General features: G+C 48.2%; 1 protein-coding gene across 3 annotated transcripts; it reads left to right on the forward strand.

Moving 5' to 3' along the window:
• Window positions 1–16,760: 16,760 nt before the first annotated feature.
• KDM4A (lysine demethylase 4A) lies at window positions 16,761–59,231 on the forward strand. Of its 3 annotated transcripts, none has more exons than XM_024744738.1 (22): window positions 16,761–16,858; window positions 19,547–19,723; window positions 20,348–20,523; window positions 23,631–23,745; window positions 25,466–25,659; window positions 27,730–27,779; window positions 28,500–28,603; window positions 29,009–29,146; window positions 29,859–30,109; window positions 31,181–31,380; window positions 32,570–32,946; window positions 41,590–41,710; window positions 45,019–45,200; window positions 46,744–46,948; window positions 47,420–47,496; window positions 48,184–48,239; window positions 49,893–50,001; window positions 50,342–50,527; window positions 53,448–53,618; window positions 57,039–57,158; window positions 57,656–57,748; window positions 57,883–58,684. In XM_024744738.1, the coding sequence occupies exons 2-22, from the start codon at window positions 19,586–19,588 to the stop codon at window positions 58,021–58,023; spliced, it is 3,204 nt and encodes a 1,067-aa protein (XP_024600506.1). In that variant the 5' UTR covers window positions 16,761–16,858; window positions 19,547–19,585; the 3' UTR covers window positions 58,024–58,684. The 3 variants fall into 3 exon arrangements, with proteins under 3 accessions (XP_024600506.1, XP_024600505.1, XP_024600507.1); XM_024744737.1 differs by lacking the exon at window positions 16,761–16,858 and adding an exon at window positions 17,073–17,152; XM_024744739.1 differs by lacking the exon at window positions 16,761–16,858 and having other exon boundaries at window positions 57,883–59,231.
• The last annotated feature ends 2,136 nt before the right edge of the window (window positions 59,232–61,367 follow it).

Raw genomic sequence — 61,367 nt, forward strand, 5'->3', positions numbered from 1 at the left:
ACACCCCCTGCCTCTCCTCACCCCCACCATGTTCTGGGTCGCCACATGGTGGGTACCAGGACTCCCCAGACCACACACATCCCCTTCCGTCACCTCCTCCCTCTCTTCCTCCCCTGCCATAAGGAGAAGGATGGCACTGTGGCAGTGGAGGCCGAGAAGGTATGGAAATGGGTTAATGAGGACTCTGGTAATTCTTGCAAGGTGGGTACTGGACACAGTGTGGCCGTCTGGCCCCTGGACACACAGCAACATCTGCAGTGGTCTCTCCACTGGTGATCAGATAAGTCCTACCAGGTTGTCAAACCATATGGAACTTCTGGGGACAGAAGACAAGCAAAACCCAGAACAAGTGAGGAAGAAAAATACATGTAGTCAGCAGTGACCAGACTATAGAGAGTGCCACGATGAGCCCAACACACAGGTGCTGTGGGTGCTCTGAGGCAGCACCTCACCCTGCGGCAGGATCAGGGAAGGCTTCCTGGAGGAGGTGACGTAAGCTGGCTTCTGAGTGTTTCATAGGGTGAGTAGGGGCTACTTTCAAAAGATGGGAACAGCATTTCCAATGGAGAGAGCAACTTGTACAAGGGCTTGGAAGCATGAAACAGACCAACAAATACGAGAAACTACAAGGAACGCACATGATCCGGGTAGGGAGACATAAGGCCAGAGGTAGGCTGGAGGCAGCTGACGGGTTTGAGGTGATTGAGAACGGGATGCAGGTGTCCCTGCTGGGTGACATGCCACTGTACTGTGCTCTGCCGCCTCCTTCGAGGCCCTCACTGCACTCTAGTGTTGCCAGCTGTCTCCCTGGGGGCCCTGAGTGACCAAGGCCTGGGATCGAGGCTCTTCTTGGCTTCCCTAGCTCCTAGCTCACTGCCGGGTATATGTCTATTTGTTGAGAAAAACAACACCATCATTGCATTACTTGATGATATTAAATTTGAATAAATATTTCTTCGTGAAAAATTGAGCCATTAAACATTTGCAAGTGAGGGTAGCTATCAGATTATCACTTGAGCGACAGCATACAAACTGCACCAGGCAGGCAGACCACAGGGCAGGTAAGCGCCGGTGCTGGGACCCACACGCACCTGGTTATGTCTGCTCCAGAGTCCCTGCCCTTTCTGCCAGCTGGTGTCTGCCCCCCTCCCCTAGGCTGTCACCACCCCCCTCCTCCCAACCCACTCCTCCAAGGCTCCCCATCCACCAGTCCCCAATCAGGCATCCCTTCCTCCCTCACCCCCACATCCAACTAATAGCCAAACCCTGCCCATTTGGCCTCTTCTGCACCTGTTCCGTCCTCTGCATTCCCAGGACCACCCTCTCCTGCAGCCATGCCTGCTCCCTGGTCTGCCTGCCCCCAGGCCTTGCTCCAGCCAGCCCATCCTCAGCACTGCAACCAGAGTGATTCTGTTGGCAGATGTGACCATGGCACTGTCCTGAGGAGACCCTGCCAGGGCCTCAGAATCAGCCCAGACTCCACAGGTTTCCGAGGCTGCAGGACCCAGCCTCTGCAGCCTTACCATTCCTCCTCACCCTTGGCCCCCGCCTTTCCAGTCATGACCCCTTCTACTCTTTTTTTTTTTTTTTTTTTTTTTTTTTTTTTTTCTTTTTTCTTTTTTTTTTTTTTTTTATTAAGGGATCGCTACAATCATTTTTTTTTTTTTTTAAACATCTTTATTGGGGTATAATTGCTTTACAATGGTGTGTTAGTTTCTGCTTTATAACAAAGTGAATCAGCTATACATATACATATGTTCCCATATGTCTTCCCTCTTGCGTCTCCCTCCCTCCCACTCTCCCCCCGGTCTACTCTTGATGCTGGCCTCAGCACTCTCTCAGCTCCAGAGCTTCACATGAGCTATTCTGGAGCATCTCCCCCTCCACACCTCTCTAGCTGGCTAACCTGGTCCTTAGTGGTTCTTTGAGGAGCCACATCCTAAATGAGGGTAGGTGACCCTGCTGTGCCAGATATTTGAAATACATATTTTTCATGGAATCATCAAAACAATGTGTGGGGTGGGTCCTATTATGCCTGTTTTGTAGATGAGAGAAATCAGGTCTCATCCACTCATTCAACAAATACTTGAGCCTTTGGGAAGGGTGAGTCACTTCAGTGCAAAGACTCCTGCCCTTGTAATGTTTATACTCTAGCCGGAGGAAATGTGATGCACACAAAAAATAATAAATGCATATATAGTTTGTTAGAAAGTGATGTGTCACGAGGTGGGGGGGGAACTAGAACAGGCACATGGGGAAGGTTTTGTTACTAATCAGGGTGGCCAGAGGAAGCATCATTGAAAAGATGGAATTTGAGGAAAGAATTGAAGCTGGTGAGGGATTTTACCTAAACATCTTCGAGATGAGCATCCAGGCTGAAGGAGCACCTGGGGCGGAGGCCCTGGGTGGGAACGTGCCTGATGGGTTGAGGCGGGTGTGCCCATGACACTGTGAGCAGGACGTGAGAGAGCAGCGGGAGATGAGGTCGGAGAGGAAATGGGACAGCTTGTAGGCCAATGGGAGGACTTTGGCGGAAATCCAGGCATGGTGAGCAGTGGCCAGCAGATACTGGTTCTGTCTTAGAGGCAGAACTAAGAGGATTTGCTTCTGGACTGGATGAGAGAAAGGAGTCAAGGTTGACCCCACAGTTTCAGCCTGAGCAACTGGAAGGATGAAGTTGTCATTTACCAAGATGCGGAAGCTGTGCGTGAGGGCTGAGTAACTTACTCCAGGCTCCCAACTGGAATTGGTGGATCTGCCTGACTCCAGGGCTCTTTCCCCACTGCTACTTGCCCATAGCTAGAGACAGAGTCAGATGCACAGAGAAAAAAAATATTTGGAAGGAAATACACCAAGAGTTGTGAGGTCGGGCGATATATTTTCTTCATAATTTTCCAAATAATCTGTAAAGAATTAATATTACTCTAATTTTTAGTAGAACAAAGTTTTAAAATGGTACCACCAATAATTCATTTTTGAAAACAACAAAAATCTTCCACATAGAAGTATAAAACATTAAAGTCCCCATCCTCTCCCTGCCCCCCAACTCCCTGGAGGGAGTCCCAATTTAGTCTGTATTCTTCTGTGTGTTTTCTATGAATATGCAAACGTGTATATAAACTATTTTTTATACAACTATAGTCGTATTGTTCATATCTTTCTGCAAATTGCCCTTTTCATTTAAGTATATTGGGGACTTAAACATGTTCGTTTTTTTAACATTTTTTAAACTGCTACATACTCTTCTGTTATAGATGTGCCATAATTTTTTAAATGGTTATCGATATCGTTTTTTATTAAAGAAAAAGTGGATGCACACATCTTCTTTAATAAAAATAATTCAAACAGTCTTAAAGGATACAAAAGTTATGCTTTCAAAAAAATAAAAACGTTATGCTTTCCTCCCTCTTCCCTCAACTCCAGTTTCATTTCCTGGAGTTCTTTTTTTTTCTTTCTTTTTTTTTTTTAATATTTATTTATTTGGCTGCACCGGGTCTTAGTTGCAGCATGTGGGATCTTTAGTTGCAGCATGTGGGATCTTTAGCATGCGGGATCTAGTTCCCTGACCAGGGATTGAACCCTGGCTGCCTGCAGTGGGAACGTGAAGTCTTAACGGCTGGACCACCAGGGAAGTCCCTCCTGGAGCTTCTGATTTTAGTTTTTCGGGTGTAAGCAGTACATCTTCAAACTGTTGAAGAGTTGCACCTTCAACTAAAGTTGCACCTTTAGTAGATATACCTGGTGAGTCCTCACAGTAAAACCTGTGGAATTTGGTCAATTTATGTGAACTCCCACCTGTTGCTCCTGATTTTCTTACATATATTATTACTTTTAATTCTTTGGGAACTCCCTCATTACTTTAAACAATATATTTAAACATTTATTTCCTGATTTATCACCCTAAGCAGCATCCTACTGATTACCCTCTATGAGGAACGAGAACGTTAGCTCACTTTCCTTGATTCTCTCTCGTCCAAGTACCATTTTTTATTTCACATTGTCAAGGCTTACAATATTTTCTGATCTGTTAGTATAATTAAGTCTTTCATCCTAACATCGAGAACCTATAAATAGGTTCAATTTCAAATAAATCTTTCTCTGCTTTTTTCTTTATTTCCTTCCCTCCTGGAGGACACTCAACTGCCACAGTTTCTTACACAGCGTGTTGAGCCTTTTTCTTTACTTTGGTGGAGTACCTCTCATAAAAGTTTTTCTCATAGGATTATAAACTTTCTGATTTTTGTATTCCTCACAATATCTTTGTCTTACATTCACTCTCAGTTTTAACTTTGTCTAGCAAGGGCTTCTTTATTAAAAAAAAAAAATTGTCCCCAGAAACTTTTAAAGATACTGTTTCTAGTTCTGTATGAAACAGTTGTTGAAGGAGGAGGGTTATATGACACTGTTGATGTTTTGCTAATGGGTTTCTTTATCAAGTTACCCTGATGTTTGCCTGGTCTCCCACTTCGATTTTTTATTTGTAAATTCTGAACTTAAACCCAGTCCAGGCTTCTCTTGGGAAGAATGACCCCTGACTCAAGGATCTTGGGCTGTGGTTTTCTCAGCCCTGATTTCTCCATCAATCTGAGTTCATCTGCTTACTATCTTTGGAATTTTTATGTTTGAAAATACTTTTGTGTATGGTTAATGTGAGTATCTAAACTGGTTTTTCCCCCCAATAATTATTTGTTTAGATCACCTTTCTCCCTGTACTGATTTGTAATGCCTCCTTTTTAATCACATATGAAGTTATTATAAGTACAGAATCTACTTCTGGGCCTCAAGTCTGTTTCATTCATCTGTCTGTCTAGTCAAAGCCAGAACTACTCATTTAACTTTTGTGGCTTTGTTTTCCTACCGGATACAGCTAGTCCCCCATCATTATATTTTTCTGTTAAAACTAATTAGTGCTAGTCCCCTGTTTTTCTTCCACTAGATATTATTTTTTGAAAATTCCATCCTCGATTTTGGTTGCAGATAAAATTGACAGCGATGTATCTGAAGAATATATGTTAACGTAAAAGAAAGAAAAGCTAGTTGGAGTCTAAATGAAGCCGAAAGTTTGGGATCAGAAGTAGACTTGCTCATCCAGCCCTGCTGAGAGGGAGGACATGCTGTCTGACGTGTGCAGCCATCCCAGCTTCTAGAATGAGGGCTATAACGCATACAATGCAGCCTCTTAGCATCCCCAGGGGCCACAGCCTGGCACTTCAGACCGTGATGCTTTCCTTCAACAGTTGGCTCATCTCTCCTTGAATCCTGTTCTCGAGGTTTATCTAAATACCGTGGTTTCTTTTTCTTTCTTTTATAAATTTATTAATTTTATTTATTTTTATTTTTGGCTGCGTTGAGTCTTCGTTGTTGCGCGTGGGCTTTTCTCTGGTTGTGGCGAGCGGGGACTTCTCATTGCGGTGGCTTCTCTCGTTGCGGAGCATGGGCTCTAGGCGTGGGCTTCAGTAGTTGTGGCATGCAGGCTCAGTAGTTGTGGCTTGCAGGCTCTACAGCGCAGGCTCAGTAGTTGTGGTGCACGGGCTTAGTTGCTCCGTGGCATATGGGATCTTCCCGGACCAGGGCTCGAACCCATGTCCCCTGCATTGGCAGGCAGATTCTTAATTGCTGGGCCACCTGGGAAGCCCCTAAATACCGTGGTTTCTTAAGCACACCATGCTAAACCTTTGTAACAATCAAGGGGTTAAATCCAAAGCTTTCAAATCAATAAGAACAAAAGTAAACACCCTAATAGGAAAACGGGCATGGACACAAATAGGCAATTTACAAAAGAAGATACACAAATTCCAGTAAAACTGGGGAAGATACTCAGTCTCTCTATTAATCAAAGTGCAAATTGAAAGAACACTGAGGTACTATTGTGCGACTATCAATTTGGCAAAAGTTATGTGTTAATATGATGTGGGGATCTGAGCACTCGTATATTGCTAGTGGGGATATAATCTGGTTCTACCCTTTGGGGGGAATACTCGGAATATCTATCAAAAGCCTTAAAATATACTTTACCTGTGACCCAGTGATACACATTTAAGAATGTATATAAAGGAAACGACCGTGCAAATATTTTAAAAATCTCTGGGCAAAGATTCATGGCAGCATTGTTTATAATACTGAAAAGTTAGAAACAACCCCAAATATACACACACACATAAATAAAGTCTACAGCCTTGCTCAAGTGAATATGGAGACCATCAGTATCTGCATCACCTGGGAGCATTTTAGAAACTGAATCTCAGGCCCCACCCCAGACCTATTGAATCAGGATTTGTATTTTGACAGTTCCTTAAGGCCTTTGTAAATGAGAGAAGCACTGGCAAGGATATACACTAAAATGTTAGCAGTGAGTTTTCCAGGTGATGATGCTCTCTGTTTGGGTTTTTTGTTTGTTTGTTTGCAGCAATCCTCCACCCGCACCCCAACACACACGCCTTTCTGGACCTCAGCTGTAAAAAGGGAATCTCCATACTACTTTTCTCCATGCTAACAGTTGGGGCCGAGAAGGTCATAGACAGAAAAAAGTTCTGAAAACTCCAGGACAAATGGGGGTCCTCCACCCACAGGTAGGACAGATTACTGCCCTCTCCCTTGGTGGTCCTCCAATACATTCTCCAAACAGCAAATCTTCCAAAGTGAAAATCTGATCCTGTCAACCCTCCTTAGAACCATTTTATTCTCATCTAAATGTAATCCAATTTCTTATAAGGCTACAAGGTCCTGCTGGATCTGGCATCCTGTCACTCCAGAGCAATAAGGTCCAACCACGTGGTAGTGTAGTTCCCTCAGGTTCCCAGTTCTCTCTCTCTCCCATCTTTTCTTTTCACACATCGTGCCCTCCCTTTGCCTGGAAACTTCTCACCCCACCACCTCGCTGACTGCCCTCTAGCCCCAGGCCTCCTGAGGCCCAGGATGTCACCTCTTCCAGGAAGCCTTCCCAGGCTGCCCAGGAATGGTTAGGGGCCCCAGTAGAAGAGGTGCCTGGTCTGTTGCTCCGCAATTGGGTTGTCAGATTCGTGAAGGTTGAGGCCACATTCCCACGGCCTCTGGTCTCTGCACTGAGGCGGGACATTTTGAGGCCGGGATTCAGTGACTTCCCTAAGGTGTCCACCAGCTCTGTCATTCTGCCCTGGCTCAGGTGGTTTTGACCTGTAGCAGGGCTGCTGACTGGGACTGGATATTGTTGGGGGGTGCAGCCAGCTCCTTGGCAGGATAATGAGGAAAAGAGTTGTATCTCTCTAAGGCAGAGGACGCCCCAGGAGCGTGCCCCTCATAAACATGGGTGAGGCCCTCCAGCTCGCCCCAGGGCCTGCCCCTTGATGCTCCCTGTTTTAAACGCATTTTCTAGTTTCTCTCCCTCTGACGTGTACTTTTTTCATAAAGATGTGTCCGTGGTAAACAAACACACCAGGCTGTGGTCGCACATGCATGGATGCCCTTCCTAGCACACCTCACCCAGGACAAGTCCTTGAGGAATCCTCTTTTGGCCCCTACCTCCCCCACCCTCGGCCAGACAGCCTCACATCCAGCTGTGTTGTTGGTCCAGTAACCATAGCACTGTGCTGAAATTATTACTCTTTCTTCTTCAGCTGTTCACATACTAAGATAGGAAAAAAAATACCGAAGATATTATGTAGGCTGTGGTGCAGAAATGAAATGCAAATTGACATTATAATTATTGTTTGATTCATCTGTCTCCTCCACTGGCAAGGACCCTGTCTCACTTGCCTCCCAGCCCAAAGTAGGGACTCAATGAAGGTTTGCTAAAAGGATAAAACGGGAGGTGTTTGACCTGGCCCTGAGGCAGGAAGTAAATCTGTTGGGTGGGATTATGGCTGGGCTGCCAGAATACTCATCCTTAGAATCTCTACTCCCAGCTCCTCCGAGGCCCTTCCTTTCAGTCTTACCCTGAGTACACACCCTGAGTCAGCTCCTAGAGGGTCTTCCCACACCCCCAACCTCCTTAACTAGGAAGGGGTCTGCATCCATTGAAGCAAACTCCACTCTCTCCCTAATGAACTGCTTTTCTCCCCATGCCCCACACTAACGGTAAGAATGGCTCATATGGAGATTTCCCAAGGAATAATATATTTTTTTGAACTTTATTTTATTTATTTTTTACACAGCAGGCTTTTATTAGTTATCTATTTTATACATATTTGTGTATATATGTCAATCCCAATCTCCCAATTCATCACACCACCACCACTCCCCTTGGCGTCCATATGTTTGTTCTCTACATCTGTGTGTCTATTTCTGCCCTGCATACTGGTTCATCTGTACCATTTTTCTAGGTTCCACATATATGTGTTAATATACAATATTTGTTTTTCTCTTTCTGACTTACTTCACTCTGTATGACAGACTCTAGCTCCATCCACATCTCCACAGATGACCCAATTTTGTTCCTTTTTATCACTGACTAATATTCCATTGTATATATGTACCACATCTTCTTTATCCATTCGTCTGTCAATGGGCATTTAGGTTGCTTCCATGTCCTGGCTATTGTAAATAGTGCTGCAGTGAACACTGGGGTGCATGTGTCTTTTTGAATTATGGTTTTCTCTGGGTATATGCCCAGTAGTGGGATTGCTGGATCATATGGTAATTCTATTTTTAGTTTTTTAAGGAACCTCCATACTGTTCTCCATAGTGGCTGCGTCAATTTACATTCCCACCAACAGTGCAGGAGGGTTCCCTTTTCTCCACACCCTCTCCAGCATTTGTTGTTTGTGGATTTTTTGATGATGCCCGTTCTGACTGGTGTGAGGTGATACCTCAGTATAGTTTTGATTTGCATTTCTCTAATAATTAGTGATGTTGAGCAGCTTTTCATGTGCTTCTTGGCCATCTGTATGTCTTCTTTGAAGAAATGTCTATTTAGGTCTTCTGCCCATTTTTTGCTTGGGTTGTTTGTTTTTTTAATATTGAGCTGCATGAGCTGTTTATATATTTTGGAGATTAATCCTTTGTCTGTTGATTCATTTGCAAATATTTTCTACCATTCTGAGGGTTGTCTTTTCATCTAGTTTGTAGTTTCCTTTGCTTTGCAAAAACTTAAGTTTCATTAGGTCCCATTTGTTCTTTTTTGTTTTTGTCTCCATTACTCTAGGAGGTGGATCAAAATAAATCTTGCTGTGATTTATGTCAAAGAGTAGGAACAATATTTTTTAAAGAAAGAAATAAATGAGGATCAACCAGGACCTGGACCGGACTTTGACCTGTGAGGAGGTTTTGGCCCCAGAAGTAGGCTCCTCAATCTCTCCCCCAAAGACCTTGCGTCCCAGGCCTCTTTCCAGGGATGGTCCTTTCCAGCCTCTTCTCTGGCACATTTTCAGGGCAGTCTCTGCAGTTACTCCAGTCTGAGCTCCTACATGGTCCTAAAGATTTAAATCCAACAAACACATGGTATACACCTATGATGTGCTATAATAATACCTGCTAACATCACTAACCACTTAAATGTGCCAAGCACTTTACCTGCATTGTTGAAATTTATTTCTCCCAACGGCCCTGTATAGTAGCTCGTATCAGTATCTCCTTTTGCAGCTGAAGACTAAGATTCAGAGAGGTCAAGCAACTCACCCTAAGTCACACAGCTACAAGGGAAGCAGAATCTAGGTTTGAACCTGGATCTGTGTGACTCCAGAGCCTGAATGCTTAACTATTATACAAAGTGGAATCCGTGTGGCTTCATTTATCTGTTCTTTCCATAAATAATATTCCAGGAATATTCAGTGAGTACTTCCTATGAACCAGGCATTGTACAAAGTGGTGAGATTTGATGGTGGAAAAACAAAGTCCTTTTCCTTAGCGGCTTGGTCTGGTGGGAAACAGATATCAGTCACAAAAATCTTATACACACACACACATAATTACAGACTCTTCTAGATGCTCTCCAGGAAAAGTACCTAAAGCAAGGAGAACAGCATAGAGCTGGAGTGGGAGTCAGAGAGGCTTCTGCGAGGAAGTGGTCTTTAGTAAAGGCCCTGAGGCAGAGGGGGGCACAGCTCTTTTAAGGAGGGTTTTAGAAAAACAGAACAAAGGCCAGCGAGGCTGGAGCCCAGAGAGCAAGGGGCAGTGGGGCAGGATGGGGTGGAGAGTGGGCAGGGGCCAAATCACTCAGATCTGGTAGGTCAGGGCAAGGGGCTTGGAGTTCATGGTGAAGGCACAGACATCTTTTCAACGGTTCTCAGTAGAGCACTGAATTCAGATTTGCTCTTTAGAAAGATCACCCTCGCTGCTCTTTGGAGAACAGGTTGGAAGGGGAAGTGGTTGCAGGGGTCCGGAAGAAAGGTGATGTGGCTTGAAGTGGGATGGTAGTGCCAGGGGTGGTAAGAAGAGTAGGTTCAGGATAGAGTTTTGAAAGTAAGGTCAATAGGACTGGATGTGGGCTGCAAGAGAGAAGAATCAACACAGACTCTGGACACCTGGATGAAGACTGGTGCCTTTACTGAAATGGGGAACACCAAGGGAGGAGTGGGTTTAGAGGAGAACCAAGAGTTTGATTTTGCTGAGTTTGAGGTGCCTGTAACTTAGAGGGATAGAATTGTCCTCATCTTTGTATCCCCAGAGTCGGCACAAAATAAGCGCCCAGAGGTGCTTATTTAAAAAGTCTTTAAAAAAAAAAAGAATGCACAATGGGTAGAATTTGAGTCAAGTCTTGAAAAATGGTTTGGCTTTGAAATGAAGATATTTTGATGGCTGTTTGTTTCAAAACGAAACAAAACAAAACAAAAACCAAATAGAAAGTTGGTGAAAGCAAAGGAGAAGGGAGTGATTGTGATGTAGAAGTGGCCCGCGGGGCGCCTCTTGCTACAGCTCTCCAAGGCTTTTGTGCCTCTGCCTGGAACACTAAGCCATCCTCTGCATGGCCAGAGAATAAATCAGAGCCAGAAAGGAAAATTGTGTTTTTGTTAAATGTAGAAATCCAGAGTGTATTTGTGGGTACGTGTGTGTCTGCCTTGGAGCATTTTTATATTTGTATTTTTATATTTCATAGGCTAGAAGGCCCTGGTCTTTCCAACTGACTTTGTCTGCAAGGCTGAATTGAGGCTGGATTCTCTTCCTGTGTACGGGGACTGACCTGGCTGCAGAAGCTCCCCCGCACCCACACCCCAGTGATCCAGGTTGAGCAGGTCAGGCTGTGTCAATCTGTTTCCAGTGCTTACGGATCATGGCTTCTTTCCTGGGCAACTAGTATCAGATCCTTTGTGCAGAGCCTCCCAAAGCTCTGGAGAAAAATGTTTACATTCAGCAGCTAGTGTCCAGAGACAAGGGTTGGAATGTGACCGACCCAGAGGTGAACACCAAAGGCATCATTAACATACAAACATAGCCCTTCCTGTTCGTTTACTCATTCAGTTCATCATTCATTCATTTATTCGACAAATATTCTCAGGCTCAGTGTTTGTTTCAGGTTTCTTAACCTCCCTGCCTCCCAGTTTCCTCAGCTATAAGGTGCTGAGGATCTTGGTGAACAAAGCACAGATCCCTGCCCCCATGGAGGCAGATATTCTAATGGGGAGAATTAAATCATAGAAAAATAAATAGAGCAAATAAATGAAGCATGCAGTGGTGGTCCCGGAAAGCTTCACTGAGGAGGTGACATATCAGCGAGGCCCTGAAGCCGGTGAGGGAACAAGCCATTCAGACTTAGGGGAGCAGGAAACTGGAGCAGAGAGCTGGGGGCGGAGTTATACAGGGATGGGGGTGGGGGAAGAAGGTAGGCCATTATGAGGACTTGGCTTCTCTCCAGAATGAGATTCGAAGTCATTTGGTGGTTTTAAGAGGAGGAGTAACATGATCTGGTATCTAGTGTTAAAGGATCACTGTGCCTGCTGAGCGTTGAGCAGACTGCAGGGGGCCCAGCAGAAGCAGGAGTTATCCTGGTCAGGCTGTAGCTGATGGTGGCTTGGATCAGGTGGTGACAACGGAGGCGGAGGGAAGTGCTGGGTTCTGGATAAATTTTGGAGGCAGGACAGAACTATATGTTAATGTCAGTGCACCAAAAGCACGATTCATAAAAGAAAAAAATTGATAAATTAGACTTCATCAAAAAGAAAAACTCTTGTGCTTCCAAAGACACTATTAGAATGAAAAGACAAGCCACAGAATGAAAGGAAACTCTTACAAAGCCTATATCTGATAAAGGACTTGTATCTAGAATATATAAAGAATTCTTACAACTCAATATTAAGACAAACAACCCAATTAAAATATGGACAAAGTATTTGAATAGACATTTCACCAAAGAAGATATGTGAGTGGCTAATAAGCATATAAAAAGACACTCAACATTGTTTGTCATCAGGGAAATGCAAATTAAAATCCCAATGAGATACCACTTCACACCCACTAGAATGGCTATAATCAGAAAGACAGTAACAAATGTTGGCAAGGATGTGGAGAAAGGGATGATGGGAATGTGAAATGGTATGGCCACGTTGGAAAACAGTGTGGCAGTTTCTTAAAAAGATAACCAGGAATTTACCGTAAGACATAGAAATTCCACTCCTAATTGTCTATCCGATAGAAAGGAAAAGATACATTCACATGAAAGCTCACACATAAATGTTGACAGAATCCCTATTCATAGTTGCCAAAAGGTGGGAAACAACCCAAATGTCAATCAGTACTACAAAAGGATACTATGCAGTATTAAAAAGGAATGAAATACTGATACATGCTATAGCATGGATGAATCTCAAAAACATTATGCTAAGTGAAAAAAGCCAGACACAAAAGACCATCTACTGTATGGTTCTATTTATATGAAATGTCTGGAAAAGGCCGATCTATATGGACACGAAGTAGATGAATAGTTGCCTGGGGCTGGGAAGGGGGATAGAGAGTGACTGTAACTGGACACGAGGGACCTTATTGAGGTGACAGGTTTCACTGAGGTGACGGAAATGTTCTAAAACTGGATTGGTTGATGGCTGCATGACTTGGTAAATTTATTAAAAATCCTTAAATTATACCCTTGAAGTAGACAGATTTTATGTTATATAAATTATACCCCTATAAAAAGTTTTTATAAAAAGAAAAATATTAATGACAATGTAAACAATTTTTGTGTATATAAAGCATTTGGCATAATGTTTGGAACATAGTAGGTGCTCAATAAACGTAGTTAACTTTTTAAGCAAATGTTATTGCCGCTATTATTACCGATGTAATGATTACTATGTGCTAGGCACTGTGCTGGGTGCCAGACGAAGTGAAGCTCCAGGAAAGAACCCTTGAGCTAGAAGCGTGCCATGAACTTTACGCCACAATGACAGTTTAATGTCCAAATCCTACCACCGTTGCTAGCAAGTCACTTTAAAAGTTGTTCTCCCCTCTTTTTTTCCTTTGTAGCCAGCACAACTTTTGTGATTTTATTTATTTGTGTGAACACTTATTTCATGTCTGTCTCCATCATTAGATTGTAAACACCATGAAAGCAGGGATACTTCTGTTCCACTCATTACTGGTAGGTGGACAGATTCTGGGAGACTTTTTGCTGGGTCTGATAGGAGTAACAGGTACTGCTGATACTGTCCCTTTCCTCCATATCCCCATGAATGTGGGCAGGATGTCTGGAGCTTCAGCACTCACCTTATGATCATGAGGTGCACGCATGAGGGTGAAAGCCAGGTTGTGAATGAAGTATGTTGGAGAAAGATGGAAAGAGCCTGTATCTTTGGTGACTTTGTGGAGCACTGAGCCAATGCCAATAAATGCCCCCTTCTGACTTATTACATTTGAGAAAAATAACTTTGTATTTGTTTAAGCCACTGTTGCTAGGGTTTTCTATATCTGGCAATGCAACACATTCCTAAATGATACCACCAATAAGACCGAAGTGATCCTCTTGAGAGATTTTTGTCTCATGGAGGAAGATTGGCATGTAAACAAATCCAGGCATTTGTAAAGCACTTGTTTTGTGGAACTTTGTATGGGTGAAGTGATGGACCGTATCAAGGAATCCCTAGTTGCATACTGGTTTCTGGCTTGCTTTTTTTTTTTTTTTTCTGGTTTAGGTGATCCAGTGGATGGCTGCCCCACCGAGATAGGAGACCTAGGAGGTGGAGCTCATTTGTGGAGTGAATAGATTAGTTATTTATTAGGCATGTGGGTTTTAGGTACCTGTAGGACACCCAGGCGGTGGGGGTGGTGGTGTCCAGAGATAGGACGATGTATGGATCTGAACTCAGGGGAGAAGACTTTACTGGATCATCAGTGTGCACATATGAGTGAAGCCTGAGAGTGAAAGTGTACTGAGCTCTGGTTTCAGGCTTTATGCTAAGTGCTTTGTATCTTTACACCATCATCATAATCTACCTTCACAGCTAACATTTACTGAGCACTTACTACCTGCCAATTTGACTTCTAAGTGCTCTGTCTGCATTGTCTCATTCAGTTTTCACAACCAAGAAAGGGAAGTGCTATTCCAATTTTAGCTATAACTGAGGATTAGAGAAGTTAAGTAACTTGCCCTAGGTCATACTGCTAGAGTTGTGAAACCAGAAACACCTAAACACTAGAAACCAGGACAGAGAGCCGTGAAGGCATCAATATTTTTGTCTTCTTTTAAAAAATAATTTGCTTTTTAAAATTAATTTTGTAATTTAATTTTAAAAATTAAGGTATTGTATTCACGGAATGCTATGCACAACTTGTAAGTGTACAGCTCAAAGCAATATGAACACACCAGTGTAATAACCACCATCCAGATCAAGAAACAGAACATTATAACACCCCAGACACGTTCCTTATATTACCCCCTATCATTCCCTATTCCCACCCGAAGGTAAACCCAACTCGGACTTCTTTCACCATAGATTAGTTTTGCTTCAAATGTGAACACTTAAGGGGTGGGAAAGGAAAGATGAGCTTAAAAGGGTGACGAAGATAAACTGGTCAGAAATGTGGGAGGATGTCAAGAGAACTGGATCTAGGTTCCACCTAGATGCTAGTGATACAAAGTAAGAGCTATCACTAGAAGCTAGTGATACAAAGTAAGAGCCATCCTGGAAAATCCTTTTTGGCAGCAGTGGGAAATGTAACAAGATTAAATTCCTGGAGTAGTTGGTAGTGACAGCAGTGCTAGCCACTGTATCCATGCCCGGGACAGTCAGTGAGGCAAGCTACAGCACCTCATGTTTGCGGGCAGCATTGAGGAGAGCGGTGGGTGATTTGGGTGATTTTCCTTGTTATGTATACTCCAGGTTGGATTCTTCAGCCATTCTCTTAGCAATTTTCTGAGCTAAGCAATATAATCTGTTATCTACTTTATTACCTTACTAGGTCAAGAGAGAAAACCTTTATAATTGTTGTGAAAGACTATTGGTTGCCTACCCAACAGTCATTCTCTTGTCTGTTTTGAAACAGAACCATGCTTTCTTTGGGGGGTTGGGGGGGGCAGCATGTGCCCAGCCCCTAGTTATAAATCATAGTTGTTTTATGTCCATTCCATTCTATGTAATACCATCCTTTTTACCAACATATATTAACTCTCATCTTTACAACAATCCTGCAAGGCAGGTATTATCTTTTCCGTTTGACTCGTGGGAAAACCCAAACTTAGAGGAGCGACTGGTTTTGAACAAGATCTGACTCCACAGCTCCTTTTTTTTTAAAAAAAAATTTATGTGTTTGTTTATTTATTTGGCTGCGGCGGGTCTTAGTTGCGGCACGTGGGATCTCTAGTTGCGGCATGAGAACTCTGAGGCACGTGGGATCTACTTCCCTGACCAGGGATGGAACCGGGGCCCCCTGCACTGGGAACGCAGACTCTTAGCCACTGAACCACCAGGGAAGTCCCTCCACAGCACTACTCATCTGGGAGTAACTTTGTACATCTCTCATGACTCAGGTTGAGGGTATTCTACTCTTCTCTTTGACCTATCAGAGTGTCCTGTCTGCTTCCTTCCCCATCACCCTTGACAATCTGGGTGCTCCTTAGGGCGACTCACTACCTCTCAGGAACAGTTCCTAATGACTTCCAGGAACCCCCTCACCCGCCAGAAGTGTGTTTAATGACTTCCAGGATCTTCTCCCCCCCACCTCAAGAGCTGCTCCTAATGACCCCCAAATCCTTACTCACGGAGGAACTGCTTTTTAATGACCCTAAGGACATCCCCGCTCAGGACTTATCCTAATGACCCACAGAGCTCCTTTCCCCTTAGGAACTGCTCCTTTCAAGAAATGTCCCGGTTTGCCGGCAAGTGAGGGGGTTCCCAAGACACGGGACTTTTTTCGTTTTAAAAACCGAGACAGTACTGGGCAATCTGGGACAGGTAGGTCACCTTATCAGGAACTCCTTGACCTCGGAAGCCACCCCTAAGGGTCCCCAGCGCACTTTTACCTTAGGTAAGGGTTCTACTCACCCCGCAGAAGACTGTCCCCACCCTTTCGTTAGAAACATCCTACAACAACCCCATCAGTGCCTTTACCCTGGCCAACTAGCCCATTTCTAGGCACTCAACTCTTTTAATCCAGATTAGCTACGGGCGGCCAGAAGCCCGCCTGCGATTGGCCAGTTCTGCGATTCAGCAGAGATGCTCAGTGGCCGCGGTCGCGAGTGGTACAGCGTTTCCTCCCGGCAACAGCCCTAGCCGGCGCTCATAGGCTGAGCCGATTGATGTGCCAGTACTTTGGGGCGGCTGCAGAGCGCGTTCATTGGCTGTTTGAAGGCTTCTGGCAGCCCCTGGATTGGTTGACTCTGTGGAGCGCTGTGCGACTGCGCAGAGGCCTACTTTAGAGGAGGCGGAGCTTCGTCCTTCGCCGGCTGGGAAAGCAGTGGGATCGGCTAGTGGCGACAGCAGAAGTCGGGCCTTCGCCCTGCCGGGGCAGTGGGCTTTAAGTAAGAGCCAGAGGGTTTTTGAATCCTTTAGGTTTGTTGCTTCTGTAGCCGTGACCGTGAGCTCTGGTGGGGGAGGGGCGGAGGGCGGTCTTCAACGGTCAGTGATAGGCATGGTTCTCGGTCAATGGGAGCAGGCGCTTCTGAAATGGGTCCTGAGATTGGCCCTTTCCAATCTCTTGTAGCCAATGGACGTCGGGAAGGGTGGGCGGGTCTACTGGGCCTTATTTTCTTCTTCCTGCGGCCCGGACTCACTCGCCTAGGCGGCGGGGCCGGGAGGGGCCGGACGTCTACGCGGTGAGCTTCGGGGACCTTGGGAGCGGGGGGCTACCTTGGGAGCGATACCCGCGGGAGCATCTGCGAGGGGAGGGGGCGGGAGTTTGAGGTGGTTGTTAGCAACAGCTCCCTTTATTGAGTTGATAAGTACCCGGCCTAGTGCTTAGCGTTTCGCTTGCATCATCTGAGTTAATCACAGCAACCCTGCAGGGCAAGGAGGTTGGGATCCCCATTTTACAGGAGGAGAAACTGAGACTCGGGCAGCTTGCACAGCCAAGGTCACACAGCTAATAAATGGCAGAGACTGGATCTGTATTCAGAGTTGTTTTAACTCCGGGGCAGCGCTCTCTTAAACCAGTAGGCTTTGTTGCTGGGTTGGGGGAGGAAGGTGTCAGGGAATGGGAACTTTCCCCAGGAAATAGATTGAGGGAAGGGAATCCTAGGGTAGAAGAAAAGGAATGAGCAATTGAGGTAAGAGCAAAGAAATCGGTTACTCAACAGTTACTGAGTGCCTACTCTGTGCCGTGCATTGTTCTAGGTCTAGGCTTACAAAGACGAATAAGGCCAGAGGCAGACGAAGCCCCATTAGGGGTTTGGGAGGCCCTACGATGGGCCCTAACACTGTGTTCACATGATTATGTGTCTTTATAAAATTTGCAAGAGTAAGATATTTTGTATTCTTTTTTTAAGGAGAGGGTCTTCAAGATTGCATAAAACTTTAGGTTCCTCTACACTTGGATCTGCCCTTGTAAAGGGCTTAGACTAAGTGGAGATTATGCTGTAGGCAGCACATAGTAATGGCAGGAGCACTAGGAGAACATTACAGGACTGCGGGTAAATTTCCTGGTATGTAAAACAGGGCTTATAGTATATCTGCCATGCAAAGTTTGACGAGGTGCAGGAAAGCACCAGGCCAGGAACGCACTTTATTTTTGGTGAAATGGAGCCCGGAGAGATGCAGGTAGTGGAACTTGTCTTCTCTCCTACCTGAGACAGTTCTACTCCATGCTGTCTTCCCAACCTTTTACTAGATTGTTGGTATGTTGGACACAGTTTCCTCCCTTCTGATCGCTCCAGCTCTCAAGGGGACTCTTGGAGCTGAACTGCCATGGCTTTGGGACCCAGATTTGGGGGAATTGAGTAAAGAAAAGGACATACGGGTTTTGCTTCTAAACTGGCTTCTTTTAGCTGGTGTGCTTGGTTCTTATTCAGTCAAAATAGTCTATTGTGTTACCAGGCAATGGGGATGCACCCACTTAACTGAAGGCCTCATCTAAAAACAAAGTAGTATTTATTTCACCTCCAGTCAGTTATGAAGTTTGCCCTTTATTGCCACTTTATTGCCTGTTTAAATTTTATCCTTTGAGTTCTGGGTGCAGTGCAATTGAACTAGTCTCTAGCTTGACTTCGTATAGCAGTGCCGAAACTGCATTTTGGTTTAGATATGAGAATAATTTCACTTTAGGGTTTTAAAAATCATAGCTCAGGCTACTAATATCAGGGTACTCTTTAACCCTTAAACTTTGTAATCTGGTAGCCAACTAACTTTTCTTAGGAATCTAGAATCCTGTTTTAAACCTTTGCCCTAGAAGGGAGCCCGTAGTTTGATTTTTATTTAAAAAAAATCTGGTTGTAGTATATTGAATTTAATACTTAGAAACAGTTAGCAAGGTGTGAATAAGGGAGCAGCTGAAAAGAGAAGGGGAAGATATGGGCGGGGCAGCTGCTTTGTTTAGATGGGACCAACAACCAAATAATTAGTTTCCCTTTTTTAGCTGAAACAATGTCTCCACGTAAGTCAGGTTTAAATACAGGCAATTTTATACATTAGAATCCTTTAGACAGAACCTTTTCTGTCCCAGTGTGTCTTACTCATTTAAATGACCTGCCTAGAGGCAGATTCCAGGTGTGAGGTCTTACAGCTGCTTCAGAATTTCTTTCAGCACTGACATTGCCAGCGTTCAATCTTAATTACATTTTATATAATTTTTTTTTTTTTTTTTTTTTTTTTTGTACCACCAGGGAAGCCCCATTTTATATAATTTTTTTTTAACATTTTAAAAAATATTTATTTTTGGTTGCGTTGGGTCTTTGTTGCTGCGCATGGGCTTTCTCTAGTGGCCGTGATCGGGGGCTACTCTTCATTGCAGTGTGCAGGCTTGTCATTGCAGTGGCTTCTTTTGTTGCGGAGCATGGGCTCTAGGTGCGTGGGCTTCCGTAGCTGTGGCTTGCGGACTCTGGAGCGCAGGCTCAGTAGTTGTGGCGCACAGGCTTAGTTGCTCTGCGGCATGTGGGATCTTCCCAGACCAGGGCTCAAACCCGTGTCCCGTGCATCGGCAGGCGGATTCTTAACCACTGCGCCTCCAGGGAAGCCCACATTTTATATAATTTTATGTTCTTAATGTATTTCTTCAGATTTCTGCCTGACCAAAGTGACCTCAAAAAGGAGGGAAAATGGCTTCTGAATCTGAAACCTTGAATCCCAGTGCTCGGATAATGACCTTTTACCCGACTATGGAGGAGTTCCGGAACTTCAGTCGTTATATTGCCTACATTGAATCCCAAGGAGCTCATCGGGCTGGGCTGGCTAAGGTGGGGGACGGGGCCTTTGGGACTCAGGGTGGCAGTAAGATTTTTCCTAAATGAAGGCTGGAAGAACCGAGTTTTACTGAAAGGCAGGCTTGGTGGTAGTTGAATATTTGCTGTCTTATTTACAAGTTAATTCCTTTCGTTAACATCTGAAGCATCTCTTTTTAGGTTGGAGAAGAGCTGCTTAGAATGTTTAAAAGGGAGGAAGAGAGCAGTGTCCCAGGGCCAGCTGCTGTGGTGCTTCCATCTCTTGGTGGAGAGGGGTGTTTTCATCAATCCAACTTCTCTCATTCTCGGTTTCGGTCTCATCCAGCACTCTGATAGTAATTTGGCTTCCCATGTGAACTTTCTGTTAGATTGAGAGAGAATCAACTCTTCAACCTCTTGTCTTGGTGCCCAGATAAGATTCTGAGGCTGAGAATTCCGTACCTTAGATCACTGCAACTAGGCAGCTAGTTGGTAGCAGAACTGGATCAGGGCTAGCATGACGGTGTGACTTGCCGTGTTTGGGTGAGCATGGTTAAATCCATGTGACTTTAGTAGAATCGGCTGTTGGCCTGCACACTTCTTGGACTCTGACCAGCTTGTCAGGTTTCTGATCTCTTTTGTTTCTTGTGTTCCCTACAGGTTGTTCCTCCAAAGGAGTGGAAGCCACGAGCGTCCTATGATGATATTGATGACCTGGTCATTCCTGCCCCCATCCAGCAGCTAGTGACTGGGCAGTCTGGCCTCTTTACTCAGTACAACATACAGAAGAAAGCCATGACTGTTCGAGAGTTCCGCAAGATTGCCAATAGCGATAAGTGAGTGAAAACACATTCCTTCCCACCTGTCCTAGCATCTGGGACCTAATATCTCACGTGCAAAGCAGTCTCTAGGACTGCTGCCATCCCACTGAAGAATAGTTTCCTCACCTCTAGTATCTGTCTCTCTGTCCGCTCTTTACATGGAAGCGTTCCTCATCTCGGTACACAGTCACAGTCTAAACTTGTACATATTTTTACATAAAGTAATCCCATTGTTTTTCCTTCAAAAGTAGGATCAGTTTCTGACTCTAATAATTTGCAAGGTTGCAAAGGGGAAACTTGGAGTTGGTTCAAGAGGAGCGTTGGCCGGATGTATTGATACTACCCACTTATCAAAAAGTGGCCTTCGTAGTTTAAGTTAATCTCTTCCGTCTGGGTCCTCCTGTCTTTAATCATGGCAAACTCCTCACTACCCCTACAGATGCTATCTCATTTCCTTTGTGACATTAACCAAATGTGAGTGAACTACCAGGCTGGTTGCTGTTTTCTGTCACTCCATCATCATCTGTACATTCTTGTCTCTGTTGGAAACATCTTTGTTTAGGCCTGCTGTCTTCAGTTGTTTTTCTCTGCTGTTTTTAATATTTTGCTCTCATTACCTCAGATTTACAGAGAATAACTTGTGTGTTCCCCTCGTTGGGCTCTGACTAGTCCTTAATCCTCTTGCTTGGATCTTCTCCCTTCCCTTGTTACTTCTTCATTTTGTGGCTCCACAAGGGATTCCTCCCTCCCCCTTGCCTCTTCTCCTGAGCCTTTTTGGTCCACACATATCTTGGTTTCAGCCAGACTTTTTTTTTTTTTTTTTTTTTTTTTTTTTTGGTTTACAATCACAATGTCCTCTGTTTCACAGAATAGGAAACTAATGCAAAAGTTAAAAAAAAAATTAATTTCTAATTATACTTATTATCTAACTACATCTAGTTTTAAAACCCTACAAAAGAATATATACATATATTTACTATGTAAAGCACAAAAGTAGACCTTTCAGAGATTCATTATTTAACGTATAAATCACTTTTAAAGATTCCACAAAAATTTTTTCCTTATTTTTTTTTTTTTTTTTTTTTTTTTGCGGTATGCGGACCTCTCACTGTTGCGGCCTGTCCCGTTGCAGAGCACAGCCTCCGGACGCGCAGGCCCAGCGGCCATGGCTCACGGGCCCAGCCGCTCCGCAGCATGTGGGATCTTCCCGGACCGGGGCACGAACGCGTGTCCCCTGCATCAGCAGGCGGACCCTCAACCACTGCACCACCAGGGAAGCCCCCAGCCAGACGTTTTTGCGACTCTGCCGTGGAGGCTCGCAGTAGAGCCTCAGCTTGCCAGGCTTCACACTTGGAGTGCTTTATCATCTCACATCAGGTCGCGCTCTTTCTCTGTCTGTGCTCTGCCTTCTTTTCCTTTGACATAGCAAAGTTCGAAGTGTGGGCTTCCAATTTTATTGGCAGCCTAACTCTTAAAGCATCTCTGTTGCTGGCCAACCTGCTGTCTAATGAGAGAATCTGTGTAAAAGCCTGTTGAAGAAGTGTGCCATGCTCCGCAGATGAGAGGCTGTGCTGTCTTCATGTCTGCTTCCTAGCTCTGCGCCGTGCCAAGCACACTTGCTTTGTTTCACGTCGGGTTGGCCTCACTCAGGCCCCTGTGCTGTTCTTCCTGTCTCATCAACATATGGTAGCCCTTACCTTCTTTCAGGACACCTCTTTTTAAATCAGCCAGTCCTGTGTCTTTTCCCTTCATCCGAAATACAATCAATTCTTACCTTTGATTTCTGTCTGTGTGGTCAGCCAGCTTTAAGAAAACCCAGTGGGTAGAAACCTAAACTTTTAAATCAGATCAGTTGGAAGTAGCGTTATTTGTATTTAAAGGGTTTAGAACTTGAGAGTTCTAAACTTCATGATTCATTAGTTTAACATCAAAATGTAAGGCAGTATTTAAAGTAAGATTTTTTTTACCCCACTCATCTCATTATCTCCACACAGTTTCATTTTGGTCTTCCACTCCTTATCATGTTTTTTGGCCATTTGAGTTATACTGTGCATTTTCAAATACCTATTAGGTTTACACGTTACTCTTTTTAAATTGTGTAGTAATTTTTAAGTGGTTTGAATTTTTAAAAGATTGTTTTGGGAGTAAGTTTTCAGTATGTGATTATTGAGCTAAAGAGTACAGATATTGGGCTTCCCTGGTGGCGCAGTGGTTGAGAGTCCGCCTGCCGATGCAGGGGACACGGGTTCGTGCCCTGGTCTGGGAAGATCCCACATGCTGCGGAGCGGCTGGGCCCGTGAGCCATGGCTGCTGAGCCTGCGCGTCTGGAGCCTGTGTTCCACAACGGGAGAGGCCACAACAGTGAGAGGCCTGCATGTCGCAAAAAAAAAAAAAAAAAAAAAGAGTACAGTTATTTTTAATGGTATTATGTGGGGAGATATATATATAGATAGATAGATAGATAGTGGTGTGTGTGTATTTGAGTGTGTGAGCATATGTATACACATGTATTTTGCTAAATGAAACATTTGATGTGCAGAAACCTATTTTTATGTTTTTAGGACTATTTTCTATTTTTATTAAAATATTTGGTTTTCAGGTGTGATTATTTGTTGAATGTTAGCCACACTGCATAGGATGCTGGGAATGTAGCAGTGACAACTGAAGTTAGCCCTCTTGGAGACGCTTCCTTAGAGTGGAGGGAAGTAAATTCTGTTCCAGGGCCTCAGCTCTCCATGTGCTGGGTTTTGGTTGTCTGTGGATACATAGGGATTTGCAGTCTTGGTTCTCACAGGTTTGGAAGCCTATTTTCTCCCTGTGTGGCCAGGCCACTCCTGACGAGTGCAGTGTGTAGTTATAGTATAGTCTCTTGAAAGAGTGGAGGATATCATTCTTGAGGAAGATGGGCTTACATCTTTGTGTATGATACCTTTTTTGGGCCCAGAATGTTGAGGGAGTTACTGGGTACTGTATTGGAACCTTGAAGGCCAAGGTTATGTCTTGTTCATTTGAAATGTCTTGCTATCCCTGGAACAAGGATTGTGTCTCATGCCGTTCATAATGCCTCATGTATTTAGTCCCTTATAAGTGGCTAACACTTTTTTTTTTTTAACTTTTTAAAGGTACTGTACCCCACGCTATAGTGAATTTGAAGAGCTTGAACGGAAATACTGGAAAAATCTCACATTCAATCCCCCAATCTATGGTGCAGATGTGAATGGCACTCTCTATGAAAAGGTGAGACTTCCTGGGATCTCTATGCAGCATTTTGTAATTTAATACCATTTTCATCTGCCCAGCATGTAGTGGGCACCAAAAAGCTGTTTTGCTGAACGGGTGTCTGGACAAAGGAATGGCCCACCACCAGGTGATGGGCTGTGCTCACTTAATTGTGGGTAGTTTTGCATGTGACTGAATTTTATTTCTCCCACTCTACATGTGAATTGGATGATATGGTGTTTTTAGCAAGGGCTGTTAGAAGAGTCTGTGGGTGGTAGCTCTGATGAGTTCTAGAAAGGGTGGGATCACAGTAAATGAAATGTTGGGGGAAGGCAATGTAGTTTCTGAAGAAAAAAGATCACTGACCAATATAATGGAAGGGGTATATATTTAAGAAGAGGAACATATTTAGATTTTCGGAATCCTCAAACAAGATTCTGTAGCAAAAGCTGTTTTAACAAATTGCATTGGTTTAGGATTTAGTGCTTTTTGGCATAAAGAACAGCCTTAGATATGGTACAAGGAAGAAATATTTGGGACTGTTTTTTGGATGATTAAAAAATCTGTAGGGTGTTTTAGGGATTATCACTCCGATTAATTTATTGTTTTTGTAAATTATTTGAAGGAAGATGTTTAAAAAGTGGATTCCAATTTTGTTGATGACAGCTTTTTTGGGTGGTGGGACGTGAAGCTTGTAGGCATAAATCCAGGACGTACTTATAGGAAGTGGGGTCCCTGATGACCTTTACAACTCAGGATAACATTGTAGCCTTTTTTTTTTTTTTTTTTTTTTTTTTACCCGTGTCCCCTGCATCGGCAGGCAGACTCTCAACCACTGCGCCACCAGGGAAGCCCCCACATTGTAGACTTTTTACTGAAGACACTGCCCAGTGGAAATAAGGGCTAGATAAGTCACAAATGAGTACAATTGATTCCCATGCTTTGTATTTTTTATGGTTTGACAGTACTTTCCTCTTTCGATTTAAGTTTCTTTCTTTTTCTTTTTTTTAAAATTAATTTATTTTTGGCTGAGTTGGGTCTTCGTTGCTGCACGCGGGCTCTCTGTAGTTGCGGTGAGCGGGTGCTACTCTTCGTTGCGGTGCATGGGCTTCTTTTTGCGGTGGCTCCTCTTGTTGCGGAGCATGGTCTCTAGGTGTGCGGGCTTCAGTAGTTGTGGCATGTGGGCTCAATAGTTGTGGCTGCGAGCTCTAAAGTGCAGGCTCAGTAGTTGTGGTGTGCGGGCTTCAGTAGCTGTGGCATGTGGGCTCAATAGTTGTGGCTGCGAGCTCTAGAGTGCAGGCTCAGTAGTTGTGGTGCACGGACTTAGTTGCTCTGCGGCATGTGGGATCTTCCTGGACCACGGCCCGAACCCTTGTGCCCTGCATTGGCAGGCGGATTCTTAACCACTGCACCACCAGGGAAGTCCTGACCTAAGTGTCTTTAGCTTCCGTGCAAACTCTTCCTCTTGGGTTTAGAACAGGTGGCTGTCCCTCCTTTTTCATCTTTCATGTACTAGTGTTCAGTGTTGTTCACCAACTGGTGTTTGCCCTTCAGAGGTATAATGGCGTCAGTTCCAGTGGCAGCTCTGAACAGCAAGTGAGGGGTGCTGTGGTCTTCAGGGCCATGTAGTTTCAACATTATTCCTAATCTTTGTTAGGAGTGACAGCTCACCTGTGACCTGCTCTGTGATTGGTGGGTTCAGAGCCTCAGTTTATATTCAGTGTAACTTCCTCTGCAGCATGTTGATGAGTGGAATATTGGTCGCCTGAAAACAATCCTGGACTTGGTGGAAAAGGAGAGCGGGATCACCATTGAGGGCGTGAACACCCCATACCTGTACTTCGGCATGTGGAAGACATCCTTTGCCTGGCACACTGAAGACATGGACCTGTACAGCATCAATTACCTGCACTTCGGAGAACCCAAATCCTGGTAAAGTCGGCCTGCGCTTGGCACTGGGGCTTCTCAGCTTTCATGTACCCAGGGAACACTTTGGAATCGGGCAAAAGGCAGATTATGGTTCGGCAGGCTTAGGGTGGGACTGGTGTGTTACATTTTGTTCCGACTTTCAAGCAGTAAGGTGCTGTTTGAGCTCTGGTGCTCTCCCTGCCCTTGGGAGTAGCAAGCGTTAGCAGGCCAGGCACTTAGTACCACAGTATGAAAACAGAAAGGTGCCTGAGTGACCGAGAGCCATGGGGCCTCTCCCACTGTCTGGTTCCTTTTTCTGAACAGGCCTGAGGCATTCCTTAGAGGCAGACTTCCAAGACTGGAGTCACTTCTTCAGATGATAGAAAGCTTTCTTTTCCTCATGGAAAAAATATTTGGTGAGCAGCAGTGTGTGCTTTACTCACGAGGGGACGCAGGACCACTCAGCGTCCGCTCCCCGTTCTCCACTGAGGCTGCCGTCTGGCTGGGGAGAAATCAGAGAAAGCTCTCTCGTTTCTTCCTGCACCCACCCGTCTATCTCAGCATGTTAGCGAAGATGCTGCCTTCGGCAAAGCAAAAGACAGATGAGGTGCCCACCCTCACACCGCTAGGGGACTGGTCAGGAGAGAGAAAGTGGGAGAAAAGCTCTGATGGGGAACAGTGGTTGTAATAGGTTCACACAGGAAGGTGTGTGAGCATGGGGACTAGAGAAGGCTCCCCTGGAAGAGGTGACAGCTGAGCCGAGAGCTCGCAGATGAGGACGTGGCTGGGTGTGGTGGTGGTGGGTTCGGAAGGGGGACTGAGGGAAGGGTGCCTGGGTGGTTGTAACAACACGTGCAAGGACACTTGAGAGCGAGCACGGTGTCTTGAGTAACTAGAGGAAGGAAGTCCCTTGTGGTTTATGTGCTGTGTGTGAGGACGGAAGAGTGAGGAGGCCGGAGGGGACACCGTGGCCAGGCCATGGGGAGTCGTGCAGACTGTATCTGTCTCCATTCCTTTCCAGTACCTTCAGCCACATCCTTTCCCAGGGCTTTTCTTTTCTTCTGGCAGATGCTTTGCAGTTTCCAGTCTTGGAAGGGGGAAAACCCTTTTGAGCCTGTGATTACCCCCTAACTACTGTCCCAGTTCCTTCCGTAGGTGGCTAGACTTCTAGACTCTAGCTTTTGTGTCTTCACCATGTTCACTCTGAAGTTCCCTGAAGTTGGACTTTTTGTTCTCGGGTCAAGAGATTTTCTAGTTGCTATATACACTCTTTAGGTCATCTGAAGTGGTTCCTTTAGAGACTTCTGTGCAATGTTTCCTGGTGGATCACAGAGTCCTTTAGGTGACAAACATTTTCCTCAGTTCCTCATCTGTTTTGTTGCATAATAACAAAGCTATTTGGGATGGAAAGGTTTTGTTGTGGAATCATCTTTAGAATGCATTGTAAGGGTAAATCAGACTTACCATGAGTTCCCGAATATAAAGCTTAACAGTTGTGCAAAAGTTTTAAATAGTCCTCCATGTGTTTTTTATTTATTCTGTTCGTTTTTTAATGAAGGGCAGTTCCTATGGTGTCTAGATACGCACGGGGGTGGAGGAGTGAATGCTTACTGGATAATCAGTACACGGTTGTGGAGACAAAGGGAAATGGGCTCAGCACATAGGGGCCAGGTCTCTGGTACCTGATCCATTGTCACATCGTTTCCCATCTTCCTCCCTCTATCTCATCCCAGTCAGGCCTTTCAGGCTCTGCCAGGAGCACTTTAATGCCATCCTCCTCCTTTTTTTTTTTTTTTAACTTTTATTGCATGAACAACATTATAAAGGAGAGCAACATTGAGTGTGTACCCTAAATCCTGGTTCATGATAAATATTCAATAAATGTCTTGTTAAATGAATGAATATAAAAGATAAAATCGCTCACACTTCTGCGTGTGCTCTGCCCTCCTCTGCCCAAACAGTCTGCTACTTTATTTCTCCAGATCCCTATCTAGTTCTCGTGGTTGTGAAGTTGAAAAGTCTGATATTTCAAGCTGTTCTGAAAGGGGGGACGAGCCCCTCTGCTCAGCGGCTGATGCTTCTTTGTGCTTGCAGGTACTCCGTCCCGCCTGAGCACGGAAAGCGGCTGGAGCGCCTGGCCAAAGGTACGGGGTCCACTCCGCTTGCTGGGTCAGACCTGCCTGTGAGCTGCGCTCATTGCTCTAAGGTGTCCACTTGCTGTGGTCCTTTCTCAGGCCCACATGTGGGGAGTGAGCCAGACTGCCAGATTGGTGACATATCAGAGCAACTAAAATCAGAGCCTTTTCCCACTTTGTCTTGGGAAGGGACTTACTAAGTCTTAGACTGTGTTTGCCTCAATTTTATCATGCATGGGTTTATTTGACTAGGGATAGTGTATTGGTCATATTGGGTCTGGTTCTTTTGCCAAAAACCCAAATCATCAAGTCAAAGTTGAATTTTATGCTTTGGTTCTTTTAAGTGGACTCTAATAGATTTGTACCTCTACAGAGCCTATTTCACAAGAGCTTGGGTCGTGTGTGCTGTAGTTGTGCTACTGACAAAAGATTGAGGATCCCAGTGAATGGAGAAAGGCTCTAAATTGTTTCAAAGGTCTTTGTGAGAACAGAGGCACCTGGGGCAATCCCCCAAACAGGATTTGATTACCCATGTAACAGCCTACACAGGAGGCAGCCCAGAGGTTCATTGTGGAACCTTAGGATTGACCTGAAGCTAGAGGAATATGTGGAGATCACATTGGTGATTCATCCTCCTTATGTAGATGAGATGCACGGTGTGAGGTGACTCCAGGGTTACAGAGCCAGCGTGGGGCTGTGTATTAACTGTGCCCGTTTTCAATTAAACAGGCTTTTTCCCGGGCAGTGCTCAGAGCTGTGAGGCTTTTCTCCGCCATAAGATGACCTTGATTTCGCCTTTAATGCTGAAGAAATACGGAATTCCCTTTGACAAGGTGAGCGGATTTTGCACATAGCAGCCCTTGGCTTACGCGGAAACCACCCTTTCTGGCGTGTGTTTCACAGAGGAGCTTTATTCTACTTGATTCTCTGTACCAGGTGTGGGCCAGGGCTAATCTGTATCATCGTTTGATCTCGAAGCATTAAAGGTGGGCTACCCCTTCCTGGTGCCAGAGGAGGGTCAGGCCCCCTTGAACAGTGTCATCTGGATGAGTCATTAATTATAGTCATGGTGTCTGATGTGTAGAGGCTTTGCATGTCACAGAAGACACCAGGTCCCCAGTGGTTTTGTGACCCATCCCTGGACACTGAGCTCAGTTGTAGCAGAGTTGGAGCGCAACTTCCCAGGTCTCTAGATGCCTGCCGTTTGCTGCAGCTGCTTCCCGTCTGCTTTTGTTCAGGTGACTCAGGAAGCTGGAGAATTTATGATCACTTTCCCTTACGGGTACCATGCCGGCTTTAACCATGGCTTCAACTGTGCTGAGTCCACTAATTTTGCTACCCGGCGGTGGATCGAGTATGGCAAACAAGCTGTGCTGGTAAGTCCTCTGGGTTTCCTTCACAGTAACCGTGTCTAAAAATGACTGGTTGAGCCAGCCAACCTTCTTAGATACACTGGCTGGTGATTAGAACATTTCTTTGAGCTGCTGGAATTCAGAAGCAGAGTGGCGGGGAATGTGCAAAAGTGCCAGCATCTTGTGTTCACAAAGAATTTTAAAAGATCTGTTCCGATTTGAGTTGTATAAAATGAGGTTTCCGTGCTTGAGTCCATTGAGCATTAAAACTACACCTACACACTGTGCTATTTCTTTCTTTAGCCACTCTGGGATTTCTCTGTTGAGGAGAAATCTTAAGGGCTTCGTTTTACATTAGGGAAGCAGCAGGGCTGGACGTTTGGCTGGGAGTAGACTCGCTCCTGTGGTTCTGGCTTGGATAGACAGCAGAGGGAAGGTGGACATTGACCATCCAGGGTCTAACACTGAGCCTCATCTCTAACCGTTCTCCATGTGCCCTAGTTAGCGCCCAGGTTGACTCGCCCCAGTGCCATGTGTCCTCCACCCTTTTTTCCCTGCTTCCTTTCATGTGTGAAGGCTCTGCAAGGACGTTATGCCCTCAGCCTGTAAACCCAAACATTTCAGCCTTAAACTGTCTTGTGTTTTTTCCCATTCGGAGGGAGGAGATGGGAGGAGGGGCTCGGGGGAGGAGCAGGGCAAGTGTCTCACCTGGAGCTCCTCTGGCACCTTGCCACAGTGCTCCTGCAGAAAGGACATGGTGAAGATCTCCATGGACGTGTTTGTGAGGAAGTTCCAGCCAGAAAGGTACAAACTCTGGAAAGCTGGGAAGGACAGCACCGTCATCGACCACACTCTGCCCACGCCAGAAGCGGCCGAGTTTCTCAAGGAGAGTGAACTGGCCCCGAGAGCCCGGAAGGAGGAGGAGTGCCCGGAGGAGGATGACATGGAGGGGGTCGAGGATGGAGAGGAGGGTGACCTGAAGAAGAGGTAACCCTACAGCCCTTGGGCCCAGCTGCCTGAGGGAGGCGTGTCTGGCAGCTTCCGTAGCCTGCCGAGAGGCTGCTTCTGAGTGGGGTGTTTGAGCACAGCTGAGGGAATGTTTTTCTTGGTACAGGCCCCAGAATCCTCAATGAGGTGTTCAGGCCCTTCCTCATGGCTGCCACCCAAGGGTGGTAGCACTGCTACATGGGCCGTAGTCTGCTGGAGCAAGGCTCACATGCGTGCGAGGGCATGGCTCCCTCTGAGCCAGAGAAGCCAGTTTTCTCACTGCCATTTGAGGGCTTTTTACAAAATAAATTTATTTATTTATTAATTTATTATTATTTTTTTATTTTTGACTGCGTTGGGTCTTTGTTGCTGTGCAGGCTTTCTCTAGTTGTGGCGAGCGGGGGCTACTCTTCGTTGCGGTGTGCGGGCTTCTCATTGCGGTGGCTTCTCTTGTTGCGGAGCATGGGCTCTAGGTGTGCGGGCTTCAGTAGTTGTGGCACGCGGCCTCAGTAGTGGCTTGCAGGCTCTAGAGCGCAGGCTCAGTAGTTGTGGCGCACGGGCTTACTTGCTCCGCGGCATGTGGGATCTTCCCGGACCAGGGCTCAAACCCGTGTCCCCTGCATTGGTAGACGGATTCTTAACCACTGTGCCACCAGGGAAGTCCCCATTTGAGGGCTTTTTGAAAAGGAGAGAGTAGTGAAGGAAATGAGACTCACAAGGGCAGGGGCCAGGGTCCTTGGTGTCTGAGCCAGAGGATCTGTCCTCAGGAGAGTTTCTCTTGGGCTATGTGGGGAAGAAAGGAGGAACATTTATCTGGGACCTGCTGTACACCAGGCGCTCTGCCAGGTGCTCAGCACACCTCTTCTTAAGCCTCATGTCAAACCTGTGAAGGGGGTGGTGACATCCCTGTTTGCATTTGATGGAACAGGCTCAGGGAGGTGAGGTCCCCGGTCTCAGGTGGCACCAAAGTGTGAAGCAGGCTCTGGCCGTTGAGTTGGGGTTGCGTGGGGAGGTGTTTGTGTAAGCGAATGTACACTGGGGCTCTTAAAAAGTTTGCCCTCCTCCTTGCAGCCTGGCCAAGCACCGTATCGGGACAAAGAGGCACCGAGTTTGTCTTGAAATCCCACAGGAGGTGAGTCAGAGCGAGCTCTTCCCCAGGGAGGAGCTGGGCTCTGGACAGTACGATATGGCGGAGTGCCAGGCCGCCCTTGCTCCTGTGAGGCCCACCCACAGCTCCGTGCGCCAAGTTGAGGACGGTCTCACCTTCCCAGGTGAGTTGGTTATGGTATTTTCCCCCACAGCCCTAATCATTCTTTTCTGTGTTGGACGCCACACCAGTGCGGGGTCGCAGATGTGACAAAGGGGAGGCGGGTCTGTGAGCAGATGGTGTGGTTGGAGTGTGGGAAGCGCTTTGGTTGGGGTCACCCAGGGCGGCTGAGGAACGTGGGGGAAAGGCCCCCGCCCACCCTCTCTGCCTGGTGAAGTGCCCGTGAATTAACTCTTGCAGAGTAAGCAGCGATTTTCCAGGCAGACAGACTTGGGGGGACATAGAAGGGGCTTCCCGGATAGGAGGAGCAGGGCCCAGGCCCAGAGACATGCACAAGCATGAGCTGCTTGGGGAGCTGGCAGTGATGTCCTGTGATTTGAACAAGGGGTGGGAAGGGTGGGAGACGGGTGTGTCACAGGAGCGACCTGAGAAATGGGATGAGACGATGTGGGGACTGCCTGCCGCCTGAGAGTTTGCTCATTGGGAGGCTTGAGAGGCCGTTTGTATTTTAGGAGAGGACAGACAGTGTGGTCCAGTACAGTGTTTGAAAGCGTTCACTAGGACAGTTGTTGAGGATAGATGTGTTAGGAAGGGGCTTGTATCAGTCTCGGGTCAGGTTTGGAGGATCTCTGTGTCGACAGGGCCTTGGAGTGTCTGCTGAGAGCCAGTCAGCACTATGGACTTGGACCCTGGGGCCCTGCTGCCTTCTGTTGAGCTGTCTTTCTAGCCCGGCTTCTCTGGGTCTCTGCTGAGCTGCAGGAGACTTCTGAGGAAGTGACAGCTGCCACTTAACTGAGTGTCTGCTGTGTGCAAGGCTGTGCTCCCACCTTACACGCAGCAATCTTATTTAAGAACCCTGGAGAGAGGTGGTAGCATCCTCAAGTTACAGAGGATGAAACTGGAGGCCCAGAGAGGCTAAGCAGCTCGCCCCAGATCACACAGGGACCCTGTTGGTGGTGGAGTCAGAGTTCAGAGCCAGGCCTCAATTGCTGCCCACGTTCCTTGGTCTTGTCACTCTGCCTTTCTTTTTTTTTTTTTTTTTTTTTTTTTTAGGACTGGGGCACGAACCTGTGTCCCCTGCATCAGCAGGCGGACTCAACCACTGCGCCACCAGGGAAGCCCTACTCTGCCTTTCTTGAAGTTCAGAAGCACAAGAGAAAGTGGGCTCTGTTCATTGTGTCTGTGTGTTTCAGATTATTCCGACTCCACTGAAGTCAAATTTGAAGAGCTTAAAAATGTCAAGCTGGAAGAGGAGGATGAGGAGGAGGAGGAGGACCAGGAAGCGGCCGCCTTGGACCTTTCTGTGAATCCGGTTTCTTTTGGGGGTCGCCTCGTCTTCTCAGGCTCCAAAAAGAAGTCATCTTCCAGCCTGGGCTCTGGTTCTTCACGGGATTCTATTTCTTCCGATTCAGAAACCAGTGAGCCTCTGTCCTGCCGAGCCCAAGGGCAAACGGGAGTCCTCACTGTGCACAGCTACGCCAAGGGGGACGACAGGGTCACCGCAGGAGAGTCATGCACGAGGAAGAAAGGGGGCGCCACCAGGAGCATCAACGAGCGGGAGCTGGCTGAGGTGTGGGTGCTGGGTGGGGTGGGGGACAGGGGGCCTCCTGTGTTGGGGAGGGAGGTGGTTCTGGGGCTGGGCTGCTGCAGAGTCCCAGATGGCAGGAGAGACCCTCAGGATGGACCGCCAGTCTGCAATTGTGTCAAGCAAAAGCCAGGTGGCAGTGGGTCACTTCAGCTTGTTCTTTGCTCGGAGTTCCTTTCTCTTATCTCTGTGGGACAGTTGTTCCAAAGAATTGCCTTGCAGCCTCAGTGGCTACCCTTGGTGGATCTTCAGCTGAGTTGGGTGCATCCTCTGCCCCTCCTGGCCTTCGGGGCCAGGGTTAGAGTGGCAGTGGTTGCAGGGTTTGAGGTTTGGGGTGAGGTGGCCTTTCTTAGCCTGGACTCCCCTGGGAGTTCTCCCTCTATACTCCCCTCTTCATTCTTCCCCTCCCAGTATAACACTGCTAACGCAGCATCGTTTTGGAGGCCAGGATGAACTCCAGAGCTGTAACCGTGGACATGTCTGTTCAGGCTTCCTCTCAGGCCACGCTGTTGCCAAAAGCTCTGTCTTTTGTTTGTTCTGTGTAGAAAGGCGTTTGGCGGGTCTGAGTGGGATACAGCAGGGCCACGTTGGGTGCAGCCGACTCAGACCTGCCCTGAGTGACCTGCTCTCTCCCCAGCCTCGCAGCCTATGGGTAAGTTGCAGCCCAGGCTGGGGTCATTGGCAGGCAGTAGAAGTCAGCACAGACTTCCCCGTTCCCTTCCCTTCACCTTTGAAAAATTTATCGTCTAAAAGTTTTTATTACGAAACATTTTAAAAGTATATGCAAATAGACTACTGTCATGAGCTCCACGTGTACCCTTGTTATTTCTTCATATTAACAATTGGCTTGTTGGCTTTATCTTTTCTTTGGCTGAAATACTGACACTTAAAATCCCTCTAGGTTTTCCAGCAGTTCCTTTCTGTGGTTGGTTTTTCCCCTTGTCTTGAACACCCGATGTAGTTTTTCTTTCTGCCTTCTCTGAATCTCGGGCTCAGTTTCTGTAGACCCCCTTTCTCCACGTGAAGGTCCCCCCTCCCTCTCACACGGCATAGGGGTATCCACCATACACCACCGTGCAGCCTTCTCGTTGCCTCTGATCGCCGCTCCCTCCGCCGTCCTGTGGCTGCTTCCACAGGAGAGGGCTCTTCTGCTTGGAAACCAGAACCCCTTAGGTTCCCTGTGGCCGCATCCCAGCCATCCTTCCCAAAGCTCTGTGCCCTCTTGTGCATCCTGCTGTCTCTGCAGGCCACGCTGTCCTTCTCTTGCCCTGTCCTGACTTGCTTTCCTCCAGCTGCATTCACAACCACAGAAGCCGCTAACAATAGCAAGGACTTACTAGACACTTGAATGCGTTGTTCAGATCACATGTTACTGCTGAAGCAATCTTACCACAGTCAAGTTTTTTGTGGCTTTTTTTTTTTGGTGGTGGGGGCAATACATGAATAATAGCTATCTTTTTTCCTCCCCGATTAGGAACCAGTTAAGTTATGGATACAGGAGGCGGGCACATGGCACTCAGAATGCCACTTTGTTTTTGTTTTTGTTTTTTTTTTTTTATTTATTTTTGGCTGTGTTGGGTCTTCGTTTCTATAAGAGGGCTTTATCTAGTTGCGGAAAGGGGGGGCAATTCTTCATCGCGGTGCGCGGGCCTCTCGCTGTCGCGGCCTCTCTTGTTGCGGAGCACAGGCTCCAGACGCGCAGGCTCAGTAGCTGTGGCGCACGGACTTAGTTGCTCCGCGACATGTGGGACCTTCCCAGACCAGGGCAGATTCTCAACCACTGCGCCACCAGGGAAGCCCAGAATGCCACTTTGTTACCAGTTAAAATGGTTGAAGAGAGTGGCTTCTAACCTGTGGCTGAATGGCCCTGCCACTCATTTTACCCTCAGTTACAGATGACCCACCTAGTCACAGGTGGCCCTGGACGACTCAGGCCCCTCTCACAGTGGCAGAGAGTTTCCCACTCACCTTCTGTGTGTTGTGCACACAGGAATGCACTCCCTCTGCAAAAGGCAGATGCCAGAAAATGAAAGCCAGGCGTCCTCCCGCGGGAATAGGCTGGGAGAGGAGGCTTCTCTCTGACACGCCTCTCTCGTGCAACCCCTGCTCCAGAACCGTAAGCGTAGCATGTCTTCCTGGTTCTTGTTTGTTTGTGTGTGGACCTCTCAGCTGCAGCCTGATGGTAATAACTTCTCGGCTGCGTCACCTGCCATCTCTCCCACCTCTCCCCTTGACGTGCTGGCATCCTCTTCGTTTTACTCTGTAATGGTTTGTTCGCCTGCTCTGGGCTAGGACTGTGCCTTCAAGGAGCTCATAGTCTAGGCAAATAGATGCGAGCAGGGAATTCTAGTACCTGGTGATGAGCATCGTAGCACAAGTGGAAGAGTTAGCAGCTCAGCCTGGGGTTGGGGTGAGGAGGCAGAGAGACAGCAGGGGAAGGAGCTTAGTGGGAGCATGCTGGGAGGATGGGATGAAATTGGAGCGGGAATCTAGGGGAGGAGAGGGTTCTGTTTGGTGCTGGGGGCTCATGCCAGGGTCAGAGCAGGTCGGGGGTCCACAGTGGTTTTGTTGGTCTCAGGCATATGGGATGAGAAGGCCTTGGGAGGTGCAGGTGGACCGTGTCAGGAGCCGGGTCCTGGAGTTCTGAGGCTCTTTGACTTGAGAGTCGGGGTCGGGGGCAGTGTAAGTTTCCCTGCCATGTGTTTTCGGAGATTGAAGATTTCTATAACACGTTTTTTAATACACAAAGATGCATTGAAGATTTCTATAACACATTTTTTTTTTTTTATAACACATTTTTTAATAACACAAAGATGCATATGGTATAATACAATGAACCACAAATACTGATCGTCAAGATCTAACAGTTGTCAGTATTTTGCCACATTTGCTTCATCTGTCCTTTTTTTTTTTCTTCTTTGTGGCTGTGCAACTTGTGGGATCTTAGTTCCCTGACCAGGGATTGAACCTCTGGTGCAGTGAAAGCGCTGAGTCCTAACCACCGGACCGCCAGGGAAGTCCCCATCTGTCCTTTTTTTATTTGCTGAAGTATTTTATAGCAAATCCGAATGTCATGTGATTTCTTCCCTACTTCAGTGTGTATCTCTAAAAAATATGGGTGTTTTCTTAATCACCATGCCATTTTATACCTAACAAAATTACAGAAATTCTCTAGCATCATCTAATACCCAGTTCACAATCAAATTTCCTCAGTAGTCTAAACAAAATTTATTTTACAGTAGGTTTGTTTGAATCAAGATTTAATTAATCTTACATCTTATGTCTGTTCATTATGTCTCTTAAGTCTGCCTTAATCTAGAGCAGTGCCCCTCTGTCCACCTGCCACTGACTCACTCAAAAGAAACTGTCAGTTCTTTGGATTGCCCAGTGAAGCGTTTTTTAAGCTTTGCCTTGATGTCTTGGAAGATCATTTTGGAAGCAGTATAAAGGTTTTTGGGGGAGGAAGGAGGCAAGATTAGAAACAGCAGCGGTTCCCTTGAAGATGAAATTATAGATGATTTTCACTTCCTGCATTTATAAATTGTCTGAATACTTTTTATGAATACGTGTTACTTTTATAATCAAATACTGCTCCTTCAGGACAGGAGGAAAAATGGTTTGCAGGAGGGAAATCAGTTTGGAACCTGTACCTTTAGTCTGAGAGGTGGTGAGGACCTGAGCCGTGAGGTGCTGGCAGGGGTGGATGGAGGGGGCTGGGGTAATGACTGCTTGGAAGGTGGGAGCGTGGGGCCGGGGGCTGGTGTGGGGTAAGTGGGAGGGCAGTGCAGGGGTGACCTGGAATTCTGGCTCGTGTTACTTACCGGATGGACAGGGGTGTATCAGTGGAGGATGGAGGTGGCAGGAAAAGGGAAGGGGTTATTTGCGTGTGACTCAGGTGTGAGTTCAACCTGGGGCATGCTGAGTGCGACCTGCTTGTGAGGCAGGCATTGGAGACGTGCATACACCCACCTTAGGTGGGTAGTTTTGGGAGTCACCTTCACCTGGAGGGTGTTGGTGGGTGTGGGAGAGTTCGCCCGTGGGGCATGTGGAACATGAAGAACAGTTTTCACAGTGCGGGTGTTGGTAGAGGGCCTGGGAAGGAGAAGGACAAGCAGAAGAGAGCAGCCAGAGGTTCAGGAGCTAGGAGAGAGTTGTGTGTGCAGAGCCGGGGAGGAGAGGGTGGAAGATGGTGGCAGCCGGCCGAGTGGGCCTGTATTAAAGAGGGGCGGTGGGACATAATGAGGGTGGGAGAGGGAGAGAGCTCTGACAGGAGGGAGGGCTGGGGTCTCTAGCAGAGGCGGGCACAGGAGAAGATGGCTGCAGGTGGGTTTTTAATTGTGGTAAAATATACATGACATGAAACACCACTCTAACCCTTTTTCAGTGTACAGCCCAGGGGCCTTAAGTGCCTTCGTATTCTGTGCAGCCATCAGCAGGCTGCAGGTAGTTTTGAGGTGGGAAGAGGCACTTGTCTGTCCTGGAACAGTCCAGTGCTCATTGGGGCCCAGCTCCTTTTCAAAAGCCAGTATTCCTGGAAACCTCTCGTTGCTTCTCAGCTGCGTCCCTTTCTCCTTCCAGTCCCTCCAGCCTTCGCTCCTTGTCTAAGATGCTGTCTTGGTCTGGGTGCGATTGTCACAGGCGGGTGAAGGTGCACTTCTAGGAGCCAGGTACTGGGCCACATCCAGCCTCGCCTCTTGAGGCACCGGCGTGGTCCCCGGGGCCTGGTCTAGGAGCCTCTGTAAACATGGGTGGAGCGAATGGAAGTTTAGCTCCAGTAAGAAGCTGACTTGAGGGTTGATTGATTGGGTGGGATGGCAGACTGACAGTCAAGGCTTGGGCAGAAGCTGAGGCACTCTGCGTGTCCCTGGAGAGGTCTGTTAGCTTTGTGTCTATATCTGGAAGCAGCTGTGGGCCCCCTCCTCTCACTTTGAGCGTCCCCCAAGGTGTAATTCGGGTCATCTGCTACTCAGTCAGCGTGCTGCCGTCTTGTGTCAGGGGCCAAGGTGAAAGGGCCCCTGGTGACTGACTGCTGAAGCACCACCGCCCGAGCTTTCACAGCAACGTATCTGCTGCAGAAGTTCTTGTTAGTTCAGGCTGCTTTGAAAAAGTGAGTTCCCTAAAGAAGGAGAGAGAACACTTGGTTCTTTGTACAGAACGAGCCCCGTCAAGAACATTGACCGTGACCTGGCAACCCACGTGTCGGGGGTAACAGAGAACTCAAGAGAGAGCCTGGAGCTCCAGCTCTCTTGCCGGCAGCGGCCTGGGAGACCTTGCGTGCCATCCCCCCCATCCTCACAAAGAGCTCTGAGGGGCAGTGCTCTTCACCCCGTTTTTTACTGGGCTGCCACTTGCTCGGGCTCACCTGGCTCAATGGTTGAACGAGGGTTTGAACCCAGCCTTTTCTGTTAAATCCTGTGGGAAGTTAGAAACTGGAGTACATTGCAGGGAAAGGCAGCACTGTGAGGAACTGGAGGAGGAGTATTTAGCCAGAAGAGGAGAAAAAGTGGGAGGATGTTCAAATATTTGAGTAGATCTGACCGCTTTGGTCAGAGGCAGAGTGATGGTAGCAGAAAGGGCAGACTTAGACCCTGGCTGGGTTGTAAGCCCCTTACGGTTAGAAATCCCGTATCACCATCTCTGCGTTGCCGCAGCACCAGGCATGGTACGCTGGGCATATCTGCTGGGCTCTCGGGAAGCCCTTTGGTTAAACAGATGTGGACAGAGGTGGCCTCCTCCTTTCCCGAAGCCAAGTTCTGGGGTTCTTGGTCCTGACCCCTCTGCCTCCTCCAGTGCTTGCCTGTAAAATGATTCGTCTCCACCTCCTACCCCATATTCATTTTCTGTTGCTGCTTTAACAAGTTACACAAACTTCACAGATTTACCATCTTCTTGTTCTTCAGTTCAGAAGTCTGAAATAGGCCTCATGGTGCTAAAGGCAAGATGTCTTCAGGGCTCTGTACCTTTCTGTGGGGAGTCCATTTCCTTGCCCTTTCCAGCTTCCTTGGGTGCACCCGTATTCCTTGGCCATGACCCTTGCCTTCCACCTTTAAAGGCAGCAACATCTGGCCAAGTCTTGCTCATGTCACCTCACTTTGACAGTGACTCTTCTGCTTCCTTCTTCCATTATTAAGCGCTGTTTGAATACATTGGGCCCATCCAGATAATCCAGGATGATGGTCACCTGATTAGCAGCCTTAACAGTTCTTTGTCATGTTAACCTAACGTATTCACAGGGATTATTAGGACTCTGCATCTTTGGGGGACAAGCTTCTTCACCCATAAAACCATACTCACAAAGCCCCTATCTTAAAATACAATTGGAGGAAATTTCCTTCTCAAGCTACCATCTCATTCCTTTCCTGGTCTTCGCAAAAATAGTCTGTGTGGTGTACGCACTCCCTAGTTCCTTATTGTGTGTCTACTGGAACTTATCTCTGAAAAAGTCCTGGCACCTCCCAGTTGCTGAGTCCCTTGGCCACTGCCTGCTCAGCTCTTCTGTAGTGTTTGGACTGTGGGTTTCCCACTTGAGGGCCCCTTTCCCCCAGCATCTCCTCTTTCTTCTTACTCCTGTCCTGGAAGGCTTGGTCTTCAGTCAGTTTATCTTCCACTGATCATCTCATCCATTGCACGATTGAAATTCCGAGCCCAATGTTGAGGATTCCCAAATCCACAGCTCTTGCTCTGACCTTTCTGAACTCCCAGACTGAATTTCTTCGTGCCCCCTGGGTATTATATCCAGATGAAGGACCCACAGGTAGGTGTTGTGTGTACCATACGCAGCACATTTAACTTGGCTAACTTGGCTTGTTACCACTCGCCCCTCATCCACAGGAGCCCTCTTAGTCTCTCTCACCTTGGAGACCCAGGCTGGAAATCCCCACCTTCATTGGTTCCTTTATTCTCATGCCTTTACTTCCTGGTCTCTGCCACATCTCACATTTAGGCCTGTTACCTAGGTGGTCTTCGTAGTAGGGGATGCAAGAAGATTACGGGGATGCAGGAATCAGATAATGGAACTTTATTTTTATCTTAATCCTTTTACAGTCTATTTTTGTTTTAAAGTGTTTTGTTTTAAAGTACATTAGTGTATGTAATTCATCAGTAAGTATACGTGTGTTGGGGTGCATATCCCTACATTTTTTATTTTCCTGGTAACACTGTCAGATAAATTTGGTATTTCCAGTTTGTTTTAGACAAAGAACCCCTTCTTTAAGTGACCTCTTACTCATTTAAAAAATGTAAATCAAAAGCAGGGCTGTTGTGGTTGGAACGGAACCCCACCTGTTCACTCTGATGGAGGCTTTCTCAGGCCTCTTGATGTGCATTTTGGAAACTGCTGCTTTAGGCTGTCGGTGTAGTTCAGGGCTGATTAAAGCCTGTGCTTGTGTTAGCCTTTCGTGGACCTCCTCGGTAGGAGATCCCTACCATCCTCACTCCTCCACCGCATGGCACGCTGCCGTGAGCATCGTCACTCACGTAAGCAGGGAGCACATCCTAGCGGTACCATCTCTTCACACATTCCTTCCCTGGGCAGACCTTCAGACTCAGTAGGGTCTCGGTAAATATCTGTTGAATGAATAGGCAAATAGACCCTCAATTTATGTTTAGAAGAGCAGGCTCTGTGATTTGCTCAGCATTTGGTTTTTCTTGACATTCCAAGTGTGGGCCTTAAGTCCTGGGGTTCTGTGTAGTTGCACGTGGAGTCTGCAGGCCCAGTGTCCCTTCTCCAAGGTGGCACCGCAGTGCTGACACTTCCCTGCAGCGCTCTAAGGCATTGGTTTTGGTCACGGTTGCAAAGTGGCCCTCTTCAGGCCTCATTTCTTTGCTCAGTGGGTTTTGCTATAACCCGTGTCTCCTAATGTCAGCATAACCAAGTGTTAAATATGTTGGTTAGAAGGAAGCTCTGATGTGGTATTACTGGTTCAGTCCCGTACACCTTAAACCTAATTACATTTGCTCTGACATTATGTAAATGCAGCGTTAAATCAACCTTTCTTTCTGCAGTGGGCCAGAGTTTCAGAGGCGCTCTGTGTCCTGGCGGACGTTCTTCCCTGAAGAGGATCAAAGAGTATCAGCTAGAGCTGAGGTCTTGAGAGTGCACGAGGAGAAGTGGCCTACTTTCTTTTTAATGGGTTCGCTATTCCTCACCCCTTTGAATGAGGGGTGCTCTGGCCTTTCAAACCTGTTTGGCCCAGCTGCCTGATACTTTGTAACGGGTGCTACTGGCCTCCTGGTCCAAGGAAAGGGGCCTCTGGGGCTCTCAGACGTGGACACATGTCAGTGAGCTGAAGGAAGGGGCTCTCCTTTAGAGCTGGAGTAGGTTTATTTTTGGTACATTTGTTTCAGCCTGCTTCTGAGAAGGCCAGGACCCACACTGACTAGGCACCAATTTTGCCCTAAACGGTTTATATAATCCTGGTTTACACTGGTTTGTATGACACTGTCGTTTTGGCTTTTTCTAAGTCAGGTGTTTTCCATGTCGGGTTTTCCATTTCTCTGTGTCTCTCTGCCCCGCTCTTTCCCTTGGTTTTTTTTTTTTTTTTCCCTTGGTTTTTATTGTAAGACTGACTTTGCTGTATCCGGAAGTGGAGGCAAGACCAACTTGATTCCTTCTTGTGGTTTGTCCAGGTTGCGGATGAATACATGTTTTCTCTGGAGGAGAGTAAGAAGTCCAAGGGCCGTCGTCAGCCCTTAAGCAAGCTCCCCCGCCACCACCCGCTCGTGTTGCAGGATTGCGTCAGCGATGATGGTAAGTGTTGTTTTCACTCTTCACCACAGGAAAGCCGCTCTCACTGCATCAGGACCTCCTCCGATAGGACCTCAGGGGGCCAAGCTGAGGGCCAGGGGTGGGCCTGTGGCTTAGCTCTTCTCCCAGATACTCCATAAAGAGGGTAGGATTTCAGGTTATGGGATTTATAATCAGGTTTCATTATACGTTTGAGTGTCTTGGAATGTGCCTAATACGGGATAATTGGATGCAAGTTCTTCCCTCTTTTAGGAGGTCCAAGGCTGATTTTTCAGGATAACAGGTTCTGTAACTGATGCCAAGCCCTGTGCTGAATGTGGTGACAAATATAACTGAGATGTGTCCATGCCCTCAGGAAGCTCACAGGGTAATGCACTGATCTAAAGGGAGGAGATGTTAATCCAGGCAGACTGGACAGTGCCAGTAACCATGGCAAAGACAAGCAGGAAGTTATACTCAGAGGAACCAGCTTGCTGCAGCTGGCGTTACAGGGCCAGGCCAGGGTGGGATGGGCAGAGGAGGAGGAGTGAGGTGGTCGTGAGCCAGAGGACTTTGCCCATGGGCGTTCCGAGCCTTGCAAGTGTTTTATGCAGAGGGGTGATGCAGTTGGATTTGCATTAGAAAGATTGTTCCTAGACTTCCCTGGTGGTGCAGTGGTAAAGAATCCACCTGCCAATGCAGGGGACATGGGTTCGATCCCACATGCCGCAGAGCAGCTAAGCCCGTGCGCCACAACTACTGAGCCTGTGCTCTAGAGCCCGCGAGCCGCAACTACTGAAGCCTGTGTGCCACAACTGCTGAAGCCTGCGTGCCACAACTACTGAAGCCTGCGTGCCACAACTACTGAAGCCTGCGTGCCACAACTACTGAAGCCTGCGTACCACAACTACTGAAGCCCGTGCACCTAGAACCCATGTTCTGCAATAAGAGAAGCCACCGCAATGAGAAGCCCACGCACCGCAATGAAGAGTAGCCCCAGCTCACCGCAACTAGAGAAAACCCATGCACAGCAATGAAGACCCAACACAGCCAAAAATAAATAATAAATAAATAAATTAATTAAAAAAAAAAGATTTTTCCTAGGGATTGCATCTTAGGAGCAGAGGGCTTTTGTCATGACCTCTGTGAGATATGAGGGTCTGAACTAGGGCAGTGGAAGTAGGGGTGGGGGAGGATAAAGTCCACTGGGTTTGGCAACCTGACGTGGAGCTGTGAGGGTGGTAGGAAGAGGAAGCCTGAGCTGAGTGCCTCCCTGGGTTCTAGCGTTGCTTGGGGTGTGTGGAGGTGGTATTTGTTATCTCTATTAAATGCGGCTGCTCGGGGAGAGGGCACAGAGGCAGGGGTTAGGAAAACTGAGGAAGAGGAGCCTGTGAAGGAGACAGATGGGAGTAGGCAGGGATGCAGAGGAGAACTGGAGCTCCGGGAGTGATCGCCATCAGTGCAGTGTGGTCTCCTGTGCTTCCCGGGGCCCACAGACCCCGTAAGATCCGCCAGTGACCAGGCCCCTTTTTACTGCTGCCTGATGCCCAGCCTCCTCTTACCCTGTCTTGTCCTTGCCTGCTCCCATGGAAAGCCCAGAGTCTCATCAACCCTTCCTCAGCTCCACAAACCTCACGTTCCCTTTCTGATCTGATGTCGATGCCCATCTCTACTGTTTTCCTTGGTAGAAAGATCATGATAAGCTTGGTGGGAAAGCCTCTTCAGACCTTGTAGCCGGAAGCAGGCAGACTTCCATGCGGAGTCTTAGAAGCCCTCTGGGGTCTTCCTCCAGCCCCTGTGGGGGTCTCAGGTCCTCTGGATCGCAGCAGCCTAGCTTCTTGATTTCTCCCCAGTGCGCTAAAGCAATGTAGACTGTGGAAAACTGGGGAAGCGGAAAAAGTTACAAAGAGGACAGCAAGATTACCCCACAGAGATGACTACTGTGAACACTTTAATGTGTTAATCTTCCTGACTGTCCTCGTCAGATGTTAAATTATGTACACGTATGTCTTTGTATAATAACGTGAGATCATAATATGCCTCCCTCAAACTTTTTACGATTAAAAAATTTCAAACGTGGAAAAGTTGAAACAGTAAGAATACTGTGTCGCTTCCAGTATTCAACAGCTGTTGCCATTTTGCCATAATCACTTGTCTCTCCCTATGCGTTGCTTATGTACGAACAAGTACATGCATATTTGCTGTGTTGTTTGAAAGTCAGCTGTAGGCGTCAAGTCACTTCACTTAAAGTGTACCGATAGGCATCTCCTAAGGAGGATTGTCTCCCATATAAAGTTCACTGTCATAACACCTTGGAAAGTAAGCAGTAACTTCATAATGTCCTGATCCTCAGTCCATATTCATCTTTCCCTGCTCATTCTAAAAATGTGTTTTTATAGCTTTTTCCCTTTAAACCAGTATGAACCAAACTAGGGTCACGCACTGCATTTGAAAGTTTCTTTAGTCTCTTTTAGTCTCACGCACCCCTCTCTCCACTGAGAACATTTTTTCTCAGTTGAGGCATAACATACTCAGTGCAGTACATATGCCTTAACTGTGTAGCTCAATGAAGTTTTATCTATGTAAACTGTAAAATTTTGATTCCTACAGTTTTTATTTAACATAGTGAACATTTTCATCGTTCGTTCAGTATTCACACGTAGGACGATTCTTGGCCACTTTTGGTTTTATAAGCGGAGCAGATGTCAGTGTGGTAGGTTTTCTGTTGTGATTGTGAGCAGTCCGTTTCTGTTTCTTCCCTCCTGTCTCGATCACTCTTGTTCTGGCCGGGATGCAGAAAATATCTGTACTTGGATTTTGGCACCACGGCTCCTGGCTAGGCCTGATTGACGGGGCTTACGGGGGTTGGTTATAATTGTCTGCATCGGCCTAAATATGCTATGGTGCCCTTCACCGAGGTCACATGCAGCTGCCAGATCCCTTTGGATTAAACAGGACTGAAGGCGGAGGAGATAACTGTTTATTTGCACTGAGCTTGGGTTGCAAGGAGTAAACACATAAATGGGTATCTTCCGTAGTTATGTTCCAGAGCTTTCCTTGGGCTACTCAGCGTAGGACTCCAGGGTCTCTTGGAAAGTACGCCTGTCTGGGAAGGAGTGAGAAGGTCATTGGAGGGGCTGTAGCTGTGGATTGCAGGGCTCCCCACAGCATCATCCAAGTACTGAAGGAGTCTTTTGCAGATCGCCTCTGCCCTTTGCCTTTGTCACCCATAGGATCTTGGGATAGTCCAAACCTGGGACCAGAACCCTGGGCAGAGCCATAGCTGTGCAGGGCTGGTGCTGACTGACTCACGCCCCTGCTTCTTCCTCTAGATGTATCAGAACAGGGGACCCCCGAGGAGGAGGCTGAGGAGACGGAGGCCTGGGCCAAGCCCCTGAGCCAACTGTGGCAGAACCGACCTCCAAACTTTGAGGCCGAAAAGGAATTCAACGAGGCCATGGCCCAGCAGGCCCCTCATTGCGCCGTCTGCATGATCTTTCAGACTTACCATCAGGTAAGCCCACCACGTCCCCTCTGTTTACCCGGGACCAGCGCTCGGAGGAAAGCTAGGTTTAATGGTGGGGACACAGCTTGGGAAAGGCATGTTTTCCTAGTGTCTTCTGCCCCATCCACGTGTTGGAAAGGCTTCACCAGGCAGATAGCCATGCAGCAATGCGGGTGTTCCCTTGAGAATGCTTTGGGGAAGAGCTGAGGGTGTGGCTTAGGCTCTGGGGGATTCCCTGCTGCCCTTGGCACTCACACTGTTTGCTGAGGAATCTGCTCTGTTGTTATTCTAGTCAGTGATGATTCGTTCCAGGTGGTTTGTTGACCTTGCCAGTCAGTCTGGAGAGCAGGGGATTTCTTTAAATCATTCTGAATGTCAGGTGAAGAGTCAGTTCCTCCAGTGTTGTCTCTTCTTTCCTTTCCCATTGCCACCTCGGATGTTGGCAGTAGCGGAAGGGAATTTGGGAGGTGTAGGAGCAGAGAGCCTGCAGGAGGGAGGGGGATGGGAAAGCACCCTGGCTGAGCTTAGCCGTGCCCCTCCTACTCCTGGGGCATTTGATGGCTCCACCGTCATGGGTCTCTTTGGGTCCAGCTCTAGGAGGCCAGGAAGGCACCCACAAATCACACGTGCCAGATGACCAGGTCAGTCTCAGCTGGGACCTACACAGGGCGGCATGTAGAGAACCAGTCCCCTGATGGTGGTTAGAGTAGCATGGCTGCCACTGAGCCTGGCAGGGCCCCAGGCTCATGTTTGCCAAAGAGTGAAACTTCAGACCAGAGTACTTTTGAGTTAGTAACTCGTTCCTTCTTTCCATTGACCAAAAGCAAACCCAAAATGTCTCAATGTGCCCTTGCCTGTGAGGGAAGCAGGCAGATGGCCAGGCTGTACTGCCAGTAGGTCTGCTGAGAGGGGCTCAGAGTTTCATGAATGGCATAGGCTTGGGGGGTGACATGTTTCTGGGCCCCGTCCTTGGAACGGGGGTGATGGTGCCATCCAGTGGCAGAAGCGGCAGATTCTTGCAGTCAGGCTGTTTGCCAAGGGAAGTACATGGACATAATGTTCTTCCCAAGGGGGCCCCAAGCCAGGAGTGGCTCTCGGGGCTCCAGCCACGTGACAGTGCTGCAGCTCAGGTGACTGCTGACATGGGCCCCGAGAGGAAATCAGTGCTGGCCCACAGAAGCACCTGCTCTGCGTCCTCTCCCTGGGTGGGGCCCCCATGCTGTGCATCGCAGAGGGGAGCCACCAAGAGCAGCCTCACCAGCCTCTCAGTGCATTTTATTACCACTTGGTTTGGGAAGATTGAAATCCCAGTTGCCTCTTACCTCGCTTCCTTTTCTCACTTGTCCCCGGGGGCCTTTGTTTGATGCTGCTGTGAGAAATCGAATTGGAGTCATTGGAGGTAACTTCAGTTAGCGGCTCTGGGATAATGGCTGTGCACCTGGGAGCCTAGCGGGTACCCTGTCAGGAAGAGAGCCGCTTTCTGCTGACGGGGCAGGCGGAGAGCTGAGGACATGGGGCTGTTCACTGAGGTGTGCACTTGCTCCCTCCTTAGGTGGAGTTTGGAAGCCTTAGTCAGAACTGCGGCAGTGCTCCAGATTTAGCGCCCCAGAAGCAGAGGACCAAGCCACTGATTCCAGAAATGTGCTTCACCTCGACTGGGTGTAGCACGGACATCAACCTGTCCACCCCTTACCTAGAGGAGGACGGCACCAGCATCCTAGTGTCCTGCAAGAAGTGCAGCGTCCGGGTCCATGCCAGTGAGTGCCTCACTTCTTCTCTGCGTCCAGTCCCAGGGGCGGGGGCGTCTGACTGGAAGTCCTGCCGCCTCTTGGCCTCCCTGCGACCTCCCAGTGACCTCCCCGGCTCCCCAGTGCAGATTGCTTATGTGTCTGTTCTTGGAGTTCAGTGCTGATTGAGTCTGAGTTTCCTGTGACTCTGGGCTCCGTGCTTGTACTGTCTACCCTGGGCTGTCCCCTTGATTGTAGATACCAGGAGGGGATTAATCTCTGCTGCTCGCTAGGTGTTGGTAGCAGTGAATCTAGTGTCTGACTTTTTGAGACTGTGGGCCATACTGTATGGCTGACCCGTGGGGGCCTTGATGCTAGAATTCAGGGGTTTCTGTAAGATTTGGTTGTAGCTTTGGGAAGTAGTGTCTGGAAAAGAGTTGCAGGTCTACCTTCTGACTCTGGCCTCTGGGTTTAATTTGCTCACCTTGGTGTCCCTGTTAGGTTGCTACGGGGTGCCCCCTGCAAAGGCTTCTGAAGACTGGATGTGTTCTCGGTGTTCGGCCAATGCCCTGGAAGAGGTGAGTGCTTCCATGCTGTTGCTGTCTCCCTGTGAGACAAGTTCGCTCACGATCGGACTGTTTCACGCGGACCCTATGTCCCAGGGATCTGTGCAGTGCCTGGTACACAGTGATGTCGGTGAGCATTGTCGGAGTAAATCCCCACGACAATGAGAGTGTTTGCTGCCCACCTGTGGCAGGGCACGGTGGAGTCTGGAAGCTGTGTTTGCTTCATCGTGTCAGGACCAAGTAGAGGTTTTCCTGTGGATGGACCATAACCTCCTGTAAAGAATTGAGCCATCTGGTTGGAGCATCACAGTGGACTCAGATGGTTCACTTGGTGGCTTTCCTGTACTCCTCCCCTCTGTCTGGAACCTGGCAGTGCCCACACAGGAGGCAGGCAGAGCCCTGTAACGCCCCAGCTTGAGCAGGGCGTCACCCATGACTTTGCTTACAGTTGTCGTTAACAGTACCAGCGAAGACGGTTATGTTAAGTCAGGAGAGTAATTGGCGCGCTTCAGCCCCGAGTGGCCTCCCTGTCTTCCTGCAGGGGAGTCCTGGTTACAAGGTCTGTGCAGGCGAGGCCCCGCATGCTGTGGGCTGCTTTCTCACGTGGACGCTACCATGGCCCGCAGGAAGTGGCGGGGAGAGCAGATGGGATGTTAATGCCTCGGTGGTGACCACTCTTCCTCCCCGTCTTCTTGGCAGGACTGCTGCTTGTGCTCATTGCGAGGAGGAGCCCTGCAGAGAGCCAATGACGACAGGTGAGTTCTCTGGGCTCTGAAACCGAGTGCAGGCACGCCGCCAGGGCGGTGGCCGTCATCGGTATGACTGACGAGGACTTGGGAAGCACACTGTTTGGGGCCGAAATAGCATCTCCAAGACTAATTTTAAGGATGGGAAGCCGAGCAGTCCCAGAACTTTCCAACCCGAGCTTCCCCTCTGAGGCAGTCTTGTAAGTAACATCCTCCTTTTGGAAGAGCTAAGATGGACTCACGAGGGTACGAAGACCCTGTGAAGGTGATGTGGGGGCTTCGTGGAGGAAGTGAGGACAGTTACCTTGTTACAGCTGGGGCTGGTACAGAGGTGGCCACGGCTGTGAGCTAGTGAGCCCTTCCTGCAGGCGGACTCCCTGGCTGTTGGGAATGAGGGCAACTGTCCTTAAGAAGGACAGTGGGACGTTGAGGAGGGCCCAGCCATGACTACCCACTACTCAGTCGATTCTACAGAGGGTTCTGGGTACTCAGCCCAGAGCTGGGCTTCTTGGCCGTCTGGCAGCTCGCTTTCACTGAGCTGAATTTTTGTGCTTGGTCATGTATGGCTCAGTGGTTCAGAGGTAGAAATAAATGTAAGGTGAATGAGGTTTTTGCCCCGAAGACCGGCTGCTTAGGGGAGAGTACTCCCAGGTCGATGGGGAACCAGCAGTGAAGACCCTGCTTCCAGCTAAAATCCTGTGGGAACTTGAAGCACACATACCGCCCGGCATCCTGCCTCACAGGAATCCCCTTCATGCTGTTCCAGATAGATGGCTGCTCTGCTTGCTGCTTCCACTCCTCTAAAGGCACTTGCTGCGGTGACTTGAGGTCACTGTGTTCCTCAGAATTGCAAGATAGTGCTGTTAAAGTTCTTCCTTTTTTGCAATGGAAAGGGCTCTGCTTGCACCTCCCACCTTTACCTCACGATCCTTGGTCTGCCCTCCAGGGCCACGCAAAACAAATCTGTTCCCACTCACACACTGCAGGTGGCTTCCACGCAGCCCCAACGCTGTCTGTTGTAGGTTTTCACGTGGCTTGATCCTGAGAGTTTTCACCGTCTTAGTTAATCTCATCTTGGTGCGTGTCAGTTTCCCCAAATGCCCAGAACTTACTTTAATAATTCTCTAAGGGTGTCCGTTGAACAGACCTCTCAGAGTTAGTGGAGCTAGGGCCAGACCTTAGCGAGTGAGTCTGAGGTGGAGGAAGGGAGAGGTCACTTCGGCCCCGGGAGAGGTCTGGCCAAAGGCCTGGATGGGGAGGGCTGGGATTACCGGTACATTGGGGCGCAGCTGGAGATATTTTGAGGAAGTGCCCAGGTCCTCTGGTAAAAGAGGTGTGTATGGGGCTTTCTAATTTATTCTCACTCCCTGGAACCTGCCACACGCAATTAGCTGTGGCTCTGTTCCTGTTGCAACAGGTGAGTGAGTGTGTCAGAAGTGTGACCCTGCGCTGACCCGGGACGTTGTGGTGGGGACCTTCTTCCGCTTCCTCAGCGTGGAGACGCTTCTGGTCTTAACCTCACTGGGTCCCAGGAACTTGCTGGGAAGTCCAGTGGTCACGCTGGGTAAGGGAGGAAACGCTATAGACAGGCCCATGTTAGGAGAGAAGGCCACAGGGCCTTGGAGCTGCAGGGGGACTGAGGTGGCCTTTGCCTTTTGACAGGTGGGTCCATGTCTCGTGTGCGGTGGCGATTCTGGAAGCGAGATTTGTCAACATTGCAGAAAGAAGTCCAGTGGATGTGAGCAAAATTCCCCTGCCCCGCTTCAAACTGGTAAGCAGAAAGAGATGGGCTTGTGACCCTACATCCCTTCCCTGTTTCCGAGTCTCTGGATAGAGGGGAACATAGCGTTTAGGAAGGCATCGCCTGGTTGGCCCAGTGGCCATCCTTTACCCCTCGGTTTCGTTCATGGTTTACGATTCTCCCCCTCTGGTTAAAACTACTTAGTGAGGATGCCTGTGACTGGACACGAGATTAACAGAGGGTGCGTGTACCCTCGTGTTTTGGGAAGGGGGTGGGCTCTTGCTCGTAGGACTGTGCATTTGGGTGCGGGTACAGTAGAGGAGACCATCCTAGTTCCCAGAGTCATTGGCCTGCTTCTGCTGTGTTGTAGAAATGTGTCTTCTGTAAGAAGCGGAGGAAAAGAGCTGCTGGCTGCTGTGTGCAGTGCTCTCATGGCCGTTGCCCAACTGCCTTCCACGTGAGCTGTGCTCAGGCTGCAGGAGTGATGATGCAGCCGGATGACTGGCCTTTTGTCGTCTTTATCACCTGCTTTCGGCACAGGATCCCTAACTTGGAGGTGAGGAGGGTGCCATTCTAGAGTCCTCTGGACGGTTTCTGGGATCATTTTCTCTGCAGGCTCTCCATTTATTGTGTCAGCAAGTAGCTCCTCAAGCGCTGTGCTTCTTGGAGACTGCTAATGAGTATGGGGTTAGGAGATGGCCCCTGTGCATCCTCTACCTCCTGCTTTGTGCTTCCCAATCCAGTGGAACCAACTGCTGGTGGTTGATTCCTTGTTTGCCTCTCCTCCTGGATAAACTCCTTGAGGGTCCATGTCTTGTTAATCTGGGTGTCCCTATACTTAACCCAGTGTCAGGGACATCGCAGAAGCTCTGTAAGTGTTGTGAACTGATGGGAAGAAGAGTTAACCGTTAACCCCCATACAGTAGTGATTTTTGCACTTCTCTGAACGGTGAAGCTTAAATGGGTCTTAAACAATAAGAAGGAATTGTGAGCAGGAGTGCAGTCAAGTCTTCAGAAACAGAATGAGCGAGTCTCAGAAGAAGGAACGTGTGAGACTGGCTCTGGGAACGTGGCAGGGGATGGTACTGGAAAGGCAGGCAGTGCCAGAGGATTAAGGCCCTGGGCTGCCACACTTAGGGGTTTGATGTCTCTTCCACTAGGTAAGGGGAACTTTTCCAATATTATGATTTTGAGCTATATGTTTTTTTAACAGTTACTCTGGTGGTGGTTTGCAGAAAAGATTGAAGGAATAAGAATTTGAGGCCGGGAGACCAGTTAGCCTAGGCGAGAAGTGAGGTCTGAAATGGGAACACAGAGGGAGAGCTTTAGGGTCACAGCCAACGCTGGGATCCTACAGTGGGTAGAACTGACGGGGTTTGTTGGCTGCCATGAGGAGCGGATGAAGAAAGAGGAAGGGATGAGGGAGTGTGAATTCAAGATGACTCAGGCCACTCCCTTAAAGGTGGAAGGGATGCTAATGTGGTATTAACTGCGATCAGGAACTGAGATGGGGCAGGGCTGTTTTGCAGAGGAAAGTGGGGGAGATAAAAATGAGGGAAAGACCTGTAGACTTTGAGGTCGCTGGAACATTCTGATTGAGGTACCAGGAGGCAGCTAGATTAGCTGGGTTAAGATTTGGATATTATCAGCCTTTAACAGCATAATTAAACCTAATTCCCGTTAGAAACTGGACTCTGGAGATACCTAGTATAAGGAGCAGATGGTAGAGCAGGAAGCAGCGAAAGCAGCTGAGAAGCAGAGAGACGTGGAGAGGAGAGCCCCGCAGCCAGCAGAGGCTGAGGAGGGCCACGTGCTGTCGTGAAGACAGGGCTGGTGGCGTGGTCACGGTGCACCCCAAACCGGGGGTTCCATGGGTAGTCAGGTCAGAAGCCAGAGTGCCATCAGTGAATTACAGTCCAATGGAGGAGACGCCGATGAAGGCTTGTCAACAGTGTGGTGAAAACACTCATAAAAGGAAGGACACAGTAGAGCACCAGCCCAGAGGACAAGCTGTCCTCCACCATGGAAAGGGCCCCGTTGGCTGACTGGATTCCCCTTTTTCATTCAAGATGTTCTACTGAGCACAGGAGGTGGGCGGAGGTGGGTTAGGAGCTTAGGAAGAGGGAAAGAGGAATAAAAGCTTGAGGTACCGTTGAGTCCTGGCTGTGGTAAGGAGATAGGAGCTTTGTGTTGGAACAGGGTAGTGATTTGCTGATGGTCATTAGCCCCCCATGCCCTCACGTTGGCAGATGTAGATGGCTGGTGCTATGAGGAAACAGGGTACTGTTGAGTATTTCTTTCACCGATTCATTCTTCACATACTTACTGGGCATCTGCTACATGTCAGGCACAGTTTTAGGTGCTCGGAACATGCTGGTGAACAAGACAACAGAATTGGCAGATGTAGATGGCTGGTGCTATGAGGAAACGGTACTGTTGAGTATTTCTTTCACTGATTCATTCTTCACATACTTACTGGGCATCTGCTACATGTCAGGCACAGTTTTAGGTGCTCGGAACATGCTGGTGAACAAGACAACAGTGCCTGCCCTCCTGCTGCATTTAGTGTAGTTGAAAGACACGTAGAAACAAGTAAATGTACAATGTATCAAACGGGGAGAAGGGCCGGCATAAGAGTAAAGCTGGATACGGGAATGGAGGAGGAGAGGTAGTAAGGTCGTCCACAAGTGGACACTTGGATGTGAGGGAGCCAATGTGCAGATAACTGAGGAAGAGCCTTTCAGGTAGAGGGAACAGAGGCACAAAGACCCTGAGGTGGGAACACTCTTGGCACGCATGCTCAGAGGACAGAAAGGAGGCCAGCATGGCTGGAGCACAGAGCTTGGGCAGCTTGGGGAGGGGCGGTTGGACACAAGACCACCAGATGCTCTGTGACTTCATTTGCATCAAGGACAAGTTCAGAATGAGAAGAAGGGTGATGTGAGGGCCCCAGAGATGGCAGAGCTGTGGAGCTGTGTATAGTATGCAGCTGAGGACATCCAGGGAACCTTAGTCTTTGTGCCCTGGCCCTGAGGGTAGAGCTGGTGCTAAGATCTGTGTGGAGCATTGTGTGGGGACCCTGGGCCTCAGATCACCTGTTGAGTGTCCACTTTGATGTATGTCTAAACTGTGTGAATTAGTAGGTGCTGTTTGGTCAGCTCCTCGAAACAGTAGGGAAGTCACAAGAGTCTGTTTTGGGAGTTTGTGGTGAGACAGGATGGTAAAGGACCAGTTGTGGACTGGGAATGAGGGAGGAGCTATATTTATGGGGAAAATATGACACTAGGTTCTTCCGTGTCCTGGCTGGGGTGTGGACATCTGGAAAGGCCTGTTTCAGCTCCCATCTCCTGCTCCTTTTTACTTTTCCTGTCTCACGCTTATCTTTCCCTGGTAAAGAAGAGCCCCCTGATCTTGGTCCCCGTTTGCTAGGCCTGTCAGCTCAATGTGGGCATAACCCAAGCCTCTGTTTCTTCCAGCGTGCCAAGGGGGCCTTGCAGAGCATCACTGCGGGCCAGAAGGTCATTAGCAAGCACAAGAATGGGCGCTTCTACCAGTGTGAGGTGGTAAGGCTCACCACCGAGACCTTCTATGAAGTCAACTTTGACGACGGCTCCTTCAGCGACAATCTCTATCCCGAGGACATAGTGGTAATGTCTGCAAGGAGCTTCATGGGCATTTTGGGGTGGGGGAGTTTCTTGGTCTGACTGGCAGACTGGCTGTGGGCCTGCCTGCCTTTTCTGTCCAGGCCCATGGTCCCATCATTCGGCCCCCAAACAGAAAGAAGTGTTTGTACCGGTCTTTCTGTACAAAGAATATCGTGTGCCGCTAGGGTACCCTGCTTCCTCTAGAAGCTTGTAGGAACTGGCGTTTTTTGCAGTTCTTTGAAACATACTTGTATTTTAGTCTAAACTGCCCTTTGAAGGTGTTCTGGTGCAGTGGAAGAAGAGCCCAGGCTTTGGAATCGGACCAATGTGCCAGTACCAGCTTCATTGCTTAGTAGCTGTGTGATTTTGGGAGAATTAGCCAGTTATCTCTTTTCTGCCATGCCCTCTTAGTAGATTTATGGAATTTGCTTTTGGTTCTTTACAGTTGATGCCTTTGGGGGCTGAATAGAAACTGCTTGGAGATATCCCTGGCCTGCTTGTGTTATCAATACCTGAGACACTGGGGGCCCTGCCTGGACTCAATCCTAGGTTTCCTGGCTCTGGACTCAGCACTCAGTTCAGGTTTCCCCTGTCCATTGTTCGTCCGTCCGTCCGTCCTCATCCCACCCACTACCCCCACCCCCACCTTTTCATGTTAGACCGAGCACCAGCCTAGTGGAATGAAGCCACTTCTTCCTTAAACAACAGGTATTTCCCACATCTCTACCACGTTAGCAACTTAGTTGCTAAAAGTCCATTCATTAGTTGTGAGGCAGACTTCCATGTAGTGAAGATGCTATCGGTAGTGTTTGTGGCAGTAGACTAGCTATGCTTTATTAAGCTCTTCCAGTTTGCCAGACACTAGGCTAAGTACTTTACTCGGGTATCTCGGTCACTTCTCATACCAACTCTGAGAAGTAGGTGGTATCTCTAACTTAGAGAACACTGATCTCAGGACTCTTCTAGAAGTTACTGAGGACCCCAAAAGAGCTTGTATATTTGTGGGTTATGTCTATCAATATTTGCTCATTAGAAATGAAAACTGAGGTGAATTGATTTGAAATAATCCATTTTTTAAAACGAAAAATTATTTTAAGTAAAACAAAAAATATTAGAAGAGTGCCACTCTTCTACAATTGTGCAAACCTTTTTTACCTCACATCTTCAGTTCGTTGCAATATATTGTTTTGGTTAAAGTATGTGAAGAAAACTCGGTCTCACACAGATATGTGATTGAAAAAGTGAGGAGTAAAATTTAAGTAGCCTTTCAGATGACTGTGGTTATTCTACTTTGATACTACACCAGACCTCAACGAGTGGTAGTTTCTTAAAAGTTAGCTGCAGTGTAGACTCTGAAGGCAGCTTGGTGAACATACCCTCTAACATTAACATTCTTTGGTCTGTCTTACACTGAGAATGGCTCTTTCGCTCATGCGTGATTTTGTACCATCATCCATATTGGTGCAATGGGCTATGTAGATCTTCCAGATGTCGTTAAATTTTATTAGACAATTCCAAAAAAATCATTTTCATTTGTAGCACTAAGCTCAGAAAAATCTTTAAATTTTAGGGAGCTTCAAGCTCATGGACACAACTTCTCTGAAATTGTAATTTGTGCTTGAAAGCTTAGGTTTTATCATTGGCAGTATACTGTCAGTCCATTTTCCTCGAAGTGACAGGCTCACTTCATTCATTTTCAAGAAGATGTCTGCCATTACCCAAGTCTGAATAACCACGGTTTGTCTGTCAGTCATGTTTTTCAAATAAAGCTGGTGTTTCATGAAAAAAGCAGTTACTTCTTACAACTCAAACAGTTACAGCATGCTTTTCCTCAAGACAGCCATCACGCTTCAGCGTGTAGCAGAAGTGTCTTTTGAGTACTTAACGCATGTACTCAAAGACTGAGGTTTCACACAAAAATTTTTTCTGCTTCATCAAGGGACGTTGTTATATGAAACCAGGTTTTTTCCTTTTGCTCCTAAATCATGAGTACACAGTGGTTAAGAACGCAGCAACAAGTAGTAGAGCTTCGGGCCATTGCGTCAGTTTGTGCTGAAGCACCGGCAGTTGCACCCGTGTTAGGTGTTACACCATCACTGGAAACGTCTGCGCAGTGAAAGAGGCTAATGTTTTAATATTATTGTGAAAACCATCGTGCTCTCACTAACCCCCACTCAGGAACCCCCGCTAAGGTCTGCAGACCATACTTGGAGAACTGCTCTTGTAGTAAAACTTAATACCTGAGAACTTAAGGGATTTATCACAGATCACATATTTGGCTAGTTAATACTTCCACTTCAGATTCTTTTGGGGGCAGTACTTTCTACTTGGTTGTTGAATTCATACACGATATAGTTACTGAGTACCTGTCAATAATGAGTTGGCAATACAGTATAGAGCCATTTCTATTCAGTAAGTGAGTTGGCGTGTAGAACCTTCCTAACTCTTGTCATGTAGTGGAATTGGTAAGAGCAGTTGGAATATCACAGCATTTTAGACTCTCTGCCCTGCTTCCGCTCCAATGTGTACTTTTTTGGGCCATGTCCGCAAGGACCTTCTCCCAGGTCTACCCATCAGACCTTTTATTCAGCTGCCATGACCATGTTCATACACTGACCTCCCACTATATACCAAGCCCTCTGCTGGGAATGCAGCAAGGACTCCACCCATCCTTAGGGTTCCCCTGTCTGCAGGGAGTAAAAGTCCTAAAGTTTTTTGCCAGGTCCCATGGTAGGTGGTCTTTTATTACCTTTCCTTCAAAAAAAAGGTTAAGAACCCTTTTCTTTCCTTTTTTTAAAAACTTTATTTGTTTTTATTTATTTATTTATTTATGGCTGTTTTGGGTCTTTGTTGCTGCACGCGGGCTTTCTCTAGTTGCGGCAAGTGGGGGCTAGTCTTCGTTGTGGTGCCGGGCTTCTCATTGCGGTGGCTTCTCTTGTTGCGGAGCACGGACTCTAGGCGCGTGGGCTTCAGTGGTTGTGGCATGCAAGCTCAGTAGTTGTGGCTCGCGGGCTCTAGAGCGCAGGCTCAGTAGCCGTGGCGCACGGGCTTAGTTGCTCCACGGCATGTGGGATCTTCCCGGACCAGGGCTTGAACCTGTGTCCCCTGCATTGGCAGGCGGATTCTTGACCACTGTGCCACCAGGGAAGTCCTAAGAACCCTTTTCTTAAATAGTTGAGTAAAGTTTGAGTATTTCTTCCTGGCAGAGCCCTGTCCCCCTGTCCCTTAGAGAGACAGTTGAAGGAACATGAGAAGGGCTCTTGATCATGGCACATGTCCTTTACATTTATTAAGTTTATTATGGCTGCTTTTTTCTGTCACTTAGAAGCAGCAGCAGCCAGCAGAGATAATGGGGTGGACTTGGACTTAGCACGTCTCTCAGGTGGACCTTCCTTTCACCCTTCTTCCTTAATGTTCCCTCAGAGTCAGGACTGTCTCCAGTTGGGTCCTCCTGCTGAAGGGGAAGTAGTCCAAGTGAGATGGACAGACGGCCAAGTCTATGGAGCCAAGTTCGTGGCCTCTCACCCCATCCAGATGTACCAGGTAACCAAAGGCTTTTGTTGGGGATGGGGGAGGGGGCCTGATTAATTCAGTGTTTCCTCTTGAGCAAGAGGAAGTCTTTGCTCTTGGGAGAGCTAAGGCAGTGGTCCCCAACCTTTTTGGCACCAGGCACACCGGTTTCGTGGAAGACAGTTTTCCATGGACGGGGGTGGGTGTGGTTCAGGCGGTAACACGAGCGGTGGGGAGCGTCTGATGAAGCTTTGCTTGCTCGCCCACCGCTCACCTCCTGCTGTGCGGCCCGGTTCCGAACAGGCCGTGGACTGGCACCAGTCTGCGGCCCGGGGCTTGGGGACCGCTGAGCCCCTTTTCAGAGCTAGGGGCTGCCCTGTGTCCAGTCTGCCAGGTATGGCTTCAAACATGGCAGGCCTTACTTCAGTGTTCTAAACCCTTCCTGTGACTGCAGGAAATTGCCACTGTGCGTGATGGACCAGGGAGAGAGTCAGGGATATCTTAGCTAAAGGCCTTTGTTTCCTTGGTAGGTGGAGTTTGAGGATGGCTCACAGCTTGTGGTTAAGAGAGATGACGTGTACACGCTGGATGAAGAGCTTCCCAAGAGAGTCAAGTCTAGACTGGTGAGTGTGTACTTTCTGTGTGCCCTTGGTTCCCATCTGGGAGGGAGGGAACAAAGCAAGGATGTGTCCCCTTGTTTTTTTCTTCGGGGTGGTTGGCCATAAAGTGCTCATTTGGCTTGCCTATTCCTCTGTAGTCAGTAGCCTCAGACATGCGCTTCAATGAGATTTTCACGGAGAAAGAGGTTAAGCAGGAAAAGAAACGGCAACGAGTTGTCAACTCAAGATACCGGGAAGATTACATTGAGCCTGCACTATACCGGGCCATCATGGAGTAGGTGCTTCCAGCGGCCAGGAGAGTCCCAGCTGCCAAGGCGAAAGCACTCGGGTTCCACAGCACAGCAGACACTTGGAACTCTGAAGTCTCTAAAAGTGAACTGTAAAATGAAAAGGAATGAAATAACCGACCCCATCATCTTCTCACCCCACCCTCATCGCATTCCACTGTAATGAAACAATAAGCCGTACTTGGACATGTGGCAGCAGCCGCTGATCTCCCAGCTGATGGGCTGAGCACTGGAACGCTGTGGCTGCATGGGCCCCAGTCTGTAATGGGGTCGACTGTGCTGGCTGGGCTGGTTGCCCTGTTCCTGGCCTTGGACTTAGCTTCCTAATGATCACCTGCACCAACTAGGCAGAGGTGCTGGTGCTTGCCCCCTCCCCCTTTTTGTATTTATGTGTGTGTGTGTGTGTGTGTGTGTGTGTGGTGTGTGCGCGCGTGTGTGTGCGTGCGTGTGCGCGCACGTGTGTGCGTATGTATGTTTGGTCTGGACCAGCTTCTGCCAGCCCCTGGCCTTTACTTTCTTCCTTGCCTATCCAGGGCAACAAAAATGTGAAATTCTGCCCTCAGCCGAACTGAGTAAGGGCCCCTGGGGGTTGGCTGGAGATGGCTGTGGCATCCGTTTGTCTCTGGAACTGCCTCAAGAGAGTGCTGGCAAAGCTGCAGTGATGAGATGCTAAGGAGTTAACGCCACCTCTTTGCCTTCTCTTGAAGGAGAAGATAGGGGTAACCTGGGTGTGTGCCCATATCACTCTAGGCACAGAGCCCCTGTGGACAGTATTAAAGGGTGTGGGTGGGGAATACTCTGAAGGGGGATCTAATGATGGAAGCAGGCAGAGCCTGGCGGGTGAGTCTGTCAACAGAAAATTGCAATCATGCAGGGGCTGGGAGGGTTAAGATGAACTGGGGCCGCTGGAGGCCAGGGGGTGGGTTTAGATATGCCCCCTGGTCTGGGGGTGGGAGGGAGCTGATTTGGGAGCGGGGTGGGACTGGAGGGCAACACTGAAGGGGTTAAACAGGTTTTTGCTCCTTATGAATTTGTTTGCCTGGGCCCAGGGTTGGAGGGATTCACACTTATACCGTATGTATACAAGAATCAGATTTATAATACTTCCCCTTTTTTTGTTACGTATGAACGCTATAAACCAAATTATTTTGAAAACCGGTGCATCACCTTGTCCTTAGCAATAAAACGTGTTGAGCAGAGGATTGGCTGTGTCTGCCCCAAGGAGCCTGAGTGGCCCAGGGTCAGGCCGGGAGTGTATCTAGAGTCATAGGCTCTGGAGCAGGGCCATGCATTTTAAGAAGACTCAGTAAGGCAGGATCTAGGAAGCCCTCCTAAAGAGATGGGCTCCTTGTCAAGTTCTGGTCCTGTGGCTCTGTATGGTGGGACCTGGGAAGTAGAGGCACCTCTGGCCGTGAGTACCTCCTTTTGCTTCTCTGGCCCTAGAGATGGGAAGGAAGAGGGGATAGATGAAGGACCAGACCACTTCCACAACTTGTAAAACTGAGTTTGATCTCTCTCATCTTGACCCCACTTGTTAGCTTCATCGAGCAGGTGTAAGTTTATGCCAGTGTCCGTTCCATAAAAATTGTAGAACCAGCTTGAAAGAAGGCAGTACATTTTAGGTGCTTGAAAAGCAAGGGATTGACAACCCCTGCCCCCCACCCTGTGCGAGCTTCCCTTAGGTCCTGAAGCTGTTCTGAGTTGCCTGTAGTTGGTGAGACGCTTCCCCGGAGGAAGACCCGGTCCCTTGGACCCCCATTGGGTTCCTGAGGTCCAGGTGGACAAGGTTAGAGCAGCAGCAGCAGCAGCAGGGGTGGGAGGGGCAGTGAACTGGGCACAGCAGAGCTGTTCAGCTGGTCTTGGACAGCCAGGCACTAGGTCCTATTTCTTGGCCCCTGCCAGGTGCGGGAGAATCTTGGGTCAGCTCAGCAACTCAATGCTTCTTTGTGTCCTGGGGCTTGGGAGGTGGCTGCCACCTCTGGTGTCTGATTGTGGGGGAAGGGAGGAGCAGCAGGTCTCAAAGATACCTACTTTTCTATGCCAGTTCCCTCCTGGGGCCAAGAAAGGGAGGTTGAATTTTTTGTCCAGCACCCAAGGATTCCCAGGTGAGCGTGGACAGAGCCAGACCTTAATGGATTGGCAAGCCCTGGGAGCACACATCTTTGGAGGGAAGAAACACTTCCCCAGACTTGGCAGGGTCCCAGACCTCCCTGCATTTCACTGACCCTACCATCCCCAGCCCTGCTGAAGGACAGGCAGGGTAGTCCCTTCTGTAACCGCAGCAGAGTTCTTGCTCAACAGCTGACTATTTTTCTAGAAACTTCCACGTTTTGTTTTGGTCAAATGTAATAACCTCCTGGGAAACTGAAGTTTAAGGAGGTGATGAGAGCTTCAAGTCCCACGGAACAGGCCCTCTTGCCTGCAGTCAGGCCCAGGCCTCAGCGGACTGACTGACTCCAGGGAAGCGGGCACCAGCCTGTCTTAGGCAGGCTCCCCTCAGAAGCCTTTTGGCCAGGGCAAACTGCCCTCCTTTGGTGAGGCAGCGTCTTTGGGTGGGCAACCAAGGATCACAGCCGGACAGTTCCTCCTCTCTTCCCTAACTCCCCTCGGGGGAATAACGTTTTAAATTGTGCCCCAGTAGGGTGGGAGAAAAGCTGGGACCTCTGGAACTGAAAAGGGTAGACGAGATGGGGCGGAATGGTCCTGTGCCCGGAATAAAAAGAGGCTCTAAAGTAGTAATAAGGGCAGCCAGCGACCGCTGTCCACCCAACTCCACAGGATTGAGCAGGGTCGCCCAGCCCGTGGAGGTCCACAGCCTTGTGTCTCAGCCTGCTTCCAGGCGGATGCCTGCGTCCCTCAGTGTGGAATGACCGTGTACCCCCGTCCCTCGCACGGCCGAGGAAACAGGCTCTCGAGGGGTCATCTTGGCGGACAGCGAGCCCTGCGGCCGTCAGAGGGGTCCGCATCCCAGACGCGCGCCCTGCGGGGCGTGAAGCCGGGGGAAGATTCCTCAAGGCGGCGGATAGGCTCCGGGGAGCCGAGGGGTGGGCGTCGGCGCGGAACCAGCAGGCCAGGCCCGCTGGACCCACGCCCTGAACCGCCAACAGCCCGAGTCCCGGCTGGCGCGCGAGGCGAACGGGCCGGAAAACTCGGGGGTCCAGTGTCTAGTGGGCCACTTCGGACTTGCGTCCGCTCTCTGCCTGCAGTGCAGCCCCGCATTGGTCAGCCCGGCGCCCCGCCCGGCTCCCGCGCGCTGATTGGCCGCGGATGCCCAACCCCCGGTGAGGGCGCTGAGGCGGAGAGTGGGATTGGTGGTCCCGTCGTCCACGGGTCGG

The sequence above is a fragment of the Neophocaena asiaeorientalis genome, unplaced genomic scaffold, assembly GCF_003031525.2.
Source record: "Neophocaena asiaeorientalis asiaeorientalis breed wild unplaced genomic scaffold, Neophocaena_asiaeorientalis_V1.1 scaffold478, whole genome shotgun sequence".
Classification (NCBI taxonomy): domain Eukaryota; kingdom Metazoa; phylum Chordata; class Mammalia; order Artiodactyla; family Phocoenidae; genus Neophocaena; species Neophocaena asiaeorientalis.

Bases quoted from the DNA above. Each gene is read 5' to 3' on its own strand.
- KDM4A (XM_024744738.1), top strand. From the start codon at position 19,586: ATGGCTTCTGAATCTGAAACCTTGAATCCCAGTGCTCGGATAATGACC. The intron at 30,110-31,180 runs GTAACCCTACAG...TCCTCCTTGCAG, and splicing joins GAGGGTGACCTGAAGAAGAG to CCTGGCCAAGCACCGTATCG. The intron at 41,711-45,018 runs GTAAGTGTTGTT...TTCTTCCTCTAG, and splicing joins GGATTGCGTCAGCGATGATG to ATGTATCAGAACAGGGGACC.